General features: G+C 45.2%; 1 protein-coding gene across 3 annotated transcripts; it reads left to right on the top strand.

Annotated features, from left to right (window-relative positions):
* The first annotated feature begins 37,157 nt into the window (after positions 1 to 37,157).
* Positions 37,158 to 64,343, top strand: CSRP2 (cysteine and glycine rich protein 2). Of its 3 annotated transcripts, XM_073651832.1 has the most exons (8): positions 37,158 to 37,322; positions 42,343 to 42,386; positions 45,401 to 45,468; positions 54,793 to 54,911; positions 60,695 to 60,863; positions 61,921 to 62,050; positions 63,027 to 63,120; positions 63,965 to 64,343. In XM_073651832.1, the coding sequence occupies exons 4-8, from the start codon at positions 54,800 to 54,802 to the stop codon at positions 64,039 to 64,041; spliced, it is 582 nt and encodes a 193-aa protein (XP_073507933.1). In that variant the 5' UTR covers positions 37,158 to 37,322; positions 42,343 to 42,386; positions 45,401 to 45,468; positions 54,793 to 54,799; the 3' UTR covers positions 64,042 to 64,343. The 3 variants fall into 3 exon arrangements, with proteins under 3 accessions (XP_073507933.1, XP_073507934.1, XP_073507932.1); XM_073651831.1 differs by lacking the exon at positions 42,343 to 42,386 and having other exon boundaries at positions 37,160 to 37,322; XM_073651833.1 differs by lacking the exons at positions 42,343 to 42,386; positions 45,401 to 45,468.
* The last annotated feature ends 7,511 nt before the right edge of the window (positions 64,344 to 71,854 follow it).

Genomic DNA, 71,854 nt, shown 5'->3' with positions numbered 1-71,854 from the left:
TCATGGAGGCAGCTTTCTCCTATTATCAGGGTGTCATGGAGGCAGCTTTCTCCTATTATCAGGGTGTCATGGAGGGAGTAGTATCCTATTATCAGGGTGTCATGGAGGCAGCTTTCTCCTATTATCAGGGTGTCATGGAGGCCGCTTTCTCCTATTATCAGGGTGTCATGGAGGCAGCAGTATCCTATTATCAGGGTGTCATGGAGGTAGCTTTCTCCCATTATCAGGGTGTCATGGAGGCAGCTTTCTCCTATTATCAGGGTGTCATGGAGGCAGCTTTCTCCTATTATCAGGGTGTCATGGAGGCAGCTTTCTCCTATTAACAGGGTGTCAGGAGGCAGCTTTCTCCTATTATCAGGGTGTCATGGAGGGAGTAGTATCCTATTATCAGGGTGTCATGGAGGCAGCTTTCTCCTATTATCAGGGTGTCAAGAGGCAGCAGTATAATATTATCAGGGTGTCATGGAGGCAGCTTTCTCCTATTATCAGGGTGTCATGGAGGGAGCAGTATCCTATTATCAGGGTGTCATGGAGGCAGCTTTCTCCTATTATCAGGGTGTCATGGAGGCCGCTTTCTCCTATTATCAGGGTGTCATGGAGGCAGCAGTATCCTATTATCAGGGTGTCATGGAGGCAGCTTTCTCCCATTATCAGGGTGTCATGGAGGCAGCTTTCTCCTATTATCAGGGTGTCATGGAGGCAGCTTTCTCCTATTAACAGGGTGTCATGGAGGCAGCTTTCTCCTATTAACAGGGTGTCAGGAGGCAGCTTTCTCCTATTATCAGGGTGTCATGGAGGGAGTAGTATCCTATTATCAGGGTGTCATGGAGGCAGCTTTCTCCTATTATCAGGGTGTCATGGAGGGAGCAGTATCCTATTATCAGGGTGTCATGGAGGCAGCTTTCTCCTATTATCAGGGTGTCATGGAGGGAGCAGTATCCTATTATCAGGGTGTCATGGAGGCAGCTTTCTCCTCTTATCAGGGTGCCATGGAGGCAGCTTTCTCCTATTGTCAGGGTGTCATGGAGGTAGCAGTATCCTATTATCAGGGTGTCATGGAGGCAGCTTTCTCCTATTATCAGGGTGCCATGGAGGCAGCTTTCTCCTATTATCAGGGTGCCATGGAGGCAGCTTTCTCCTATTATCAGGGTGTCATGGAGGCAGCTTTCTCCTATTATCAGGGTGTCAGGAGGCAGCTTTCTCCTCTTATCAGGGTGTCATGGAGGGAGTAAGATCCTATTATCAGGGTGCCATGGAGGCAGCTTTCTCCTGTTATCAGGGTGTCATGGAGGCAGCTTCCATTCTATTATCAGGGTGTCATGGAGGCAGCTTCCATTCTATTATCAGGGTGTCATCGAGGTAGCAGTATGCTATTATCAGGGTGTCAGGAGGCAACTTCCTCCTATTATCAGGGTGTCAGGAGGCTGCTTTCTCCTATTATCAGAGTGTCATGGAGGCAGCTTTCTCCTATTATCAGGGTGTCAGGGAGGCAGCTTTCTCCTATTATCAGGGTGTCAGCTTTCTCCTACTATCAGGGTGCCATGGAGGCAGCTTTCTCCTATTATCAGGGTGTCGTGGAGGGAGTAGTATCCTATTATCAGGGTGTCATGGAGGCAGCTTTCTCCTATTATTAGGGTGTCATGGAGGCAGGTTTGTCCTATTATCAGGGTGTCATGGAGGCAGCAGTATCCTATTATCAGGGTGTCATGGAGGCAGCTTTCTCCCATTATCAGGGTGTCATTGAGGCAGCTTTCTCCCATTATCAGGGTGTCATGGAGGCAGCTTTCTCGTATTATCAGGGTGTCAGGAGGGAGCAGTATCCTATTATCAGGTTGTCAGGAGGCAGCTTTCTCCTATTATCAGGGTGTCAGCTTTCTCCTATTATCAGGGTGTCATGGAGGCAGCTTTCTCCTATTATCAGGGTGTCATGGAGGCAGCTTTCTCCTATTATCAGGGTGTCATGGAGGCAGCTTTCTCCTATTATCAGGGTGTCATGGAGGCAGCTTTCTCCTATTATCAGGGTGTCATGGAGGGAGCAGTATCCTATTATCAGGGTGTCATGGAGGCAGCTTTCTCCTATTATCAGGGTGTCATGGAGGGAGCAGTATCCTATTATCAGGGTGTCATGGAGGCAGCTTTCTCCTAGTATCAGGGTGTCATGGAGGGAGCAGTATCCTATTATCAGGGTGTCGGGAGGCAGCTTTCTCCTATTATCAGGGTGCCATGGAGGCAGCTTTCTCCTATTATCAGGGTGTCATGGAGGCAGCTTTCTCCTATTATCAGGGTGCCATGGAGGCAGCTTTCTCCTATTATCAGGGTGTGAGGGAGGCAGCTTTCTCCTATTATCAGGGTGTGAGGGAGGCAGCTTTCTCCTATTATCAGGGTGTCATGGAGGCAGCTTTCTCCTATTATCAGGGTGTCATGGAGGCAGCTTTCTCCTATTATCAGGGTGTCATGGAGGCAGCTTTCTCCTATTATCACGGTGTCATGGAGGCAGCTTTCTCCTATTATCAGTGTGTCAGGAGGCCGCTTCCTCCTATTATCAGGGTGTCATGGAGGGAGCAGTATCCTATTATCAGGGTGTCAGGAGGCAGCTTTCTCCTATTATCAGGGTGTCAGGAGGCAGCTTTCTCCTATTATCAGGGTGTCAGGGAGGCACCTTTCTCCTATTATCAGGGTGTCAGCTTTCTCCTATTATCAGGGTGTCAGCTTTCTCCTATTATCAGGGTGTCAGCTGTCTCCTATTATCAGGGTGTCATGGAGGCAGCTTTCTCCTATTAACAGGGTGTCATGGAGGGAGCAGTATCCTATTATCAGGTTGTCGGGAGGCAGCTTTCTCCTATTATCAGGGTGCCATGGAGGCAGCTTTCTCCTATTATCAGGGTGTCATAGAGCCAGCTTTCTCCTATTATCAGGGTGCCATGGAGGCAGCTTTCTCCTATTATCAGGGTGTCATGGAGGCAGCTTTCTCCTATTATCAGGGTGTCATGGAGGGAGCAGTATCCTATTATCAGGGTGCCATGGAGGCAGCTTTCTCCTATTATCAGGGTGTCATGGAGGCAGCTTTCTCCTATTATCCGAGTGTCATGAAGGGAGTAGTATCCTATTATCAGGGTGCCATGGAGGCAGCTTTCTCCTATTATCAGGGTGTCATGGAGGCAGCTTTCTCCTATTATCAGGGTGTGAGGGAGGCAGCTTTCTCCTATTATCAGGGTGTCATGGAGGGAGTAGTATCCTATTATCAGGGTGTCATGGAGGCAGCTTTCTCCTATTATCAGGGTGCCATGGAGGCAGCTTTCTCCTATTATCAGGGTGTCATGGAGGCAGCTTTCTCCTATTATCAGGGTGCCATGGAGGCAGCTTTCTCCTATTATCAGGGTGCCATGGAGGCAGCTTTCTCCTATTATCAGGGTGCCATGGAGGCAGCAGTATCCTATTATCAGGGTGTCATGGAGGCCGCTTTCTCCTACCTATTATCAGGGTGTCATGGAGGGAGCTTTCTCCTATTATCAGGGTGTCATGGAGAGAGCAGTATCCTATTATCAGGGTGTCATGGAGGGAGCAGTATCCTTTTATCAGGGTGTCATGGAGGCAGCTTTCTCCTATTATCAGGGTGTCATGGAGGCAGCTTTCTCCTCTTATCAGGGTGTCAGGAGGCAGCTTTCTCCTATTATCAGGGTGTCAGGAGGCAGCAGTATCCTATTATCAGGGTGGCATGGAGGCAGATTTCTCCTCTTATCAGGGTGTCATGGAGGCAGCTTTCTCCTATTATCAGGGTGTCATGGAGGCAGCAGTATCCTATTATCAGGGTGTCATGGAGGCAGCTTTCACCTATTATCAGGGTGCCATGGAGGCAGCTTCCTCCTATTATCAGGGTGTCAGGAGGCAGCTTTCTCCTATTATCAGGGTGTCAGGAGGCAGCTTTCTCCTATTATCAGGGTGTCAGGAGGCAGCTTTCTCCTATTATCAGGGTGTCAGGAAGCAGCTTTCTCCTATTATCAGGGTGTCATGGAGGGAGCAGTATCCTATTATCAGGGTGTCAGGAGGCAGCTTCCTCCTATTATCAGGGTGTCAGGAGGCAGCTTTCTCCTATTATCAGGGTGTCATGGAGGCAGCTTTCCCCTATTATCAGGGTGCCATGGAGGCAGCTTTCTCCTATTATCACGGTGTCATGGAGGCAGCTTTCCCCTATTATCAGGGTGCCATGGAGGCAGCTTTCTCCTATTATCAGGGTGTCATGGAGGCAGCTTTCTCCTATTATCAGGGTGTCATGGAGGCAGCTTCCTCCTATTATCACGGTGTCATGGAGGCAGCTTTCCCCTATTATCAGGGTGCCATGGAGGCAGCTTTCTCCTATTATCAGGGTGTCATGGAGGGAGCAGTATCCTATTATCAGGGTGTCAGGAGGCAGCTTCCTCCTATTATCACGGTGTCATGGAGGCAGCTTTCCCCTATTATCAGGGTGCCATGGAGGCAGCTTTCTCCTATTATCAGGGTGTCATGGAGGCAGCTTCCTCCTATTATCACGGTGTCATGGAGGCAGCTTTCCCCTATTATCAGGGTGCCATGGAGGCAGCTTTCTCCTATTATCAGGGTGTCATGGAGGCAGCTTCCTCCTATTATCAGGGTGTCATGGAGGCAGCTTTACCCTATTATCAGGGTGCCATGGAGGCAGCTTTCCCCTATTAACAGGGTGCCATGGAGGCAGCTTTCTCCTATTATCAGGGTGTCGGGAGGCAGCGTTCTCCTATTATCAGGGTGTCAGGAGGCAGCTTTCTCCTATTATCACGGTGTCATGGAGGCAGCTTTCCCCTATTATCAGGGTGCCATGGAGGCAGCTTTCTCCTATTATCAGGGTGCCATGGAGGCAGCTTCCTCCTATTATCATGGTGTCAGGAGGCAGCTTTCTCCTATTATCAGGGTGTCAGGAGGCAGCTTTCCCCTATTATCAGGGTGTGATGGAGGCAGCTTTCTCCTATTGTCAGGGAGGCAGCTTCCTCCTATTATCACGGTGTCATGGAGGGAGCAGTATCCTATTATCAGGGTGTCAGGAGGCAGCTTCCTCCTATTATCAGGGTGTCAGGAGGCAGCTTTCTCCTATTATCAGGGTGTCAGGAGGCAGCTTTCTCCTATTATCAGGGTGTCAGCTTTCTCCTATTAGGGTGTCATAGAGGCAGCTTTCTCCTATTATCAGGGTGTCGGGAGGCAGCTTTCTCCTATTATCAGGGTGTCGGGAGGCAGCTTTCTCCTATTATCAGGGTGCCTTGGAGGCAGCTTTCTCCTATTATCACGGTGTCATGGAGGCAGCTTTCTCCTATTATCAGGGTGTCATGGAGACAGCTTTCTCCTATTATCAGGGTGTCATCGAGGGAGCAGTATCCTATTATCAGGGTGCCATGGAGGCAGCTTCCTCCTATTATCAGGGTGTGATGGAAGCAGCTTCCTCCTATTATCAGGGTGTGATGGAGGCAGCTTTCTCCTATTATCAGGGTGTCAGGAGGCAGCTTTCTCCTATTATCAGGGTGTCATGGAGGCAGCTTTCTCCTATTATCAGGGTGTCAGGAGGGAGCAGTATCCTATTATCAGGGTGTCAGGAGGCAGCTTTCTCCTGTTATCAGGGTGCCATTGTTATGATCTGCTACAAGCACTAAGGAAAGACAGGAGATCTGTCCCTACAATAGAACTAAACTGGATCCCTACGATGTAACGGGGAACCTGATCCTGCGATCAGACCCGCTAAAGTCCTCGGCTAGCCTGTACGAAGACCTATAGATGCAAGGGAGGGATCCCTACAAGAGCTAGGGACTGGGATAAAGTTGGACACCTCCTAGCAGAAATTGTAGCAGTAAAAGACAAACACACAACATAGAACATAGAGGTCAGAAGACCTAGCAAAACTAACAGAGAAAGGTAACAGAGTACCAAGCTAGCTCAAGAGTAGAAAATACAATGAAGTCCAGCAAGGCCAGGAGGGCGGAACCGGATTAAATAGGCAAAAATGGTCATGTGACCAGCAAACTAGAAAAAACCTAACAGGAGAGTTCTAACAGTACCCCCTCTTCTAAGAGGATCCTCCGGATCCCCTAGGACCGGGCTTATCAGGAAACCTCCTGTGAAACGGTCTGACAAGTCTGGAAGCAGAAACATCATCCGCCCTCACCCATGAGTTATCCTCGGGTCCGAAACCCTTCCAAGCGACGAGATACTGCAAACTCCCTCTATACCGTCTAGAATTTAGGATGCGGGAAATTTCATATTCCCCGTCCTCCACCACCGGAGGAACAGTGGCAGAGGCGTCACCAACCGACACATCAGCTTTTTTCAACAGAGAAACATGAAACACCGGATTAATCTTCCAGGAGGTAGGAACCTCCAACCTAACAGCAGATTGGTTAACTATCTGAAGCACCTTAAAGGGCCCTACAAACTTGGGACCCAATTTTTTCGAAGGAATCCTCAATCGCAGATTCTTAGAGGACAACCAAACCATGTCACCAATAGCAAACGAAACCTCTTGCCGTTTCCTATCAAAGTACCTCTTAGATTTTTTGTTAGCCTCCTGAAGATTATCACGCACATCCGTTCAAACTCTCTCCAAATCACCGGAAAAACTCTCCTCCTCAGGCACAGCCGATACCAATTTGGAGAATGACCCAAAAGACGGATGTCTCCCAGAACAACAAAAAAAGGCGAACACCCAGCAGAAGAGGATGTATGGTTGTTAAGAGCAAATTCAGCAAGTGGCAGAAACTCAGACCACCCCTCTTGATTGTTTGCCACAAAGCAACGCAAGAACTGCTCAACATCCTGGTTCTTTCTTTCTGTCTGGCCATTAGACTCAGGATGATATCCGGATGAAAACGACAAATGAACTCCCAACCTGTCACAAAAGGCATGCCAAAAACGAGCCACGAACTGAGATCCCCTATCAGAAACAATGTCAGTAGGAACGCCATGTAGTCTGACAATTTCCTTGACAAAGGCCTTAGCGAGTGTCTTAGCGCAAGGCAGTTTGATGAAGGGAACCAAGTGACACATCTTGCTAAAACGGTCCACGACCACCCAGATGACCGTGAAACCTTCAGAGGGGGGAAGGTCAGTAATAAAGTCCATAGCCAGATGTGTCCAAGGTGCACTAGGAACCTCCAGAGGGCAATGCAACCCTGCAGCAGGAGCATGCGAAGACTTAGATCTAGCACACACCGTACATTGACGCACCCACGTAATGACTTCCTTCTGCCATCCAGGCCACCAAAAACTGCGACCCACAAGTCTCTTGGTCTCAGAAATTCCTGGATGACCTGCCAACCGAGACTCATGACACTCAACAAACAAATCTCTCCTAAAGGTCCTAGGCACAAACAACCTCCCATGGGGAGTGTTAGATGGGGCATTCTCCTGAACTTTAAGAATCTCATCCTCCAAAACGGAGTCCAAAGCAGCAATCACAACACCTTCTTGTAAAATGCTCTCCTCCTCCTCCTCAGCACTGACCATGGGAGAAAAGCTGCGAGACAAAGCATCCACTTTAACATTCTTGGTACCCGGGATGTAAGTAACGGAAAAATAAAACCGCGAGAAAAAAAGTGCCCACCTAGCCTGATGGGCATTCAAGCGCTTGGCAGCATCAAGATAGATCAGATTTTTATGATCAGTGAAAACCTGAATGGGAAATTCAGCACCTTCCAAGAGATGACGCCAGTGTTCAAATGCGAGTTTAATAGCCAGCAAGTCCCGATTACCAATATCGGAATTAAGTTCAGTCTCAGAAAATTTTTTTGAAAAAAAGGCACAGGGATGTACTCCATCCTTGCTTTCCTGAGACAACACCGCACCAACCCCCACAGAAGAAGCATCAACCTCAACCAAAAACGGCTTAGTCACATCAGGCTGCATAAGGATGGGAGCAGAGGTGAACCTCTCCTTTAGAAACACAAAAGCTTCAATGGCCTCAGAAGTCCACTGAACCGCATTAGCACCTTTCCTAGTGAGATCGGTCAGCGGTTTGACAATAATAGAAAATTTTTTGATGAATTTTCTGTAATAATTGGCGAAACCCAAAAACCTCTGTATCGATTTCAAACCAATAGGCCTAAGCCATTCCTGCACAGCTTGAACTTTAACCGGGTCCCTCTCAAAACCTTCACTGGAGATAATGTAACCCAAAAAACTAATTCTCTGTACAGCGAACTCACATTTCTCTAGCTTAGCAAAAAGCGAATTGTCCATTAATAACTGTAAAACCTCACGTACGCTCCGCCAATAAGACTCCAGATCAGGCGAATAAATCAGAATGTCATCCAAATACACAACCACATATTTGCCGATCAAAGGTCTAAGGATGTCATTAATAAGATTCTGAAAAAATGCTGGAGCATTGGTGAGACCAAAAGGCATAACCAGATTCTCAAAATGACCCACAGGAGTGTTAAAAGCAGTCTTCCATTCATCACCCTCCTTCATGCGCAACAAATTGTATGCCCCCCAGAGATCAATTTTAGAGAACCACTTGGCCCCCACTAACTGGTTAAACAAATCAGGAATCAATGGCAGTGGGTAAGGATTGCGTACAGTAATTTTATTAATCTCACGAAAGTCCAGACAAGGACGTAAACCGCCATCTTTTTTTTTAACAAAAAAAAATCCAACAGCCACAGGAGTCTTGGAAGGCCTAATGTGACCGGCAGCCAAGCTTGTCTGAATGTATTCCTCCAAAGCCTTTCTCTCAGGAATAGTAAGATTAAATAAACGACTTTTAGGAAGAGTCGCTCCAGGGACAAATTCAATGGTACAATCATAGTCTCTATGGGGAGGCAAAATTTGTGACTCCTCCTCAGAAAAAACTCTCCAAAAATCCTGAATAGGTACAGGTAATTCCCCTTTTTCCACCGCAGCAATACGTCCGTTACAACACTTGTCATAACATTTAGGGCTCCAGGACTTAATTTCATTGGTAGACCAATCCAGTACAGGATTATGCAATTTTAACCAGGGCAACCCCAATATTACTGGAGAAGGCAAATTATTCAATACTACCAAATCCAAATTCTCTTGATGAATACCATTAATAGTGAGGGGAAACTCACAGACCTTGTGAGTAACACTCTTCAAGGGAGAGCCATCAACAGAAACCACAGCAATAGGGGATGACAAAGCTTTAGGTTTTAATGTAAGTTTTTCCAAGAATCCCCCATCAATCACATTCAGAGTAGAACCACAATCCACAAATACCCGAAATTCAATTAATTCTTCCTGAGCAGCGGTAGTAGCAGATAGGAATACTCCCTTAGTATTTAAACAGGCTATACGTGCATAACTGACCATTTTTTTTTTCTTTGTTCATACGAAGCACATAGTTCTTAATAAAATTACCAGAATTTCCGCAATAGAAGCACAAACCTTCAGAAAGCCTGCGGTCTTTTTCCTGAGAGCGGGGTGTAATCGCCCCAATCTCCATCGGCTCTCCTTTGTCAGCACAGACCCTATCAAGACTCGGAGCTGACATAGCAGAGGATTTGCTCTCATTAACCCTTGCACGCAGTCTCCTGTCCACCCGTATAGCTAATTGCATAGCCTCCTGCAATTTTCCAGGTGTGGGATAAGCAATCAGCAAATCTTTAACCCTTTCACCTAGCCCCGCAAGAAACAAACTTTTCAAAGCTGAATCGTTCCACTCCACCTGGGCAGACCACCGACGGAAGTGAGAACAATATTTTTACACATTACCTGATCCCTGCCTCGAACGTCTCAATTCAGGATCATCGTACAACAAACCCAAAGCAGAAAAAAAAATATCCACTGATCTAAAGCACGGATCACTAGGTTGGAGAGAAAAAGCCCATCCCTGAGGAGGATCCTTGCGCAAAAGTGACATTATGAACCCTATGCGCTGTGATTCATCACCGGAGGATCCGGGTCTTAAACGAAAATACAATAAACAAGCATTTTTAAAAGAAAAAAAATCTTGTTGTTCACCAAAAAATAGATCAGGCAGACGTACCTTAGGCTCCACAAAATGTGCTCCAGAACAGCTACTCACGTGTTGTTGGAGCTCGGCCACCTCCAGAGAGAGTCCCTGCAAGCGTTGAGCCAAATCTTGAACCGAGACCATGATGGAAACTGGAGGTCTTTCCTTAGAGAATTTTTTTGGGCTGGACTTACGGTTATGATCTGCTACAAGCACTAAGGAAAGACAGGAGTTCTGTCCCTACAATAGAACTAAACTGGATCCCTACGATGTAACGGGGAACCTGATCCTGCGATCAGACCCGCTAAAGTCCTCGGCTAGTCTGTAGGAAGACCTATAGATGCAAGGGAGGGATCTCTACAAGAACTAGGGACTGGGATAAAGTTGGACACCTTCTAGCAGAAATTGTAGCAGTAAAAGACTAACACACAACATTGAACATAGAGGTCAGAAGACCTAGCAAAACTAACAGAGAAAGGTAACAGAGTACCAAGCTAGCTCAAGAGTAGAAAATACAATGAAGTCCAGCAAGGCCAGGAGGGCGGAACCGGATTAAATAGGCAAAAATGGTCATGTGACCAGCAAACTAGAAAAAAACTAACAGGAGAGTTCTAACAGCCATGGAGGCAGCTTCCTCCTATTATCAGGGTGTCAGGAGGCAGCTTTCTCCTATAATCAGGGTGTCAGGAGGCAGCTTTCTCCTATTATCAGGGTGTCAGGAGGCAGCTTTACCCTATTATCAGGGTGTCATGGAGGGAGCAGTATCCTATTATCAGGGTGTCAGGAGGCAGCTTCCTCCTATTATCAGGGTGTCATGGAGGCAGCTTTCCCCTATGGGTGTCATGGAGGCAGCTTTCTCCTATTATCAGGGTGTCATGGAGGCAGCTTCCTCCTATTATCACGGTGTCATGGAGGCAGCTTTCCCCTATTATCAGGGTGCCATGGAGGCAGCTTTCTCCTATTATCAGGGTGTCATGGAGGCCGCTTCCTCCTATTATCAGGGTGTCGGGAGGCAGCTTCCTCCTATTATCAGGGTGTCAGGAGGCAGCTTTCTCCTATTATCACGGTGTCATGGAGGCAGCTTTCTCCTATTATCAAGGTGTCATGGAGGCAGCTTTCCCCTATTATCAGGGTGCCATGGAGGCAGCTTTCTCCTATTATCAGGGTGTCATGGAGGCAGCTTTCTCCTATTATCAGGGTGTTATGGAGGCAGCTTTCTCCTATTATCAGGTTGTCAGGAGGCAGCTTTCTCCTATTATCAGGGTGTCAGGAGGCAGCTTTCTCCTATTATCAGGGTGTCATGGAGGGAGCAGTATCCTATTATCAGGGTGTCAGGAGGCAACTTCCTCCTATTATCAGGGTGTCAGGAGGCGGCTTTCTCCTATTATCAGGGTGTCAGGAGGCAGCTTTCTCCTATTATCAGGGTGTCAGGGAGGCAGCTTTCTCCTATTATCAGGGTGTCAGCTTTCTCCTATTATCAGGGTGTCATGGAGGCAGCTTTCTCCTATTATCAGGGTGTCATGGAGGCAGCTTTCTCCTATTAACAGGGTGTCATGGAGGGAGCAGTATCCTATTATCAGGGTGTCGGGAGGCAGCTTTCTCCTATTATCAGGGTGCCATGGAGGCTGCTTTCTCCTATTATCAGGGTGTCATGGAGGCAGCTTTCTCCTATTATCAGGGTGTGAGGGAGGCAGCTTTCTCCTATTATCAGGGTGTCAGGAGGCAGCTTTCTCCTATTATCAGGGTGCCATGGAGGGAGTAGTATCCTATTATCAGGGTGTCATGGAGGCAGCTTCCTCCTATTATCAGGGTGTCATGGAGGGAGCAGTATCCTATTATCATGGTGTCGGGAGGCAGCTTTCTCCTATTATCAGGGTGCCATGGAAGCAGCTTTCTCCTATTACCAGGGTGTCATAGAGGCAGCTTTCTCCTATTATCCGGGTGTCATGAAGGGAGTAGTATCCTATTATCAGGGTGCCATGGAGGCAGCTTTCTCCTATTATCAGGGTGTCATGGAGGCAGCTTTCTCCTATTATCAGGGTGTGAGGGAGGCAGCTTTCTCCTATTATCAGGGTGTCATGGAGGCAGCAGTATCCTATTATCAGGTTGTCAGGAGGCTGCTTTCTCCTATTATCAGGGTGTCAGCTTTCTCCTATTATCAGGGTGCCATGGAGGCAGCTTTATCCTATTATCAGGGTGTCATGGAGGCAGCTTTCTCCTATTATCAGGGTGTCATGGAGGGAGTAGTATCCTATTATCAGGGTGTCATGGAGGCAGCTTTCTCCTATTATCAGGGTGTCATGGAGGCAGCTTTCTCCTATTATCAGGGTGTCATGGAGGCAGCTTTCTCCTATTATCAGGGTGTCATGGAGGCAGCTTTCTCCCATTATCAGGGTGTCATGGAGGCAGCTTTCTCCTATTATCAGGGTGTCATGGAGGCAGCAGTATCCTATTATCAGGGTGTCATGGAGGCAGCTTTCTCCTATTATCAGGGTGTCATGGAGGCAGCTTTCTCCTATTATCAGGGTGTCAAGAGGCAGCAGTATCCTATTATCAGGGTGTCATGGAGGCAGCTTTCTCCTACCTATTATCAGGGTGTCATGGAGGGAGCTTTCTCCTATTATCAGGGTGTCATGGAGAGAGCAGTATCCTATTATCAGGGTGTCATGCAGGGAGCAGTATCCTATTATCAGGGTGTCATGGAGGCAGCTTTCTCCTATTATCAGGGTGTCATGGAGGCAGCAGTATCCTATTATCAGGGTGTCATGGAGGCAGCTTTCTCCTATTATCAGGGTGTCATGGAGGCAGCTTTCTCCTATTATCAGGGTGCCATGGAGGCAGCTTTCTCCTATTATCAGGGTGTCATGGAGGGAGCTTTCTCCTATTATCAGGGTGTCATGGAGGCAGCTTTCTCCTATTATCAGGGTGTCATGGAGGCAGCTTTCTCCTATTATCAGGGTGTCATGGAGGGAGCTTTCTCCTATTATCAGGGTGTCATGGAGGGAGCAGTATCCTATTATCGGGGTGTCATGGAGGCAGCTTTCTCCTATTATCAGGGTGTCATGGAGGCAGCTTTCTCCTATTATCAGGGTGTCATGGAGGGAGTAGTATCCTATTATCAGGGTGTCATGGAGGCAGCTTTCTCCTATTATCAGGGTGTCATGGAGGCCGCTTTCTCCTATTATCAGGGTGTCATGGAGGCAGCAGTATCCTATTATCAGGGTGTCATGGAGGCAGCTTTCTCCCATTATCAGGGTGTCATGGAGGCAGCTTTCTCCTATTATCAGGGTGTCATGGAGGCAGCTTTCTCCTATTATCAGGGTGTCATGGAGGCAGCTTTCTCCTATTAACAGGGTGTCAGGAGGCAGCTTTCTCCTATTATCAGGGTGTCATGGAGGGAGTAGTATCCTATTATCAGGGTGTCATGGAGGCAGCTTTCTCCTATTATCAGGGTGTCAAGAGGCAGCAGTATAATATTATCAGGGTGTAATGGAGGCAGCTTTCTCCTATTATCAGGGTGTCATGGAGGGAGCAGTATCCTATTATCAGGGTGTCATGGAGGCAGCTTTCTCCTATTATCAGGGTGTCATGGAGGCCGCTTTCTCCTATTATCAGGGTGTCATGGAGGCAGCAGTATCCTATTATCAGGGTGTCATGGAGGCAGCTTTCTCCCATTATCAGGGTGTCATGGAGGCAGCTTTCTCCTATTATCAGGGTGTCATGGAGGCAGCTTTCTCCTATTAACAGGGTGTCATGGAGGCAGCTTTCTCCTATTAACAGGGTGTCAGGAGGCAGCTTTCTCCTATTATCAGGGTGTCATGGAGGGAGTAGTATCCTATTATCAGGGTGTCATGGAGGCAGCTTTCTCCTATTATCAGGGTGTCAAGAGGCAGCAGTATCCTATTATCAGGGTGTCATGGAGGCAGCTTTCTCCTATTATCAGGGTGTCATGGAGGGAGCAGTATCCTATTATCAGGGTGTCATGGAGGCAGCTTTCTCCTCTTATCAGGGTGCCATGGAGGCAGCTTTCTCCTATTGTCAGGCTGTCATGGAGGTAGTAGTATCCTATTATCAGGGTGTCATGGAGGCAGCTTTCTCCTATTATCAGGGTGCCATGGAGGCAGCTTTCTCCTATTATCAGGGTGCCATGGAGGCAGCTTTCTCCTATTATCAGGGTGTCATGGAGGCAGCTTTCTCCTATTATCAGGGTGTCAGGAGGCAGCTTTCTCCTCTTATCAGGGTGTCATGGAGGGAGTAAGATCCTATTATCAGGGTGCCATGGAGGCAGCTTTCTCCTGTTATCAGGGTGTCATGGAGGCAGCTTCCATTCTATTATCAGGGTGTCATGGAGGCAGCTTCCATTCTATTATCAGGGTGTCATCGAGGGAGCAGTATCCTATTATCAGGGTGTCAGGAGGCAACTTCCTCCTATTATCAGGGTGTCAGGAGGCTGCTTTCTCCTATTATCAGAGTGTCATGGAGGCAGCTTTCTCCTATTATCAGGGTGTCAGGGAGGCAGCTTTCTCCTATTATCAGGGTGTCAGCTTTCTCCTACTATCAGGGTGCCATGGAGGCAGCTTTCTCCTATTATCAGGGTGTCATGGAGGGAGTAGTATCCTATTATCAGGGTGTCATGGAGGCAGCTTTCTCCTATTATTAGGGTGTCATGGAGGCAGGTTTCTCCTATTATCAGTGTGTCATGGAGGCAGCAGTATCCTATTATCAGGGTGTCATGGAGGCAGCTTTCTCCCATTATCAGGGTGTCATTGAGGCAGCTTTCTCCCATTATCAGGGTGTCATGGAGGCAGCTTTCTCGTATTATCAGGGTGTCAGGAGGGAGCAGTATCCTATTATCAGGTTGTCAGGAGGCAGCTTTTGTTAGAACCTTGCTCTTAGGTCTTTTTTCCTTTGCTGGTCACATGACCTTGTTGGCCTATTTAATCCTGCTCCGCCCTTCTGGCTTTGCTGGACTTCATTGTATATCTACTTTCTAGCTAGCCTGTGCTCTGTATCTAACTCTGTTAGTTTGCTTGGTCTACGGACCTCTATGTTCTATCTATTTTGTTTGTTCGTCTTTCTGCTACTATTTCTGTTAGGAGGTGTCCCATATTCCTCCCAGTCCTTAGTACTTGTAGGGATTCCCTCCCCACATCTATAGGTCTCCGTACAGACTAGATTAGGACTTTAGCAGGTCTGATCGCAGGATCAGGTTCCCTGTTACATCGTAGGGATTCAGCTGAGTCCTATAGTAGGGACAGATCTCCTCTCTTTCCTTAGCTTTGGTAGCAGAACATAACAGTAAGTCCAGCCAGCAAATTCTCTTAGGAAAGATTTTTCTGTTCCATCATGGTGTCGGTTCAGGATTTGGCTCATCGCCTGCAGGGACTCTCTCTGGAGGTGGCCGAGCTCCGTCAGCACGTGAGTAACTGTCCTGGAGCACATTTCCTGGAGCCTAAGGTATGTTTGCCGGATTTATTTTTTGGTGAACACCGAGAATTTTTTTCATTTAAAAATGCTTGCTTATTGTATTTTCGTTTGAGACCTAAGTCCTCTGGGGATGAATCCCAGCGCGTAGGGTTCATAATGTCACTTTTGCGCAAAGAGCCTCAGGAGTGGGCCTTTTCTTTGCAACCTAGTGATTCATGCTTCAGATCAGTGGATAGTTTTTTTTCTGCTTTGGGACTATTATATGATGATCCTGACCGTGTCGCATCAGCTGAGACTGAGTTGAGACGTTTAAAACAAGGATCAGGTAATGTGGAAAAATATTGTACACATTTTCGTCGTTGGTCCACTCAAACAGGGTGGAACGATTCTGCTCTGAAAAGTCTATTTCTTGCTGGGCTCAGTGAAAGGGTTAAAGACCTGCTAATTGCTTATCCTACACCTGAGGATTTGCAACAGGCTATGCAATTAGCTATACGGGTGGATAGAAGACTGCGTGCTAGGGTTAATGAGAGCAAATCCTCTGCTATGTCAGTTTCTGGTTATGATAATGTGTGTACTAACAGTGGTGAACCGATGGAGATTGGATCGGTGGCACCTCGCTCTCAAGAAAAAGACCGTCGTTTTTCGGAAGGCTTGTGTTTCTATTGCGGAAAATCTGGTCATTTGATTAAAGGCTGTGAGCTTCGTATGAAGAAAGAAAAAAAAATGGTCAGTCACGCCCGTATTGCCTGTTTAAATTCCAAGGGTATATTTTTAGCTGCTTCCACGATTGCTCAGGAAAAATTAATGGAATTTCGGGTGTTTGTTGATTGCGGGTGTACACTGAATGTAATTGATGGGGGATTCGTGGAAAAACTCAATTTAAAACCTGAACCTTTATCATCCCCCATTGCTGTGGTTTCTGTGGATGGTTCCCCTTTGAAGAATATTACTCTCAAGGTCAGTGAATTTCCTCTCACTATTAATGGTGTTCACCATGAGAAATTGGATTTGGTAGTGTTGAATAACTTGCCTTCTCCAGTAATATTGGGTTTGCCCTGGTTAAAATTTCACAATCCTGTACTGGATTGGTCTACCAGTGAAATTAAATCCTGGAGCCATAAATGTTATGACAAGTGTTGTAACGGGCGTATTGCAGCTTTGGATAGGGGAGAATTGCCTGTTCCTATTCAGGATTTTTGGAGAGTTTTTTCTGAGAAAGAATCGCAGGTTTTGCCTCCCCATAGAGACTATGATTGTTTTATTGAATTTGTCCCTGGAGCGACTCTTCCTAAGAGTCGTTTATTTAACCTTACTATTCCTGAGAGGAAGGCTTTGGAGGAATACATACAGACAAGCTTGGCCGCCGGTCACATTAGGCCCTCTAAGTCTCCTGTGGCGGTTGGATTTTTTTTTGTAAAAAAAAAAGGACGGCGGTTTACGTCCTTGTCTGGATTTTCGTGAGATTAACAAAATTACGGTACGCAATCCTTACCCACTGCCATTGATTCCTGATCTGTTTAACCAGTTATTGGGGGCCAAGTGGTTCTCTAAAATTGACCTTAAGGGGGCATACAATCTGTTGCGCATGAAGGAGGGTGATGAATGGAAGACTGCTTTTAACACTCCTGTGGGTCATTTTGAGAATCTGGTTATGCCTTTTGGTCTTACTAATGCTCCTGCATTTTTTCAGAATCTGATTAATGACATCCTTAGACCTTTGATCGGTAAAAATGTGGTTGTGTATTTGGATGACATTTTGATTTTTTCGCCAGATCTGGAGTCTCATTGGCGGAGCGTGCGAGAGGTATTACAGTTATTAATGGACAATTCGCTTTTTGCTAAGCTGGAGAAATGTGAGTTCGCTGTACAGAGAATTAGTTTTTTGGGCTACATTATCTCCAGCAAAGGTTTTGAGATGGATCCGGTTAAGGTTCAGGCTGTGCAGGAATGGCCTAGGCCTATTGGTTTGAAATCGATACAGAGGTTTTTGGGTTTCGCCAATTCCTATAGAAAATTCATAAAAAATTTTTCTAGTATTGTCAAACCTCTGACTGATCTCACCAGGAAAGGTGCTGATGCGGTTCAGTGGTCTTCTGAGGCCATTGAAGCTTTTGTGTATCTCAAAGAGAGGTTCACCTCTGCTCCCATGCTTATGCAGCCTGATGTTACTAGGCCGTTTTTGGTTGAGGTTGATGCTTCCTCTGTGGGGGTTGGCGCAGTATTGTCTCAGGATAACGGGGATGGATTACATCCCTGTGCCTTTTTTTCAAAAAAATTTTCGGAGACTGAATTGAATTACGATATTGGTAATCGGGAATTATTGGCTATTAAACTCGCATTTGAACACTGGCGCCACTTCTTGGAAGGTGCGGAATTTCCCGTTCAGGTTCTTACGGATCATAAAAATCTGATATATCTTGATGCTGCCAAGCGCCTGAATGCCCGTCAGGCTAGGTGGGCACTGTTTTTCTCGCGGTTTAATTTCTCCGTTACTTACATCCCTGGTACTAAGAATGTTAAGGCGGATGCCTTGTCTCGCAGTTTTTCTCCCATAGTCGGTGCTGAGAAAGAGGAAAACATTTTACAAGAAGGTGTTGTGATAGCTGCTTTAGACTCCGTTTTGGAAGATGAGATTCTTAAAGCTCAGGAGAATGCCCCATCTAACACTCCTCATGGGAGGTTGTTTGTGCCTGGGACCTTTAGGAGAGATTTGTTTGTTGAGTGTCACGAATCTCGGTTGGCAGGTCATCCCGGAATCTCTGAGACCAAGAGACTGGTGGGTCGCAGTTTTTGGTGGCCTGGATGGCAGAAGGAAGTCATTAAGTGGGTGCGCCAATGTACTATATGTGCTAGATCTAAGTCCTCACATACTCCTGCTGCGGGGTTGCTTTGTCCTTTGGAGGTCCCCAGTGCTCCTTGGACACATTTGGCTATGGACTTTATAACTGACCTTCCCCCCTCTGAGGGTTTTACTGTCATCTGGGTGGTCGTGGACCGTTTTAGCAAGATGTGTCACTTGGTTCCCTTCGTCAAACTGCCCTGCGCTAAAACTCTCGCTAAGGCCTTTGTCAAGGAAATTGTCAGACTTCATGGCGTTCCTACTGACATTGTTTCTGATAGGGGTCCTCAGTTCGTGGCTCGTTTTTGGCGTGCCTTTTGTGACAGGTTGGGAATTCATTTGTCGTTTTCGTCCGGATATCATCCTGAATCTAATGGCCAGACAGAAAGGAAAAACCAGGATGTTGAGCAGTTCTTGCGTTGTTTTGTGGCAGACAATCAAGAGGGGTGGTCTGAGTTTCTGCCACTTGCCGAATTTGCTCTGAACAATCATACATCTTCTTCTGCTGGTTGTTCGCCTTTTTTTTGTTGTTCTGGGAGACATCCGTCGTTTGGGTCGTTCTCCAAGTTGGGATCTGCCGTGCCTGAGGAGGAGAATTTTTCCGGTGATTTGGAAAGAGTTTGGACAGATGTGCGTGGTAATCTTCAGGAGGCCAACAGAAAATCTAAAGACTACTTTGATAGGAAACGACAGGAGGTTTTGTTCGCTGTTGGTGACATGGTTTGGTTGTCCTCTAGGAATCTGCGGTTGAGGATTCCTTCTAAGAAATTGGGTCCCAAGTTTGTAGGGCCCTTTAAGGTGCTTCAGGTTGTCAACCAATCTGCTGTTAGGTTGGAGGTTCCTACCTCCTGGGGAATTAATCCGGTCTTTCATGTCTCTCTGTTAAAAAAAGCTGTTGTGTCGGATGGTGACGCCTCTGCCTCTGTTCCTCCGGTGGTGGAGGACGGGGAATATGAAATTTCTCGCATCCTTGACTCTAGACGGTATAGAGGTAGTTTGCAGTATCTTGTGGCCTGGAAAGGTTTCGGACCCGAGGATAACTCTTGGGTGAGGTCAGATGATGTTTCCGCGTCCAGACTTATCAGAGCGTTTCACAGGAGATTTCCTGATAAGCCTGGTCCTAGGGGATCCGGAGGATCCTCTTAGAAGGGGGGTACTGTTAGAACCTTGCTCTTAGGTCTTTTTTCCTTTGCTGGTCACATGACCTTGTTGGCCTATTTAATCCTGCTCCGCCCTTCTGGCTTTGCTGGACTTCATTGTATATCTACTTTCTAGCTAGCCTGTGCTCTGTATCTAACTCTGTTAGTTTGCTTGGTCTACGGACCTCTATGTTCTATCTATTTTGTTTGTTCGTCTTTCTGCTACTATTTCTGTTAGGAGGTGTCCCATATTCCTCCCAGTCCTTAGTACTTGTAGGGATTCCCTCCCCACATCTATAGGTCTCCGTACAGACTAGATTAGGACTTTAGCAGGTCTGATCGCAGGATCAGGTTCCCTGTTACATCGTAGGGATTCAGCTGAGTCCTATAGTAGGGACAGATCTCCTCTCTTTCCTTAGCTTTGGTAGCAGAACATAACAGCTTTCTCCTATTATCAGGGTGTCAGCTTTCTCCTATTATCAGGGTGTCATGGAGGCAGCTTTCTCCTATTATCAGGGTGTCATGGAGGGAGTAGTATCCTATTATCAGGGTGTCATGGAGGCAGCTTTCTCCTATTATCAGGGTGTCATGGAGGCAGCTTTCTCCTATTATCAGGGTGTCATGGAGGCAGCTTTCTCCTATTATCAGGGTGTCATGGAGGCAGCTTTCTCCTATTATCAGGGTGTCATGGAGGCAGCTTTCTCCTATTATCAGGGTGTCATGGAGGCAGCTTTCTCCTATTATCAGGGTGTCATGGAGGCAGCTTTCTCCTATTATCAGGGTGTCATGGAGGCAGCAGTATCCTATTATCAGGGTGTCATGGAGGCAGCTTTCTCCCATTATCAGGGTGTCATGGAGGCAGCTTTCTCCTATTATCAGGGTGTCATGGAGGCAGCTTTCTCCTATTATCAGGGTGTCATGGAGGCAGCAGTATCCTATTATCAGGGTGTCATGGAGGCAGCTTTCTCCTATTATCAGGGTGTCAAGAGGCAGCAGTATCCTATTATCAGGGTGTCATGGAGGCAGCTTTCTCCTACCTATTATCAGGGTGTCATGGAGGGAGCTTTCTCCTATTATCAGGGTGTCATGGAGAGAGCAGTATCCTATTATCAGGGTGTCATGGAGGGAGCAGTATCCTATTATAAGGGTGTCATGGAGGCAGCTTTCTCCTCTTATCAGGGTGTCATGGAGGCAGCTTTCTCCTATTATCAGGGTGTCATGGAGGCAGCAGTATCCTATTATCAGGGTGTCATGGAGGCAGCTTTCTCCTATTATCAGGGTGTCATGGAGGCAGCTTTCTCCTCTTATCAGGGTGCCATGGAGGCAGCTTTCTCCTCTTATCAGGGTGTCATGGAGGGAGTAAGATCCTATTATCGGGGTGTCATGGAGGCAGCTTTCTCCTATTATCAGAGTGTCATGGAGGCAGCTTTCTCCTATTATCAGGGTGTCATGGAGGGAGTAGTATCCTATTATCAGGGTGTCATGGAGGCAGCTTTCTCCTATTATCAGGGTGTCATGGAGGCAGCTTTCTCCTATTATCAGGGTGTCATGGAGGCCGCTTTCTCCTATTATCAGGGTGTCATGGAGGCAGCTTTCTCCTATTATCAGGGTGTGAAGAGGCAGCAGTATCCTATTATCAGGGTGTCATGGAGGCAGCTTTCTCCTATTATCAGGGTGTCATGGAGGGAGCTTTCTCCTGTTATCAGGGTGTCATGGAGGCAGCTTTCTCCTATTATCAGGGTGCCATGGAGGCAGCTTTCTCCTATTATCAGGGTGTCATGGAGGCAGCTTTCTCCTATTATCAGGGTGCCATGGAGGCAGCTTTCTCCTATTATCAGGGTGTCAGGAGGCAGCTTTCTCCTATTATCAGGGTGTCAGGAGGCAGCTTTCTCCTATTATCAGGGTGTCATGGAGGGAGTAAGATCCTATTATCAGGGTGCCATGGAGGCAGCTTTCTCCTCTTATCAGGGTGTCATGGAGGCAGCTTCCATTATATTATCAGGGTGTCATCGAGGGAGCAGTATCCTATTATCAGGGTGTCAGGAGGCAGCTTCCTCCTATTATCAGGGTGTTAGGAGGCTGCTTTCTCCTATTATCAGGGTGTCATGGAGGCAGCTTTCTCCTATTATCAGGGTGTCAGGGAGGCAGCTTTCTCCTATTATCAGGGTGTCAGGGAGGCAGCTTTCTCCTTTTATCAGGGTGTCAGCTTTCTCCTATTATCAGGGTGCCATGGAGGCAGCTTTCTCCTATTATCAGGGTGTCATGGAGGGAGTAGTATCCTATTATCAGGGTGTCATGGAGGCAGCTTTCTCCTATTATCAGGGTGTCATGGAGGTAGGTTTCTCCTATTATCAGGGTGTCATGGAGGCAGCAGTATCCTATTATCAGGGTGTCATGGAGGCAGCTTTCTCCCATTATCAGGGTGTCATGGAGGCAGCAGTATCCTATTATCAGGGTGCCATGGAGGCAGCTTTCTCCTATTATCAGGGTGTCATGGAGGGAGTAGTATCCTATTATCAGGGTGTCATGGAGGCAGCTTTCTCCTATTATCAGGGTGTCATGGAGGCAGCTTTCTCCTATTATCAGGGTGTCATGGAGGCAGCTTTCTCCTCTTATCAGGGTGTCATGGAGGGAGTAAGATCCTATTATCGGGATGTCATGGAGGCAGCTTTCTCCTATTATCAGGGTGTCATGGAGGCAGCTTTCTCCTATTATCAGGGTGTCATGGAGGGAGTAGTATCCTATTATCAGGGTGTCATGGAGGCAGCTTTCTCCTATTATCAGGGTGTCATGGAGGCAGCTTTCTCCTATTATCAGGGTGTCATGGAGGCAGCAGTATCCTATTATCAGGGTGTCAGGAGGCAGCTTTCTCCTATTATCAGGGTGTCATGGAGGCAGCAGTATCCTCTTATCAGGGTGTCATGGAGGCAGCAGTATCCTATTATCAGGGTGTCATGGAGGCAGCTTTCTCCTATTATCAGGGTGTCATGGAGGCAGCTTTCTCCTATTATCAGGGTGTGAAGAGGCAGCAGTATCCTATTATCAGGGTGTCATGGAGGCAGCTTTCTCCTATTATCAGGGTGTCATGGAGGGAGCTTTCTCCTGTTATCAGGGTGTCATGGAGGGAGCAGTATCCTATTATCAGGGTGTCATGGAGGCAGTTTTCTCCTCTTATCAGGGTGTCATGGAGGCAGCTTTCTCCTCTTATCAGGGTGTCATGGAGGCAGCTTTCTCCTCTTATCAGGGTGTCATGGAGGCAGCTTTCTCCTCTTATCAGGGTGTCATGGAGGCAGCAGTATCCTATTATCAGGGTGTCATGGAGGCAGCTTTCTCCTATTATCAGGGTGCCATGGAGGCAGCTTTCTCCTATTAACAGGGTGTCATGGAGGCAGCTTTCTCCTATTATCAGGGTGCCATGGAGTCAGCTTTCTCCTATTATCAGGGTGTCAGGAGGCAGCTTTCTCCTATTATCAGGGTGTCATGGAGGGAGTAAGATCCTATTATCAGAGTGCCATGGAGGCAGCTTTCTCCTGTTATCAGGGTGTTATGGAGGCAGCTTTCTCCATTTATCAGGGTGTCATGGAGGCAGCTTCCATTCTATTATCAGGGTGTCATCGAGGGAGCAGTATCCTATTATCAGGGTGTCAGGAGGCAGCTTCCTCCTATTATCAGGGTGTTAGGAGGCTGCTTTCTCCTATTATCAGGGTGTCATGGAGGCAGCTTTCTCCTATTATCAGGGTGTCATGGAGGGAGTAGTATCCTATTATCAGGGTGTCATGGAGGCAGCTTTCTCCTATTATCAGGGTGTCATGGAGGTAGGTTTCTCCTATTATCAGGGTGTCATGGAGGCAGCAGTATCCTATTATCAGGGTGTCATGGAGGCAGCTTTCTCCCATTATCAGGGTGTCATGGAGGCAGCAGTATCCTATTATCAGGGTGCCATGGAGGCAGCTTTCTCCTATTATCAGGGTGTCATGGAGGGAGTAGTATCCTATTATCAGGGTGTCATGGAGGCAGCTTTCTCCTATTATCAGGGTGTCATGGAGGCAGCTTTCTCCTATTATCAGGGTGTCATGGAGGCAGCTTTCTCCTCTTATCAGGGTGTCATGGAGGGAGTAAGATCCTATTATCGGGATGTCATGGAGGCAGCTTTCTCCTATTATCAGGGTGTCATGGAGGCAGCTTTCTCCTATTATCAGGGTGTCATGGAGGGAGTAGTATCCTATTATCAGGGTGTCATGGAGGCAGCTTTCTCCTATTATCAGGGTGTCATGGAGGCAGCTTTCTCCTATTATCAGGGTGTCATGGAGGCAGCAGTATCCTATTATCAGGGTGTCAGGAGGCAGCTTTCTCCTATTATCAGGGTGTCATGGAGGCAGCAGTATCCTATTATCAGGGTGTCATGGAGGCAGCAGTATCCTATTATCAGGGTGTCATGGAGGCAGCTTTCTCCTATTATCAGGGTGTCATGGAGGCAGCTTTCTCCTATTATCAGGGTGTGAAGAGGCAGCAGTATCCTATTATCAGGGTGTCATGGAGGCAGCTTTCTCCTATTATCAGGGTGTCATGGAGGGAGCTTTCTCCTGTTATCAGGGTGTCATGGAGGGAGCAGTATCCTATTATCAGGGTGTCATGGAGGCAGTTTTCTCCTCTTATCAGGGTGTCATGGAGGCAGCTTTCTCCTCTTATCAGGGTGTCATGGAGGCAGCTTTCTCCTCTTATCAGGGTGTCATGGAGGCAGCTTTCTCCTCTTATCAGGGTGTCATGGAGGCAGCAGTATCCTATTATCAGGGTGTCATGGAGGCAGCTTTCTCCTATTATCAGGGTGCCATGGAGGCAGCTTTCTCCTATTATCAGGGTGTCATGGAGGCAGCTTTCTCCTATTATCAGGGTGCCATGGAGGCAGCTTTCTCCTATTATCAGGGTGTCAGGAGGCAGCTTTCTCCTATTATCAGGGTGTCAGGAGGCAGCTTTCTCCTATTATCAGGGTGTCATGGAGGGAGTAAGATCCTATTATCAGGGTGCCATGGAGGCAGCTTTCTCCTGTTATCAGGGTGTCATGGAGGCAGCTTTCTCCTTTTATCAGGGTGTCATGGAGGCAGCTTCCATTCTATTATCAGGGTGTCATCGAGGGAGCAGTATCCTATTATCAGGGTGTCAGGAGGCAGCTTCCTCCTATTATCAGGGTGTTAGGAGGCTGCTTTCTCCTATTATCAGGGTGTCATGGAGGCAGCTTTCTCCTATTATCAGGGTGTCAGGGAGGCAGCTTTCTCCTATTATCAGGGTGTCAGGGAGGCAGCTTTCTCCTTTTATCAGGGTGTCAGCTTTCTCCTATTATCAGGGTGCCATAGAGGCAGCTTTCTCCTATTATCAGGGTGTCATGGAGGGAGTAGTATCCTATTATCAGGGTGTCATGGAGGCAGCTTTCTCCTATTATCAGGGTGTCATGGAGGCAGGTTTCTCCTATTATCAGGGTGTCATGGAGGCAGCAGTATCCTATTATCAGGGTGTCATGGAGGCAGCTTTCTCCCATTATCAGGGTGTCATGGAGGCAGCAGTATCCTATTATCAGGGTGCCATGGAGGCAGCTTTCTCCTATTATCAGGGTGTCATGGAGGGAGTAGTGTAGCGCTGGCGTCCCTGCCCTCTGCTAGGCAGGGACGCTGCTCCCCTCACCGCTCTGCTCCGTGCCCGGCGTCCTCTTCCCGCTCTGCTGTCAGCGCGCGCTCCTTCCCGGCGTCCTCCTCCCGCTCTGCTCTCAGCGCGCGCTCCTTCTCGGCCCCTGTGCTTAGGGCGCGCGCGCGCTCCCCTCCTCTTAAAGGGGCCGCGCGCGCCGTCCTAAGGAGTCCCCGGCCAATGGCCGGAGGACTTCATCATATATAGGGCACCTCCTCCAAAATGGAGGTGCCCGAGCAATGTTGTTTGCACCTGTGTCTCACCTGTGCTTCAGCCCTCAGGTCCCGTTGCCAGTTACCTGCCAGTTTCCTGCCAGTTTCCTGCTAGTTACCTGCCTGATTCCTGCCTGAATACTTGTTACCTGCCTGCCTGCCTGAGGTCCGACGGTCTGCCTTACAACTCCGGTCAGTCTGTCTAAGGACCAACTTGTCCGCTCACCTGGGAGCGCACATCAGCTACCTGCCTGCTTGCCTGAGGTCCGACGGTCTGCCTTACAACTCCGGTCAGTCTGTCTATGGACCAGCTTGCCCGCTCACCTGGGAGCGCTTCTCCGCTACCTGCCTGCTTGCCAGCCCGGAGGCTCCGTTGTCACGTGCTGTGACCACCAGCTATCTCAGAGACTCTTGCCCGCTCACCTGGGAGCGCATCTCCGTTACCTGCCTGCTTGCCAGCCCGGAGGTCCCGTTGTCACGTGCGGTGACCACCAGCTATTCCAGAGACTCTTGCCCGCTCACCTGGGAGCGCTTCTCCGTTACCTACCTGCCTGCCAGCCCGGAGGTTCCGCCGTCACGTGCCGTGACCACCTGCTATTCCAGAGACTCTCGCTTGCTCACCTGGGAGCACACTTCTACCATCTGCCTGCTAGCCTACCCGGAGGCTCTGCCATCACAGGTCGTACCTACCCCTTACCTAGAGACTGCCACCCGCTCCCTTACAAGGGCCGCCCCCTTGTGTAGTAGCTCAGAGGTTCCGCCTCCCGGACCCGTTACAGTTTGCTCGGGCCATGGAACCCGGTGGCACCCAAGCTCCCTCGCTCTCGGACCTCTGTCTTGAACTGTCCCGTCAGAGGTCCCAACAGGAGGCCATCCTGGGTCACCTGCGGAATGTTAATACTCGCCTGAACACTCTGTCTGATCCACCAACAACCTCCGCCAGTGTCATATCTTGCAATCCGGCAGCTCCGCTGCCCACTAATACTATGGTATCCTACCCCGGACCCCGGCTTTCTGCACCTCCTCGCTTCGGAGGCGACCCCGTCCAGGCTCGGGGCTTCATAAATCAGTGCACCCTGCACTTTGAACTTTTGTCCCATCAGTTTAATTCCGACCGGGCCAAAATTGCCTTTATCATGTCCCATCTCACCGGGGAGGCCCTGGCCTGGCTAAATCCTCTATGGGAGAGAGGAGACCCCCTGGTGTCCAACTTGCCTGCTTTTCTCTCGGCTTTCCGGAAAGTCTTCGACGAACCCGGACGGAAGACCTCATCCGCATCCTCTCTGCTACGCCTCCGTCAGGAGGGTCTCACCGTGGGCCAATATGCCATACGGTTCCGCACCCTTGCCTCGGAGCTGGCCTGGGATAACGACGCTCTGGTATCCGTCTTCTGGGAGGGTCTGTCCGGTCGTATTAAAGATGAACTTGCTGGTCGGGACATTCCTACCTCTCTCGATGATCTAATAACCCTTGCCACCCGGATTGACCTACGGTTCCAGGAGCGTGCCAAAGAGGTCACCCGTGAGAGAAGGATTCCACGTTTAGCTCCTACTTTCCAGAAACCCGTCATTCCCTCCATCTCTCCCCAGGTACACTCTCCTGAGCCTATGCAGGTCGACCAGACCAAGATGGTCAAAACCCGTCAGGACTCACGCCGTGCCGAGGGGAGCTGCTTCTACTGTGGCAGTAAGGAGCACCGGATCCGTGCCTGCCCGGAGAGGTCGGGAAACGCCTGTGTCTAGGTTCGCTCAGAGAGGCCTAAACCTGATCACGGTGAAGAATAAGTACCCCCTTCCGCTCATTCCAGAATTATTTGATCGCCTGAGGGGGGCTAGGATCTTCACCAAACTGGACCTTCGTGGGGCGTACAACCTGGTTCGTATTCGTCAGGGGGATGAATGGAAGACGGCATTCAACACCCGGGACGGCCACTATGAATACCTGGTAATGCCCTTTGGTCTCTGTAACGCTCCTGCCGTCTTTCAAGAGTTGGTCAATGACATCTTCCGGGACCTTCTCTACTCCTGCGTAGTGGTGTACCTGGACGACATCTTGGTCTTCTCTCCGGATCTCCAGACTCACCGGAGGGACGTTCGTCAGGTCCTGCTCAGGCTAAGGCAGAACCATCTCTACGCTAAATTTGAGAAGTGCCTCTTTGAGCAGACCTCGCTTCCGTTTCTGGGCTACATTATCTCTCAGACCGGCCTACAAATGGATCCTGAGAAACTGTCTGCCATTGAGAAATGGCCCCGACCGGAGGGGTTGAAGGCCATTCAGCGATTCCTGGGCTTCGCCAACTACTACCGCCTCTTCATACCACACTTCTCTTCCCGGACGGCCCCAATTTCTGCGCTCACCCGTAAAGGTACTAATCCCAAAGAGTGGCCACCCGAAGCAGAGGAGGCCTTTCTTTCCCTTAAACAGGCCTTCTCTTCCGCCCCGGTGCTGCATCGCCCAGATGGCAACAAACAGTTCTTCCTGGAAGTTGACGCCTCCTCCTCTGGAGCCGGAGCGGTACTTACTCAAAAATCTTCTTCCGGGAGGATGGTAACTTGTGGCTTCTTCTCTAAACTCTTCTCCTCCTCTGAGCGCAACTATTCCATAGGAGACCGAGAGTTATTGGCCATCAAACTGGCATTGGAGGAGTGGCGTTACCTGCTCGAGGGGGCTCTTCACCCGGTAATAATTTACACTGACCACAAGAACTTGGCTTACCTCCAGCATGCCCAGAGACTTAACCCGCGCCAAGCCCGGTGGTCCTTGTTTTTTGCTCGTTTTGATTTTGTCCTTCATTTTCGCCCGGCTGACAAAAACGTCAAGGCGGACGCCTTGTCTCGGTCCTTTCTGGTGTCTGATCTCGAGGAGGATCCGAAACATATCATCGATCCCGCCAGAGTAATGCAGGTGGCTCCCGTGAGTCTAAATCGTCTTCCTCCTGGTAAGACGTTCGTACCAGTACCTGATCGGGAGAAGATCCTACACTGGGGTCATTCGTCTAAACTAGCTGGCCACGCCGGTCAGAAAAAGACCCTCCAACTTATTACCCGGCACTACTGGTGGCCTAACCTGCACAAGGATGTAATAGACTTTGTTTCTGCCTGTGTGTCCTGCGCCCGCAACAAAGTTCCGAGACACCTGCCGGCCGGCCGCCTCCTACCTCTGCCAGTACCTGCTGCCCCCTGGCAGCATATAGCGATGGACTTCATTACTGATCTACCCGTCTCTGCCGGTTGTACGGTCATTTGGGTGGTCGCTGACCGCTTCTCCAAGATGGCTCACTTCATTCCACTGCCAGGTCTTCCGTCTGCACCCGAGCTGGCTAAAGACTTTATCCGCCACATCTTCCGTCCTCATGGCCTGCCCCGTCACATCGTGTCGGATCGTGGGGTACAGTTCACTTCCCGTTTCTGGAGAGCCACTTGTAAATTGCTGGACGTCACCCTGGACTTCTCCTCCGCTTACCACCCACAGTCTAATGGTCAAGTGGAGCGGATCAATCAGAACCTGACCAGTTACCTTCGGCACTTCGTTAATGCCCACCATTCTGACTGGGTGGATCTCCTGCCATGGGCCGAATTCTCGTACAACAATCACGAGAGCGAGTCTTCCTCCAAATCCCCGTTTTTTGTAGTCTACGGTCAGCATCCTCGGATCCCGTTTCCCGTCTCCACCTCGGCGGACAATCCGGCTGCGGAATCTCTTGTTAACAAATTTTCCTCCATATGGGAGAGTACCCGGTCCGCACTCCTTCTGTCATCCGAGCGTATGAAAAGACACGCTGACAAAAAACGTCTGGACCCTCCTCAATTCCGCCCTGGGGATAAAGTCTGGCTCTCGTCCAAATATGTCCGGCTCAAGATCCCTTCCTATAAGTTAGGGCCTCGGTTCATCGGCCCACTGGAGGTCATCAGTCAGATCAACCCGGTGGCCTATAAATTGAAACTCCCGGCCAACTTACGGATCCCTAACTCCTTCCATGTGTCTCTCCTCAAACCTGTGGTGCTTAACTCTTTTTCCAAGTCTACAGGTACGCCTCCTGCTCCGGTTTCTGCTGAGGACGAGTTTGAGGTAGAGAACATTCTTGCCACCAAAAGGGTAAGAGGAAAGACCTTTTTTCTGGTAGATTGGAAGGGGTTTGGTCCTGAGGAGAGAACATGGGAGCCCCGGGAGAACATCCATGCCCCTCTCATCCTAGCTAAATTTCTGTCTGGCCTAAAAAAGGGGGGGCCTAAAGGGGGGGGTACTGTAGCGCTGGCGTCCCTGCCCTCTGCTAGGCAGGGACGCTGCTCCCCTCACCGCTCTGCTCCGTGCCCGGCGTCCTCTTCCCGCTCTGCTGTCAGCGCGCGCTCCTTCCCGGCGTCCTCCTCCCGCTCTGCTCTCAGCGCGCGCTCCTTCCCGGCCCCTGTGCTTAGGGCGCGCGCGCGCGCGCTCCCCTCCTCTTAAAGGGGCCGCGCGCGCCGTCCTAAGGAGTCCCCGGCCAATGGCCGGAGGACTTCATCATATATAGGGCACCTCCTCCAAAATGGAGGTGCCCGAGCAATGTTGTTTGCACCTGTGTCTCACCTGTGCTTCAGCCCTCAGGTCCCGTTGCCAGCTACCTGCCAGTTTCCTGCCAGTTTCCTGCTAGTTACCTGCCTGATTCCTGCCTGAATACTTGTTACCTGCCTGCCTGCCTGAGGTCCGACGGTCTGCCTTACAACTCCGGTCAGTCTGTCTAAGGACCAACTTGTCCGCTCACCTGGGAGCGCACATCAGCTACCTGCCTGCTTGCCTGAGGTCCGACGGTCTGCCTTACAACTCCGGTCAGTCTGTCTATGGACCAGCTTGCCCGCTCACCTGGGAGCGCTTCTCCGCTACCTGCCTGCTTGCCAGCCCGGAGGCTCCGTTGTCACGTGCTGTGACCACCAGCTATCTCAGAGACTCTTGCCCGCTCACCTGGGAGCGCATCTCCGTTACCTGCCTGCTTGCCAGCCCGGAGGTCCCGTTGTCACGTGCGGTGACCACCAGCTATTCCAGAGACTCTTGCCCGCTCACCTGGGAGCGCTTCTCCGTTACCTACCTGCCTGCCAGCCCGGAGGTTCCGCCGTCACGTGCCGTGACCACCTGCTATTCCAGAGACTCTCGCTTGCTCACCTGGGAGCACACTTCTACCATCTGCCTGCTAGCCTACCCGGAGGCTCTGCCATCACAGGTCGTACCTACCCCTTACCTAGAGACTGCCACCCGCTCCCTTACAAGGGCCGCCCCCTTGTGTAGTAGCTCAGAGGTTCCGCCTCCCGGACCCGTTACAAGTAGTATCCTATTATCAGGGTGTCATGGAGGCAGCTTTCTCCTATTATCAGGGTGTCATGGAGGCAGCTTTCTCCTATTATCAGGGTGTCATGGAGGCAGCTTTCTCCTATTATCAGGGTGTCAGGAGGCAGCAGTATCCTATTATCAGGGTGTCATGGAGGCAGCTTTCTCCCATTATCAGGGTATCATGGAGGCAGCTTTCTCCTATTAACAGGGTGTCATGGAGGCAGCTTTCTCCTATTATCAGGGTGTCAGGAGGGAGCAGTATCCTATTATCAGGTTGTCAGGAGGCAGCTTTCTCCTATTATCAGGGTGTCAGCTTTCTCCTATTATCAGGGTGCCATGGAGGCAGCTTTCTCCTATTATCAGGGTGTCATGGAAGCAGCTTTCTCCTATTATCAGGGTGTCATGGAGGCAGCAGTATCCTATTATCAGGGTGTCATGGAGGCAGCTTTCTCCCATTATCACGGTGTCATGGAGGCAGCTTTCTCCTATTATCAGGGTGTCATGGAGGCAGCTTTCTCCTATTATCAGGGTGTCATGAAGGCAGCTTTCTCCTATTATCAGGGTGTCATGGAGGCAGCAGTATCCCATTATCAGGGTGTCATGGAGGCAGCTTTCTCCCATTATCAGGGTGTCATGGAGGCAGCTTTCTCCTATTATCAGGGTGTCATGGAGGCAGCTTTCTCCTATTATCAGGGTGTCATGGAGGCAGCTTTCTCCTCTTATCAGGGTGCCATGGAGGCAGCTTTCTCCTCTTATCAGGGTGTCATGGAGGGAGTAAGATCCTATTATCGGGGTGTCATGGAGGCAGCTTTCTCCTATTATCAGGGTGTCATGGAGGCAGCTTTCTCCTATTATCAGGGTGTCATGGAGGGAGTTGTATCCTATTATCAGGGTGTCATGGAGGCAGCTTTCTCCTATTATCAGGGTGTCATGGAGGCAGCTTTCTCCTATTATCAGGGTGTCATGGAGGCAGCTTTCTCCTATTATCAGGGTGTCATGGAGGCAGCTTTCTCCCATTATCAGGGTGTCATGGAGGCAGCTTTCTCCCATTATCAGGGTGTCATGGAGGCAGCTTTCTCCTATTATCAGGGTGTCATGGAGGCAGCTTTCTCCTATTATCAGGGTGTCAGGAGGCAGCTTTCTCCTATTATCAGGGTGTCATGGAGGCAGCAGTATCCTATTATCAGGGTGTCATGGAGGCAGCTTTCTTCTATTATCAGGGTGTCAAGAGGCAGCAGTATCCTATTATCAGGGTGTCATGGAGGCAGCTTTCTCCTATTATCAGGGTGTCATGGAGGGAGCTTTCTCCTATTATCAGGGTGTCATGGAGGGAGCAGTATCCTATTATCAGGGTGTCATGGAGGCAGCTTTCTCCTCTTATCAGGGTGTCATGGAGGCAGCTTTCTCCTATTATCAGGGTGCCATGGAGGCAGCTTTCTCCTATTATCAGGGTGTCATGGAGGCAGCAGTATCCTATTATCAGGGTGTCATGGAGGCAGCAGTATCCTATTATCAGGGTGTCATGGAGGCAGCTTTCTCTTATTATCAGGGTGTCATGGAGGGAGTAGTATCTTATTATCAGGGTGTCATGGAGGGAGCTTTCTCCTATTATCAGGGTGTCATGGAGGGAGCAGTATCCTATTATCAGGGTGTCATGGAGGCAGCTTTCTCCTCTTATCAGGGTGTCATGGAGGCAGCTTTCTCCTATTATCAGGGTGCCATGGAGGCAGCTTTCTCCTATTATCAGGGTGTCATGGAGGCAGCTTTCTCCTATTATCAGGGTGTCATGGAGGCAGCTTTCTCCTATTATCAGGGTGTCATGGAGGCAGCAGTATCCTATTATCAGGGTGTCATGGAGGCAGCTTCCTCCTATTATCAGGGTGTCATGGAGGCAGCTTTCTCCTATTATCAGGGTGTCATGGAGGCAGCTTTCTCCTATTATCAGGGTGTCATGGAGGCAGCAGTATCCTATTATCAGGGTGTCATGGAGGCAGCTTTCTCCTATTATCAGGGTGTCATGGAGGCAGCTTTCTCCTGTTATCAGGGTGTCATGGAGGCAGCTTTCTCCTATTATCAGGGTGTCATGGAGGGAGTAGTATCCTATTATCAGGGTGTCATGGAGGGAGCTTTCTCCTATTATCAGGGTGTCAGGGAGGCAGCTTTCTCCTTTTATCAGGGTGTCAGCTTTCTCCTATTATCAGGGTGCCATGGAGGCAGCTTTCTCCTATTATCAGGGTGTCATGGAGGGAGTAGTATCCTATTATCAGGGTGTCATGGAGGCAGCTTTCTCCTATTATCAGGGTGTCATGGAGGTAGGTTTCTCCTATTATCAGGGTGTCATGGAGGCAGCTTTCTCCTATTATCAGGGTGTCATGGAGGCAGCAGTATCCTATTATCAGGGTGTCATGGAGGCAGCTTTCTCCTATTATCAGGGTGTCATGGAGGCAGCTTTCTCCTCTTATCAGGGTGCCATGGAGGCAGCTTTCTCCTCTTATCAGGGTGTCATGGAGGCAGCTTTCTCCTTTTATCAGGGTGTCATGGAGGCAGCTTCCATTCTATTATCAGGGTGTCATCGAGGGAGCAATATCCTATTATCAGGGTGTCAGGAGGCAGCTTCCTTCTATTATCAGGGTGTTAGGAGGCTGCTTTCTCCTATTATCAGGGTGTCATGGAGGCAGCTTTCTCCTATTATCAGGGTGTCAGGGAGGCAGCTTTCTCCTATTATCAGGGTGTCAGGGAGGCAGCTTTCTCCTTTTATCAGGGTGTCAGCTTTCTCCTATTATCAGGGTGCCATGGAGGTAGCTTTCTCCTATTATCAGGGTGTCATGGAGGGAGTAGTATCCTATTATCAGGGTGTCATGGAGGCAGCTTTCTCCTATTATCAGGGTGTCATGGAGGCAGGTTTCTCCTATTATCAGGGTGTCATGGAGGCAGCAGTATCCTATTATCAGGGTGTCATGGAGGCAGCTTTCTCCCATTATCAGGGTGTCATGGAGGCAGCAGTATCCTATTATCAGGGTGCCATGGAGGCAGCTTTCTCCTATTATCAGGGTGTCATGGAGGGAGTAGTATCCTATTATCAGGGTGTCATGGAGGCAGCTTTCTCCTATTATCAGGGTGTCATGGAGGCAGCTTTCTCCTATTATCAGGGTGTCATGGAGGCAGCTTTCTCCTATTATCAGGGTGTCAGGAGGCAGCAGTATCCTATTATCAGGGTGTCATGGAGGCAGCTTTCTCCCATTATCAGGGTGTCATGGAGGCAGCTTTCTCCTATTATCATGGTGTCATGGAGGCAGCTTTCTCCTATTATCAGGGTGTCAGGAGGGAGCAGTATCCTATTATCAGGTTGTCAGGAGGCAGCTTTCTCCTATTATCAGGGTGTCAGCTTTCTCCTATTATCAGGGTGCCATGGAGGCAGCTTTCTCCTATTATCAGGGTGTCATGGAAGCAGCTTTCTCCTATTATCAGGGTGTCATGGAGGCAGCAGTATCCTATTATCAGGGTGTCATGGAGGCAGCTTTCTCCCATTATCACGGTGTCATGGAGGCAGCTTTCTCCTATTATCAGGGTGTCATGGAGGCAGCTTTCTCCTATTATCAGGGTGTCATGAAGGCAGCTTTCTCCTATTATCAGGGTGTCATGGAGGCAGCAGTATCCCATTATCAGGGTGTCATGGAGGCAGCTTTCTCCCATTATCAGGGTGTCATGGAGGCAGCTTTCTCCTATTATCAGGGTGTCATGGAGGCAGCTTTCTCCTATTATCAGGGTGTCATGGAGGCAGCTTTCTCCTATTATGAGGGTGTCATGGAGGCAGCTTTCTCCTCTTATCAGGGTGCCATGGAGGCAGCTTTCTCCTCTTATCAGGGTGTCATGGAGGGAGTAAGATCCTATTATCGGGGTGTCATGGAGGCAGCTTTCTCCTATTATCAGGGTGTCATGGAGGGAGTAGTATCCTATTATCAGGGTGTCATGGAGGGAGCTTTCTCCTATTATCAGGGTGTCAGGGAGGCAGCTTTCTCCTTTTATCAGGGTGTCAGCTTTCTCCTATTATCAGGGTGCCATGGAGGCAGCTTTCTCCTATTATCAGGGTGTCATGGAGGGAGTAGTATCCTATTATCAGGGTGTCATGGAGGCAGCTTTCTCCTATTATCAGGGTGTCATGGAGGTAGGTTTCTCCTATTATCAGGGTGTCATGGAGGCAGCTTTCTCCTATTATCAGGGTGTCATGGAGGCAGCAGTATCCTATTATCAGGGTGTCATGGAGGCAGCTTTCTCCTATTATCAGGGTGTCATGGAGGCAGCTTTCTCCTCTTATCAGGGTGCCATGGAGGCAGCTTTCTCCTCTTATCAGGGTGTCATGGAGGCAGCTTTCTCCTTTTATCAGGGTGTCATGGAGGCAGCTTCCATTCTATTATCAGGGTGTCATCGAGGGAGCAATATCCTATTATCAGGGTGTCAGGAGGCAGCTTCCTCCTATTATCAGGGTGTTAGGAGGCTGCTTTCTCCTATTATCAGGGTGTCATGGAGGCAGCTTTCTCCTATTATCAGGGTGTCAGGGAGGCAGCTTTCTCCTATTATCAGGGTGTCAGGGAGGCAGCTTTCTCCTTTTATCAGGGTGTCAGCTTTCTCCTATTATCAGGGTGCCATGGAGGTAGCTTTCTCCTATTATCAGGGTGTCATGGAGGGAGTAGTATCCTATTATCAGGGTGTCATGGAGGCAGCTTTCTCCTATTATCAGGGTGTCATGGAGGCAGGTTTCTCCTATTATCAGGGTGTCATGGAGGCAGCAGTATCCTATTATCAGGGTGTCATGGAGGCAGCTTTCTCCCATTATCAGGGTGTCATGGAGGCAGCAGTATCCTATTATCAGGGTGCCATGGAGGCAGCTTTCTCCTATTATCAGGGTGTCATGGAGGGAGTAGTATCCTATTATCAGGGTGTCATGGAGGCAGCTTTCTCCTATTATCAGGGTGTCATGGAGGCAGCTTTCTCCTATTATCAGGGTGTCATGGAGGCAGCTTTCTCCTATTATCAGGGTGTCAGGAGGGAGCAGTATCCTATTATCAGGTTGTCAGGAGGCAGCTTTCTCCTATTATCAGGGTGCCATGGAGGCAGCTTTCTCCTATTATCAGGGTGTCATGGAAGCAGCTTTCTCCTATTATCAGGGTGTCATGGAGGCAGCAGTATCCTATTATCAGGGTGTCATGGAGGCAGCTTTCTCCCATTATCACGGTGTCATGGAGGCAGCTTTCTCCTATTATCAGGGTGTCATGGAGGCAGCTTTCTCCTATTATCAGGGTGTCATGAAGGCAGCTTTCTCCTATTATCAGGGTGTCATGGAGGCAGCAGTATCCCATTATCAGGGTGTCATGGAGGCAGCTTTCTCCCATTATCAGGGTGTCATGGAGGCAGCTTTCTCCTATTATCAGGGTGTCATGGAGGCAGCTTTCTCCTATTATGAGGGTGTCATGGAGGCAGCTTTCTCCTCTTATCAGGGTGCCATGGAGGCAGCTTTCTCCTCTTATCAGGGTGTCATGGAGGGAGTAAGATCCTATTATCGGGGTGTCATGGAGGCAGCTTTCTCCTATTATCAGGGTGTCATGGAGGCAGCTTTCTCCTATTATCAGGGTGTCATGGAGGGAGTTGTATCCTATTATCAGGGTGTCATGGAGGCAGCTTTCTCCTATTATCAGGGTGTCATGGAGGCAGCTTTCTCCTATTATCAGGGTGTCATGGAGGCAGCTTTCTCCTATTATCAGGGTGTCATGGAGGCAGCTTTCTCCTATTATCAGGGTGTCATGGAGGCAGCAGTATCCTATTATCAGGGTGTCATGGAGGCAGCTTCCTCCTATTATCAGGGTGTCATGGAGGCAGCTTTCTCCTATTATCAGGGTGTCATGGAGGCAGCTTTCTCCTATTATCAGGGTGTCATGGAGGCAGCAGTATCCTATTATCTGGGTGTCATGGAGGCAGCTTTCTCCTATTATCAGGGTGTCATGGAGGCAGCTTTCTCCTGTTATCAGGGTGTCATGGAGGCAGCTTTCTCCTATTATCAGGGTGTCATGGAGGGAGTAGTATCCTATTATCAGGGTGTCATGGAGGGAGCTTTCTCCTATTATCAGGGTGTCATGGAGGCAGCTTTCTCCTATTATCAGGGTGTCAAGAGGCAGCAGCATCCTATTATCAGGGTGTCATGGAGGCAGCTTTCTCCTATTATCAGAGTGTCATGGAGGCAGCTTTCTCCTGTTATCAGGGTGTCATGGAGGCAGCAGTATCCTATTATCAGGGTGTCATGGAGGCAGCAGTATCCTGTTATCAGGGTGTCATGGAGGCAGCTTTCTCCTATTATCAGGGTGTCATGGAGGCAGCAGTATCCTATTATCAGGGTGTCATGGAGGCAGCTTTCACCTATTATCAGGGTGTCATGGAGGCAGCACCTCCTGCGCCCTTCTCTCCGGTGACTACCTTCCGGACCTGCTCTATCCCTCATACAAGTACGTCATAACTAACACTAAGCTGTGAGGAGCGTCGGGAGAGAATCGGGGCTCGCGCCATGTGGGAGGACGCGGTGACGTCATGAGACGCTGAGCACTGAGAGTATGTGGCACAGCCTGAGCGATCACTTCTCACCCCACGTCCTATACTTCACATAGTTCTCCTGGCCCCGCCCACCTTCCGCACGGCAGTAACAGCCCTGCACGGACAGCCAGCACCTCAGTGTACAGCGGTGCTCGGAGGAGGCGTCCGGTGAGCGCAGACTGGTGAGTGCTGTAGCCAGTTATAGCTAGGTATAGGCGTCTAGTACTGGTCAGCGCCCCAGCTATGTTACGGACCGTTCTTTCTACCTTGCGTTTACCTCATATCGCCATTGTTCTGGTGGGTGTCAGTTCCTGGACCGGGCTCCATAACGGCTGACATATGTCAGAGACTAGCGAGTAGTTAAACGAGGAGTGTTGCTGTACAGAGTGCTGTGTGTGGCCTGGGAGACCTGCAACCTGCACAGACACCTCTGCTCTGGGGAATTGTCAGAGCTCCTTTACCAGTGGCTGCCCAGCAGGAGAGCATTGCTTGTGAGAAGCTGGGACCAGATCTTATTAATGGAGATATGTGGGCACCCGTTGCTTTATATATGGGGTGATGCTTGCCCTAAAGGTTGTTCACAATAGTTATCCTGGTGATCAGCAAATCTGGTGTGAATGGGCGTCTGTAATGGAAAGCTATATGAAAGGGGAGAGCAAGCGATTGTGTTCACGAAGAAATCCCATTGTAACATGGAAATGAGCTCCAATTTGCGGGTGACGTCATTGATCAGCGCCCATGCTGCGGGCGACGTCATTGATCAGCGCCCATGCTGCGGGCGACGTTAATTTATCATCACGTGTAAAATAACCTTTACATTGTGCCACATTCGAAGGGTGTAAGATATCCAGACATAAACCTGAGAAAAAAAAAAAAATATATAATTTCGATAGTATAGGTCTATATAAAATAATGGTGGTTTGGTGTTGTGTAATTTTATTATTATTTTTTTTTTTTTAAACGGGGTTATTCACTTTTTGGCAAAATTTGCTCAGTAAGTCTCTCTCATTGTTCATTGTATGCTGAGACGTAGGAGAACGTCTTGTGCCATTAAACTTGGGCGGTTCCTTGGAGGAATCCCATATGTATTGTCTTCACTAATAATACAGCGGCTTGTGTAACCTTTCTCTAGAAATACAATCACTTTATTCTTTTTCTGAGCTTGTGATCTTGCTTTCTACTAGTAAATGGCAATGTGGGTGCGACGCTGGTGTCATTGACCCTAAAATGCCACTGTGACTGTATTGTGTCTCTAATAATATCCTGGGTGTTCCTGATCCTCTACTTTATGTAGGACCCAGTTATTATCTGAGACACTTTTTTTTTTTTTTTTTTTTTTTTTTTTTTTTTATTTACTCATATTTTTTGTCTTCTGCCAATATGTTCTAATCTATTATGCGGCATATTTAACTATTTCTAACATACAAGTCAGTATGTAAAATGCAGTAAACATGACTTATTGCATTTTCAGAACTTAAAGAAATGTATGAAAAGTACACACACGTGAAAAAGTTTGTCCCCCTCCCTGATTTGTCACACTTAAATGTTTCAGATCACTAAACAAATTTAAATATTATACAGATAACACAAGATGCAGTTTTTAAATTAAGGTCTTTATTGTGGGAAAAAGAAAACCAAACTACCGATCCCTGGGTAAAAAAGTGATTGCCTCCTACCTCCTTTTAAAGCATAAGTTAACTGTGGTTTATCACATCTTTGGGAAGCTGTGTTCAATTTCCCTAGCAACACACAGGCCTGACTACTGCCACACCTGTTCTCAATCAATAAACCACTTAAATAGGACTTGCCTGGCAAAGTGAAGTAGACCAAAAGATCCTCAAAATCTAGACATCATGCTGCGATCCAAAGAAATTCAGGAACAAATGAGAAACAAAGTAATTGAGATCTATCATTCTGGAAAAGGTCATAAAGCCATTTCTAAAGCTTTGGGACACCAGCGAACCACAGTTTGAGCCATTATCCACAAATGGCGAAAACACGGAACAGTGGTAAACCTTCCCCGGAGTGGTCAGCCGGCCAACCAAAATTACCTCGAGCACAGCGACCACTCATCCAAGAGGTCACAAAACACCCCACAACATCCAAAGAACTGCAGGCCTCACTTCAGTTAAGGTCAGTGTTCATTACTCTATCATAAGAAAGAGACTGGGCAAAAATGGCATGCATGGCAGAGTTCCAAGACAAAAACCACTGCTGAGCAAAACGAACTTAAAAGCTCATCTCAGTTTTGCCAAAAAATTCTTGATTGCCAAGACTTTTGGAAGAATGCTCTGTGGAGTGAGGAGACAAAAGTTGAACTTTTTGGAAGGTTTATATCTCATTACATCTGGCGTAGAAGTAACATAGTGTGAAGACACTGGGTCTTCTGTGGTGTAACATTACTCAGACAACACAGTGTGAGGGTAAAACAGCATGGCCAAAGTTTATTGAACCATAAAGCGGACAGTAAACACACAGAACAGTCCCATGAAATACCCAAGATTGTACACAGTCTCACCCTTCTGCTCCGCCTGCCTGGGATAGAACAGCAGGGTACCCCTGACGAAGCTGCGTCTGAGCAGCGTAACGCGTAGGGTCTCTGGTGCCAGCAGGTAATTATTCTTCCATATATTTTTTATTTACTTATTTTCTTGACTTGACCTCTCAGGAATGCCTGGCTTGTTATTTATATGTGGATCAACTGTGCCACGTCATATATGACTTTGGTGACACAATCTGGCCAATACCTCTAAAATATGGGCCCCCATTGCCAATAGACCATCTCTCCTACTCATTCCTTGATTCACTTATATTATTTAGGGGGGTTTGCTTTGTCATAAACACATATTTTGACTGGTTGTGCTGTGCTATTTATAGCCAGGGTTGCTTAGTTGGTCTACATTAATCGAATGTTATATAAGTGATGTAAAATATACCTGTGGCACATAACATAGTGGGGTTTATTGCTATTTTTATGCATATTATCATGAATTCCCCCATATGAAGATTGCACATGGTTTTTGTCTGTTTTAAATGCTTTTAAAAAATTTTTCTTTTGTTGTCTAAATGTAATCATGTAATAAAGATTTTTTTCACTTTTCCAACATTGGGTGTGCATGGTTATATATCCTGAGTCTTTTTCTTCCGAATAATTTTTAGTAAAAGCCTTCCTTCTAAGCTGATGGTGTGACAGAGTCTGAGTGTCCTCTTCTCCTTGATTCTCTGTCCCAAGTCTGACTGCTACAGAAGCACATGTCCCTTTAAAATGGTTACGGTTGTCCATCAAGTACACATTCACAGGTAAGGGGTTAGGGAGGACAGCCTCATGTCTCATTGTTTGAGCATTTAATGAATTTGCTTAGTTTGTCCTCCTGTCTTGTGAGTTAATAAGCCACAAGGTCCACAAATGTTAATAAACATAATTAGCAAACGTTCATTGTTCTAGAATCAGAGAGGAGACAATCAGGGTTATACAAATACTGTTCTGTTCTTATTGACCAGGTACACAAACATTCACAAGTCAACAAACACAATAGTGTATTTCTCTTGGATTAACAAATCTAAATGTCTGGCTTATTAAGATGCTAGGCTGTATCTTCACACATAGCATTTCAGAAAAGGAACATCATACTAACAGTCAAATATGGTGGTGGTAGTGTGATGGTCTGGGGCTGTTTTGCTGCTTCACGACCTGGAAGACTTGCTATGGTAAATGGAACCATGAATTCTACTTTCTACCAAAAAAATATGAAGAATGTCCTGCTATCTGTTCGTGACCTCAAGCTGAAGTGCACTCTGGTTATGCAGCAGGAAAATGATCCAAAACACATCAGCAAGTCAACCTCTTGCTTAATTTTGCTTTTCTTAAGACTTTGGTGTGGCCTAGTCATACTCCTGACCTTAATCCGATTGAGATGCTGTGGTAAGACCATTTTAAAAAGGTGGTTCATGCTCAAAAACCCTCCAATGTGACTGAATTACAACAATTTTGCAAAGATAAGTGGGCCATAATTCTTCCAGAGCGTTGTAAAAGACTCATGGCCAGTTATCGCAAATGCTTAATTGCAGCTGTTGCTGCCAAGGGCAGCTCAACCAGTTATTAGGTTTATGGGGCTATCACTTTTTCACATGGCCCAGTAGGTTCGGATTTCTTTTTCTCTTACTAATAAATGCCTTCATTTAAAAAGTGTGTTTTGTGTTTACTTGTGTTATCTTTAATATTTAAATTATTTTTTTTTGTGATCTGAAACCTTTAAACACCACATCAAACATCTGAAGGCCAACCTGGAACAGTCTGGGGTAATGATTTCAACAAGTACCATAAGCTGCACACTAAACCAAGCAGAGCTTTATGGGCAAAGGCCGAGGAAGAAACCATTGCTGAAGAAAAGACATGCAAAGGAACAACTGATCTTTGCACAAGACTACCTTGACAAACAACAATCCTTCTGGGAAAATGGTCTGTGGACAGATGAAACAAAAATAGAGCTTTTTGGCAATGCAAAGGAACAGTTTGTTTACAGATGGCGCAATGAAGCTTATAAGGAAAAGAACACATTTACCAACAGTTAAGCATGGTGGAGGATCCATAATGCTGGGGGGTTGCTTTGCCACGTCTGGTACTGTAGTCCTTGACCTTATCACAGGATTCATGATATCAGAGAATTATCACAAGATTTTAGAGCGAAATGATCTACCCAGTGTAAGAACTTGGTTTGAGTCGAAGATCATGGGTCCTCCAGCAAGACAATGACCCAAAGCACGCATCCAAAAGTACACAGGAATAGTTAAAAATAAAAAATTCTGTTTTAAAATGGCCAGCAATGAGTCCTGACCTCAATCCCATTGAGAATCTTTGGGGTGAGCTGAAATCTGCTATTGGGAAAAAGAACCCTTCAAACATTCAAGAGATTGAACAAACTACAAAGTAAGAATGGGAGACAATTCCAGCTGAGAAGTGCAAGAAGCTTATAGATGGCTACAAGAAACATTTGGAGGTTGTCAGCAAAGCCAAAGTGTTTGCAACCAAGTATTAATTAGGGGTGCCTTTATTGCTGCACATGCTGTTTATTCTGTTTTTTTCTTTGTTTTTCAACCTCCATGTTGCAATTGCAGTGTTTTATTGTTGTATTACTTTGGACCACTAATTAAAAAATCCTGAGGATATAACTTTGGTACTTTTTTTCATTTTTTTTTCTGAAGATATTATACAGTCTATGGAAAAAACTGAAGGAGTGCCAATACTGGTGAGCAGCACTGTATGTATGAATGTATATGTATGACCCTGGGGTAGAGTGCAATAAAAATATGACAGATGTATCAAATGTGATGCATAAAAATAACTTTGAAGCGCTTTGTTCTGCACGATCTCTTTATGAGGAGGACACTGATAGGTATCCAATAGAGTTGGTTTGGTTTCATTTAACCCCCTCCCTTAAGATGCTTTAGTCAGTTGCAACCATTTCACCTATTTGTATATTCAAACAAATATATAGAGGCCATATGTTAAATCTGCTATTTCCTGCCTGGTCTTGGATCAAGAGAACAGAGATAACAGCCTCCTATATACGGTACATATGATGCTTTTAGTTCAAGTCAGGAGACCCAAGGTCAGCCCAGGAATTGTTGCCGCTAAACGGACCATAAATTAGAACCTCGTGAATTCTCCTAAAGTCTAGGGCTGATCAGGGGAAACCCTTCCGTGTGTTAATTTTAAAATTTCACGACACAATTGGGAGGCACCAATGCCTTAACAACCAGGAACATAATGGGCCCCATATACTATATATAGCGGTCATTGTTTGACTGACAGCCCTTTTTCTCCCGGCTCAGCTATTCACAGGAGCACTTGTGCTGCAGAGAGCTCCTGTGTTTTCTATGAGAGAGCCACTGCCGGACTCCCCTGGTAACGGCTTGCCTTGTTGAGAATAAATTGATCGTCAGTCTGAGCTCAGATAAGGATAGGGAAATGCTAGAAGGTCCCCATACACACTAGACTGTCTGCCAAGCCTGCCGTTATTGGTGTGTTTAGCTGATGTTGGCCTAAAAGGTATGGGGTTTGGGGGTTAAAAAACAAAACCATATTGGGCCAATACATGCAATAATGCTTTTGAAATCCAACCCAAAGCATTATTGAGGTGAATAAAAGGGGTTGTCTGCTATCAAGGAAAAAAGGGCTAATGGATAAGAATGCCATTAAATATTAGCTGCATTACTTGTTCAATCTACATAGTTTCCTGCCATTTTTACTTTGACTTCTTTGGTGCAGTAAGCAATCGCTGGCCTCAGTTGTCACATCACTTCACAGCAGGGAGAATAAAATAATGGCAAAAGGTGGATTATAATTATTCTTTCAAACATTAACGACCCCCAAGAAAAGAGTTTCACCACTAGGCCACTTCACACGTTGATTATGTGGTCAGTATTTTATCAGTATTTGTAAGCCAAAACTAGGAGTGGAACAATCAAAGTAAAAGTCTAATAGAAATACATTACCACGTCTGTGTTTTTCACCCGTGCCTGGTTTTCGCTTACAAATACTGCAAAATATTTAATGTAAAATGGTATCAGGAGAACTTGTTCCACAAAAGTTCAAGCCTCTACATGAGAGCTATATTGCTGGAAAATAAATTCATGGCTCCTGAAATGCTGCTACGCAAACCATTACTTTTAGTTTTTTTTTTTTTTTTTTTTTATAAAACAAAATTGCCCAAAAGTACAAAATGGAAAAGCTGTATTTGTTTGGTATCACTGTATTCATGCCAACCCATAGAATAAATTCAGCAAGCAAAGAGAGTTTTTGTATTTTTTTTGACACAATAACACTTGGTGAACCTGGAGTATTGGAGTCTTCCAAGACCTATGAAAAAAATGTCTGTAGTTCACAAGACCCTTTCTTTTTTTAATCTTATTTATGTAATAGAACAAAATTGGCACCGGTTCTTGCTGTAGCGCATATATATATATATATATATATATATATACATACATACATACATACATACATACATACATACATACATACATACATACATACATACATACATACATACATACATATGTACACCTTCTCATTTAAAGATTTTTCTGTATTTTCGTGACTATGAAATTTGTACATTCACACTGAAGGCATCAAAACTATGAATTAACACATGTGGAATTATATACTTAACAAAAAAGTGTGAAACAACTGAAAATATGTCTTATATTCTAGGTTCTTCAAAGTAGCCACCTTTTGCTTTGATGACTGCTTTGCACACTCTTGGCATTCTCTTGATGAGCTTCAAGAGGTAGTCACTGGAAATGGTTTTCACTTCACAGGTGTGCCCCATTTTTTAAGTATATAATTCCACATGTGTTAATTCATAGTTTTGATGCCTTCAGTGTTAATGTACAATTTTCATAGTCATGAAAATACGGAAAAATCTTTAAATGAGATGGTGTGTCCAAACTTTTGGTGTGTACTGTATGTATCTTTTGGTCCCAGCCTAATGAGTAAGTTGCTTTAAAGGTAATCTGTCACCAGGTTTTTGCATCTGAGAGCAGCCTGATGTGGGCAAAGAGACCCTGATTCCAACGATATATCACTGAGTTCTTAGTTTTAGCAATGCAGCAGAGCTGAGAATGCTAACTCCACCCACACCAGGCTTTGTATGTATATAGTTTATAGACAGTGAGCTGCTTATCACAGGAGGGGGAGGAGTCAAACTAGCATGACACTTTCCGCTGTAGTCCAGGCAATGATAATCACCTGACAATTAAAACCTTCAGTATAAGTAAACAGCACACAGCCTGACGTGACACACTTTGAAATCTGTGTTTTAACCCCCTACCTCATGCTCAGGGCTGTGGAGTCGGTAAGCCAAACCTCCGACTCCACTATACATGGCTCATGTTTAAGTGATAAATTTACTGTACCACAGATTAATCTCAGCTAAAAGTCTAGACCCTTAGATCAGGAATAGGACAGACATTTATAGGACATTTCATAACTTTCCCAAATTCTTATGAAAAAATATTCCCCACAAACTGCATTGAACTACTGCACCCAATTTATTATATATTTTAGGAGTTGGAGTCAGTCCATTTTATACCGACTCCGATTCTGACTCAGACTTCACCAAAATGGATACCGACTCCACAGCCCTTCTCATGCTGTCCTCAGATTACATAGCACACATTTGCTGACATATTCCCTTTTTAACCATATTATTATTTTTTTCTTTTTTTTTTTTTTTTTTTTTTCTTTTGGGATTATTAGTGTCCTCTGAGGTTCCAGCCCAACACCAAGCAGCTCTGCTTCCAGTAGTAACCAGCAGTTACGAGAAGGTACGTGTTTGGGTATATGTGTGAATGTTCCTCCTAGAACTAAGCACTAAAGAAAGGCATTATGTTCAACATAGAAATAATACTAGAGGAATAAAGTAGACAGTGGCCTCTGGAAAACTGTAATATGAAAAGGTCATTGAACAGAGTAGATCTTTGTGCCCTAATTCTATCTGGCAGTTTGTGTTGTGTTTTATGGCATTTTTCGTGTCTCGTATGATTAATTTGCACATATCATTGTTCAGTTTTTCCTTGGCAGTGGTCAGATTTGTGGCGTACATCTAATTACTACATTGATGGTGGGTCAAGAAAACTTTCTCCCTTTTCATCAGCTTTATAATGTGCATACCTTGGGCCAAGAATTTTTGAGCCTACACTGACACTGGCTGTAGTATGTAGAAATTCAACAATACCCTTCTACTATGGGATATGTCCCAATTAGGTAATGCGAGGATGACTCTTTATTTAAATTTACATTTCCTGGGTCTCCTATTGTGCTCGTATAACAAGCTATCAGCATTTCATGGCCATTTATAATTTGCTAGTACTTTACAATCTGCCTCAGTCCTCGACAGAGAATGGGGCTCAGCAAGCATGCACTACTGCAGCATCATTCATACTGGGGACACAGGACCCCTGTTCTTGTGATCAGCTGGTAGGGCCCACAGCGATCAAGCGCTTATCACCTATCCTGTGGGCATGAAAAGACCTCATGGGCATCCACGCGTTCCCCAAGAGGTCTTCATGCTAATGCTGATCTAATATGAGCTTACTCATGCTCACAAACCAACCTTGTATAACCTGGACTACTATTCTTTTGAATGGCCGTCTTGTATGACTACATTTTCTGTGTAGTGGCCACTGCAGGAGAAATGTTTTTGGCTTGTTGGGGCTCCCGTTTTTGCTGAGAACATGACTCGCAACAAATGGCTGATCCTTGCAGTGGCTTATTCCCTGATATGGGTCGTCTTAAGACTTGTGCATGTTTGCACACCGTGGCCTGATCACCACCTTAACATCACAGTTGCTGCTCTTTAAAAATCTGGCTACTGGGGCTTGCGATCTACAGGGAACCTCATCAATTGGTGGCATGACAGTGATTACAACAATTTCCACTTTGGTTGCTCGTGACTGTTTATTTTTTTTCTTCTTTGCCTATTGGGTAAAATTTAATATTGTATGAACATTTTACAACTGCTTACATACCGTATCAATGACATTTATAATTAGTTTTACTGTAGATTATTTGATAAAGACATTGCTACATAATACGAATAAAAAACAATATTGTGCTACCTGTAAACCATATGGCAAGGTCTGCCACCTGCGGCACTCCAGCTGTTGTAGAGCTGTTTGCACCTGGCATGCTCGGGAGCATCACAGCTGGAGTGACGCAGGTTGCTGACCCTTGCCCTAAGGTTTCAGAGGACAGAACTGAAGAATGTAAAAAATGAGAACAAAAACATCCATTTGTTTCTTGCTGTGACCAGCAACATGATCTGGAAACTGCTGGCTGTAAAATACGTAGGTCTTCAGGATTAGCTTTGTTTGAAGCAATGACAAGAGTCTGTATATGCTAATATATTATGTGGGTTTGTTTTTTTTATTTTGCAATTTGTAATAACAGCATCATTTTAATAGCAAGAAATACTAAAGGGGAAAAAAAAACCACTGATACAACTTTATCACTTTATAACTAAAATAAATATATATTCGCCAAATTTAGCAGATGATGCTGCTGCAAATCCACCAAGATTCTGCAGAAAAATCTGCATGTTTCTTCCACAGGGTTGTGAAGTCTGAATCAGAGATGGAATATAAATAAAAATATATATTATTAGTTAATGTATTAACTTTCATAGGAATTTGGACAAGCTGGTAGAACTTTAACATTTCTAAATCTAAGGCCCCCTTCTTTGCTTTGCAAAAAAAAATAATTGTAATTATACTACAGTAAATTTGTTACTAATTAACCATTCATGAGTGTGTGGGGCTAAAGTAGTAAATCTCCACAGCCCTGGTTAGCTATAGATAGACCTGTTGCAGGTTACGTGCTATCTACTTTAGATTTTTTTTTTCTGTAGGGCTGTGTCAGGAATGTGTTGGGTGCGGCTGTGACACATGTATCAATATCACAATGGTCCTAAACTGTGACCCATAGAATATTATATCTGCTGCAGATATGGCTTACAATAATTTCTATATTCGCACAGCTCCACAACTTGTTCCTGAACAGCAGCCCTGGTAAAAAAAAAAAAAAAAAAAAAAAAAGTTCTCTGCTGTTTGGAGCTTTACATAACAAAGTGAACAGTTTAGTATGCATGACACGGCGTCCTTACTGCAAAATGACATAGTAAGGCACCGTAGACGGCCTCTACACAGCAGCAATTCAGTGTACAATGTGGATCAGGATTTTAAAATGAAGTGACACTTTGTAGAATAGTTAAATGTAAGCAGGAAAATGTAATGTACACATTATATAGAGCAGTCATACGCTATGTATACAATATACTGAGGTTACTGTGACTGTTCTGTATGGTTTTTCCCAGTGTCCAGCCAATACAACATCTGTATACCACTGAAGGTTGCTGAATGGATCTGTCATCATAGTTTCACGTGGATCTTAAAGGGGTTGTCCGGGTCTTTTATTTTTGCTAAGAACTGACAAGCAGGTAGTTAACTATTTGCCTGGCGCTGATCTCTGCCGGCTGAGAACGGTCACAGACCACTCCTGCCGGTGATTGTGCATCTTGCATTGACGAAAAGCCAAACCGTTTGAGCCAGAGCACATGTTGGTATAAGTGCAATGCCTAGCTGTGCATTCACACTGTGGCCATTTAATAAGCAGAACCACTTGTAAAATGTCATGTCGACAGAGCAGCGTCTTTTTCACTCTGTTGATGTCAGGCTACTTGCTAACCACAGGTAGCCAGCTGTCAATCGCATGACATTTGCAGTGACACCTTGTCGACAGAGCAGCCAGAAAGAAGGTGTTGCTCTGTTGACGAGGTGAAATGAAGCAGAGGAATTGCCGGCTCAGATTCAAAGATTGGCACCGGACAGAACAGTCAAGTGATTAGTAGTGTTGAGCGAGTATGTTCTATTAACTCTTTCGCCGAGTATGCTCGGGCCGAGCTCCGAGTAGTTACAGCTGCTCGGTGATAAATTATGCACACGGGAGCGATTCAACCTCATCACCGAGTAGCTGTAAATACTCGAAGCTCGGCCCGAGCATACTCGGACAGAACATACTCGCTCAACCCTAGTGATTAGCAACTACCTGCTAGTTCATTCTTAGCCCCATACACAAAAATAATAAGTCCTGGATAACGCCTTGTAAAGACTTTCTTTGTCTGACTACAAACTTGTGACCTTTTTGCTATGTGTTTTGTATACTTTATGGGCCTTGTCCGACAAGGGGGTGTGGCTCTCCCAATTTTTAAGTGTTGTAAATTTTCACTAGACACTTTAAAAACACACCAAGTTCATCAAACAGTATGAACTAATGTGATAAATCTGGAGTATTATATGATGGTTTAGTCTGCGTGGCGTACGAATTAGACAATAGTGATTATATATAATCAATGGGCTGTCTACTAGTGATTTTAGCTTCATTCTGGTGCCCTTTTGTTAGCGGCCAGAGTTAGATATATGTAACCAATATCCCATTGAATGATTTTGTTGTTCAGTTTAACTGTTAGTTTGCGGCAATACTTGCATAATTTTGCAGCGGTCTTGTAGAAATCCTACATATAATAAAGGCAATCCAGCTGAAGCCTCTCCTCACTTAGCCATGTGGCGGGGCATAGTGATCTCTTATCCTGCTGCACACAGGACACAAAAGAGAGACTTCTGCTGCTGCCAGTTGACTTACAGCCATACACAGAACAGTGAGAAAGGGGACATGGCTAAGCTTGTGAGACGCAACATTTTTTTTTTTTTGTTTTTCAGTTTTAACAGAGACAAAATGAAACTGAAAAAAATATGATTATTAGAGCTTTTACTGGGATATTTATTTTGTGAATGTTATTTGGTCCATGTTCCTTTTTAAATATTTTTGTGGATTCCATATTTAGTCAGATATGCAGATTGTTGTGGTGCTTGTATAGAATACTGTTTATAGCTGTAATGTTTACTATACATTATCCTTGCGGATGTTACTGACTAGTACATGGTGGTTCTACTTGATTTAGAGTTGGAGCTGGTCATATTTAAAACAAATCAATTTTCCCTTATCTCCGTCAGCTGCTGTTTAGTAAATCGGCCAAATGCTTATATAAAAGAAAAGGAATGTTAATCTGGGAAAAAAAAATGCATGCCTGCCAGAAATTATACATGAACTATGGATTGAGTTTCCAACAATTTGCGTTTTAAGATCCTCCAAGGTTTGTGTATGTGATGCACTTACACATTGCGCTAATGCGAAATATACGCCTGCCTCACAGGTTGGCACCAGGTCTCTGACTATAAAGCTCTTCGTGCCTACTATAAGGAGATCAGTACTAGGACTGGTTTATCACTTTTCATTGGGATAGCTCATAGACCCCCATTCACCAGACAGAGGACAGTTGTAAAAACACCCTTATTAGATGGCTGATGCCTCCTTGGATTTATGAAGAATGTCACTTATGTTGCTTAGTTACATTTACATGTTCCTAGTAAACAAATGAGGTAACCTAACATTAGTGCTTCCAGTGTTGCAACAGTGAAACTAATAAATGACCTAATTGTGGCCTGAGGTTTTTTTGGTCTTCCTGCTTCCATCCTCTGGAATCTTTTTCCCATACTGGGTGTGTTTAAAAAAAATAAATAAATAAATTAAAGTCTGCGGCTGAAGAAAGATGCACTGAATGTTGCCTGTAGGTTTAGTGCCCCTTTTAAAAGCCCTACTGGCAACATCCACTTCTCAGCTTTCTGCATATAGAGGCTTCCATTGGTGCCGTGGTGGTCTTCATGACAGTATTTTTCTATTGAACAATCTAACCAGAACTCTTTTTAAATCCATATCTTGTACATTGACAAGTTCAAACCCCTTGAACATTACAAAACCATACATATTTGGTGACCGTAATGCGGAAACTGCAGTGTTATCTGTAGTACCAGACACCTATAAACCCAGACAAATTCACCTTTACGTTTTATAGGTTTTGTTCCACTTTCCAAAATTTACTAGTATTTGGACTTTAAAGAAATTGTATACGTGAATGATATTCCAATGGGAATAGCCTATTGTGCCGGACTATACAGAGATTGTCATCATGCACATTGTGTGTGAATCAATCTAGGTGCTACCATTAATCTGAAATTAATACGGCATGCTTTTGGAGGAAACCTGGAAGACATGAAGGAAACCCAACATAAAGAGAGCCTACAAACTCTATGCCGATGCCCTAAGGCAAGGCTGCAAGGCAACCTTCCTAACCATTGAATTAGTGTGAGTATTCTGTACCAGAAAGCCAAGGCTTTTTTCCACAGTTAGTTTGTACCAAGAATGGATCTCATCCCCTGCTGCTGGCAGTCTGACCAATGCAGAGCTCCACTTCAATAGAGTGCAGGTCGAGCGTGCACACACTCACTCGAGTGCTGCTAACAAAGTGCTGTACTCTGGGGTTGGACTCCAATCAATCAGGGAGAAACTCCTACTGCAGGGCTGGTTCACAGTGTTTTAGCCATGGGAGAAACAGTGTTTTACAGCACCAAAATTGTGACTGAGATTTCTGAAATACCATGTAAATGCTGCTTACTTTTTCCTTGCAGTTCTGAAGCATCAAATCGCTTTGTTTTTGTTTTTTAAATCTGGAGAATGTCAGTTTTCTCAGCGTTTTTTAAACGATGCAAATGAATGAGTAAAAAATGTGCATGTTTTTGCTGCAAATACTTAGCGTATGCACATACTTGTATTCTCTTTTCTTATGAAACTGCTACAAACGTTGAGGCTACATGTCACTGGAGGGTTCTGCACTTCTCTCCTACCCATAGTCAGAATAGAGCCCAATTGTTTTTGTAGTAAAAGCAGTATTCCCCCCCCCCCCCTCCCACACCCCTTACGCTCCTTTTTCTTTTTTGTTAGCAGTAGGGTTTTTCATACTTTCACCAGTAGTCACTGCAAGGTTTCACACCTAACTCTTTGGAAGTGCTCTCTGCTGGCAAAGAAACGTGCAGCAAGTTATTGTAGCTTCCACCACTGGTCGCTAACTTGGAAGCACCATTCAGTCAGAATATAGTAGATGTACTGTTGTCTTTAGCTATCCTGCAGGAGAAATGACTGCCTCTTTAGTAGCAATGGTCCTTGGTGCCATTGGTGTACTGTTCAAAGAGCTTGTATTTGGTGGAAGAAGGTCTCTTGTGTCCAGACCTGGTAGTGTTACATTAATCTACATCTAGCCTGAGCTTCTATTCAATCCAGTCTAAGCTCTTACTCAATTACATTATTATTATTATGGGACTAGGCTAATGTGTTATTAATAAAATACAGTAATGACAAATGGTGATCTGTGCTACTGAGGAAAACCGCTTTCAGTGGCATGCAGGCTCACTTAAAGAATTTCCAAGCTAACAATCCAAAGAAAGTAATGAAGTGCTATGAGTAAGTGTTGTAAAGATCTTAACCTGTTACCACATGCCAGGGTAAAGCCAGAATCGTTGCATCGTTGGAAAGTTTGGACAAGAAATCTTAATTCCTGTAAATGTTTGGTAGAGGAGTATTTTTCAAAAAAACCAACTTGTCCAGGAGTGGGGAAAAAAGGCTGCCGAGTAAGACTGTTTTAACAAATAGAAGTCTTAACTTTTATCAATTAACAAAATGAAAAGTGAATGAACAAAAAACCCTGACATTTTAAACAGTCTATATTTATTGTGACCACTTTTTGCCTTCAAAACAGCATCAATTCTTCTACGATCGATTTTATAGGATTATAGTCTGGTGTATGAGTAACCAATTACGTAACATGATGATTTTCCTATCTATGTTGAAATGGTTATTAAATTTAATTGAAAGATCTATGTAGGAGTCTTAAAACTGGGTGAAGAACAGCCAAACTGTTACAAAAGGTAAAGTTGTAGAAGACTGTCTAATGTCACGTCAAACACTATGGCAAGACTAAAAGCAGCAAGAAGACACAAGATGGTTATACTATATCAGGAAGATCTCTCCCAGGCAAAGATTTCAAATGACACTGGGGTTTTAAGATGTTCTGTTTAAGCTCTTTTGAAAAGGCACCAAGAAATAGGCAATAGTGTAGTGGAGCAGATAAGAAGACTCATTTAGGCTATGTGCACACGATGCAGAAATGAAGCAGAAAATTTCTGCATCATTTCTGCATCTCCCTGGCAGAAAAAACGCATGCAGATTGTGCATGCGTTTTTCCTGCAGAATACATGCGGATCCACATGCAGATTCACATGCGTTTCCGCATGCAGATTGACAAGCGCTTTCCAGGCGATTTTAGCATCACCTGGAAAGTGCTTGACAACTAGGTCACACTATATAAATCCATGCAAACAGCATGGATTTATATAGTGTGACCCGAGAGAGTGTATATACTTACCTCCGATGGCCCGTGCTGTCCTGCTCACTCCGTTCTCCCGGCTGCCGGCAACTTTGAATTGAAAGACCTGCCGACGTCAGCGTCACGTGACCCGTCACATGACTCTGACGTCACCGCAGGTCCTACAACTCACTGCAAGTGCCGGGAAGCAAGCAGGAGCGCTGCGCGGGCCGACAGATGGTAAGTATATATATATATATTTTATTTTATTCTTGTTTTTACAGCTTTTTTAATGGTACCTGGGTGTGGATGAGACTCTCCTCTCCTCCACACCCGGGTACCATCCGCACATTAGAACGCACCAATTACGCAAGTACAGATGCAGTCTTGTGGAATTGGCGCGTTCTAATGCAAGTCAATGGCGGCGAAAACGCCGCGTTTCCGCAAAATTAAATGACATGCTGCGGATTTTTGAGCGCAGCGTTTACGCTGCGGAAAAATTCGCATCATGGGCACAGCACATGCGGATTTCAATTGGGGAACATTGCTTCCCTTCTACCATGCGTTTTTCATGCGTTTCCGCAACTGCAAAAACGCCGCGGAAACGCATGAAATACGCATCGTGTGAACTCAGCCTTATGCTTCCAACACTTCAAAATCAAATGTTCAGCAGTGCCTTCAGCTCAGGACTGGCAGCAACCAGTGGGTCTCAGCTACACCCATCTACTATTCAAAGAAATTTGGCAAGAGATGGTCTTGCAGCCAAAAGTCATACCTTCGAAATGGAAACAAGGCCAAGTGAATTTGAAATATTCAGCTGTAACAAAAGCAGTTTTTGTTGAAGAGCTGTATAGGGGTGCAGTAATGAGCGCATGCAGGTAAGTGAAACATGGTGGAGATTGCTTCCACGTTTGTGGCTGCATTTCAGCAAATGGAGTTGGGGATTTGGTTAGATTTAATGGTGCACTGAATGCTTAGAAAAATGGGCAGATATGATACTTATCCATCATCCAATACCATCAGGGAGGCATCTGGCTCCAAATTTATTCTGCAGCAGGACAATGACCCCAAACATACAGCAAATGTTATGTCTTCTTTTATGTTAAAAATAGTTATCCTAGAAGTGGTGATATGGCTCCCACAAAGCCCTGATCTCAACATTATCAAATCTTTCTGGGATTTCATAAAGAGACAAGGATTTGCACAAACCTAAATCCACAGAAATTCAGTTTGGAACAACCTCCCTGCCGAGTTCCTTCAAAACTTTTGCAAGTGTACCTAGAAGAATTGATTCTGTTTGGAAGGCAAAGGGTGGTAATACCAAATATTGATTTTTGATTTAAATTTCTCTGCTGCTCAGTCACTTTGCATTTTATTAATTGATAAACTATAAAAGGGGTTTTCCACTACTCGGTCATCCCATTCTCAATCCCTTTTTCCCTCAGTATAATAGCGCCTTATGCTCTCCCGGGGCTTTCATGACATTGGTCGTAGGAAACGTGACAATCAGCGCTGCCTTCACTCTTCCCAGAATCCGACATCGGGAGGTAGTGAGAGCAGCTGCAGCTTACTTCCTCCGGATGTCTGATTTGAAGTGAAGCCAGCACTGGTTGGCAGCAGGGATACTGTGACAGCCAGTGGTGACAGAAGTGAGCATAAGGTGTTATTTTCTTGGGTGGAATCTTGGAAATTGACAAGAGGTTGTCTGAGTAATGGACGATCCCTTTAACACTTCTAACTTTGCAGCATTTTTTCAATATATGCCTAAAACTTTTGAACATTACTGTGTATGTAATGTACTTGATTGCTTGGTTTTTTACATACATTTGTCTTTTTACAGTTAAAAGATGCCCAATTGGGGAGGCGGAAACAAATGTGGGGCCTGTGGCTCAACTGTGTACCATGCTGAAGAGGTGCAGTGTGATGGCAAGAGCTATCATAAGTGCTGCTTCCTTTGCAGTAAGTATTTTTATCATCGGCTTTGTGTGTATCTATATGCTATCATTTTATGGGATTTGTTGCTATAGTTACTGACCATTCTACACACGAGCAAAAGGACAAAGTTCTACAATGATGTCTCAAAAAATAATCAGTTTTTTTTTCACGATGCAAGAAGTTTTCAAAATTCTCTTCCCTCTGTAAATTGTAATGTGTTCTGTGGGCTGGTAACACAAATCAGCCTGTGGGGATTAGGGCTGCTTAAGGGGTGGAATGTGAGAACAGTGAGGGGTCATGGCATTTACTTGGCACTCGTAGCACAATTATATTTTGTTTAATGACTCCAAACTTGTAATTTTCCCACTGAAAAAATGTTGCTGGAAGCAGAACGTTCAGTCCTCTCTGACTGCTTGCAAACTGCACACATTTTCCACTTGTTGAATGCCACCATTATACTGGTCTGAGCCCACAACCATAATTGTTGGTTGCTTTTTTCCACTGTCATAAAAATGTAGTTTAATCTATGAAATGCTCCTAACCAGCATGACAGAACTTGCTCAAGTAATGCTGGTGTGCACAATAAGCTTAACTATGAGCCAAACTTCTAGGTCCGTCTGCATAGAAGAAAAATTTTTCTTGAATGTATAATATGGGAATTTCTGGGGTGCGAATATTTCATTTTCCGTATAAAATAACATGGGTGGTTTATGTAACACTGAAACATAGTATAATGAGCAGGTATTCACTGTTCTAATTTTATTATGGCCCAGCTTCTCTGTATTGAAAATCTCTTTGCTCTCAATGAATAAAAACATTTCCATTAAAATCCTGAGGCAGGAAGTCTGTCCTAGGCTTATTCTGCCCGCAAAGCAGTGTGTATGATTGCAGCAATATTATTCTCTGAAATTCTCATGGTGTTTCAAAGTATACTTTAAAGATCCGGCCAACCCAAGGCCTTTTACAGCCTTTGTAATAGAAAGTGGAATTACTGGCACCTCTATAGTCCTACGAATGCATAAATCTCATGAGGTGTTTATTTATTTTTTTATATATCCTACAATCATCCTCTCACCCAAACCCACACCATCAGTAACTCTTGCTTTACTAACATTCCTGATTTTAATCCATCCTATTTGTAATGGTTTTAGTGTACATATTTATGCCACGGACTAAAACCTTTAACCTAATTTGTAGCCTGTGAAAAGTTACGAGACTTTATTTTATGAGACAGTAGCGATTTCCTTGAGCACCACGACAATTTGTTCTGTTGAGTTCCGTATTAATAGTGAACGCCTGTGATGTTGTTGGTTTTCATTGGAGGACATTCCTTAACTCCTTAGTGACCACTAGACGTCTTTTTACTGACCTGCGATATAAGACTAGCGTTCCCTGACAGGTGACAATCCTACAGCTGTCACCTGCACAATATAGCTGACAACTTGCTGCTTCAGCCATGATCAATGTTCGCACCGACCATGAACGTTTAACCCCTTAGATCCTGCTGTCCATAGTGACTACGGAATCTAAATGGTTAACGTGTGTGGGGGCTCCCTCTTTAACCTCATTGGCACCCTGAGATCTTGATTGTGTGGTCCTGATGTTTGCCTTGGCAGTTCATGGCCAAATAACGGCCTTACTGTCTGCCGGCTATAGCGGCCTGTACAGTAGTTATCAAAATTTAGGTGGTAAAAATAAACTTTTTCATTCTTGTTATGCCACTTTCCATTACTTCCTGAAAAGAACAAGAAGGGTTAATGAACTACCTGAAAGCAATTTTAAATATGTTGAGGGTTGCAGTTTTTAACCCCTTTTAAAGCCCAAGACGTATTAATACGTGTCTGCGCCCTGGGCTTTAAGAGCCTGACGCATATTAATACGTCTTTGCGATCGCCGCCGGCCATCAGCTGATAGCACCGGGTGTCAGCTGTGACAATGTGCAGGGAGCGGTCCCGCACTTCTCCTGGCACATTAACCCCCGCAATGCTGCGATCGAAGTCGAGATACTCTCCTCTCCTGCCGGCCTCCAGCGCCGTCTGCCGCGGCTTCCCGGATGTTGCCATGATGACCCAATGTCGTCATGACAACATCTGGGTCACCAGACAGCAGGAAGATATTTTGGTCATGCGCAGTGCATGACCAAAATATCTTCTGCATCTGCAGAACTGACAGCCTGTATAGCACAGGGATGGTGCATTCCTGTGCTATACAGACGATCAGAATAAAAAAAGTGAAAGTCCCATAGTGGGACAAAAGAATGAAAATAAAATAAGTGTCAGAGTGAAAAAAAAAAAAAAAAATAATTGTACAAATATTAAAAAAAATAATCCACCAAAAATAAAAATATAATGTACCCATCAATAAATATTCTGAAAAAAAAACAAAACAATAAAAGTACACATTTGGTATTGCCGCGTCCGGAACGACCTGACCTATAAAACTCTCCCACTAGTTAACCCCTTTAGAGAACACGGTAAAAAAATAAAAAACGAAGCAAAAAATAATGCTTTATCATACCGCCAAACAAATAATGGAATAACACGCAATCAAAAAGACTAATATAAATAAAAATGGTACCGCTGAAAACGTAATTTTGTCCCGCAAAAAACAAGCCGCGATACAGCTCCATCAGCCGAAAATGAAAAGTTATAGCTCTCAGAATAAAGCGATGCAAAAAAATAATTTTTTTCTATAAAATAGCTTTTATTGTGTAAAAGCGCCAAAACATAGAAAAATGATATAAATGTGGTACCGCTGTAAACATACTGACCCAAAGAATAAAGCTGCCTTATAAATTTTACCACACTCGGAACAGCATAAAAAAAGTAAAAAATAAATTCCTGAATTGTTGGTTTGTTTATTCTGCCTCCCAAAAATCGGAATAGAAAATGATATAAAAATGTCACGTGCCTGAAAATGGCACCAATAAAAAAACGTCAACTCATCCCGCAAAAGACAAGCAGTCACATGACTGTCGGCCAAAATATGGAAAAATTATAGCTCTCAAAATATGGCGATGCAAAAACTAGATTTTACAAAAAATGCGTCTTTTAGTGTGTGACAGCTGTCAATCATAAAAACCCGATATGATTCTGGTATCGCTGTAATCGCACCGACCCGAAGAATAAAGTCGTCTAATCACTTATACCGCACGAGGAACGTCGTCAAAAATAAACTCTCGGGTTGGGGTTGGGGTTAGGGTTGGGATTTTTTTCAAAAGTAAAAAAAAAAAATGACGATATGGCGACTAGTGTTGAGTGCAAGTGCTCGCTACTTGAGTTTGCATCGGGTGCTCGAGTGACATGCTTGAGTCTCCGCCCCATATGCGGCCAAAAAACCTCAGAGATTGCCTGCCATGCACAAGCGATCCCCCACATGTTTTTTTGGGGGGTGTCTGATAACTGTGAAACATGCGGGCGGGGACTTGAGCATGTCACTCGAGCACCTGCGATATATGGTGCATACCTGAGTACCTGATGCAAACTCAAGTAGCGAGCACTTGTGCTCAAGACTAATGACAACTTATTCAATATGATGACCTAATGTTATCAAATTCTGTGTCATACCTCTGGGTTCAAAATGTTCCCTTGATAAAATCCTTGAGGGGTGTAGTTTCCAAAATGGGTTCACTTGTGGGGGGTTTCCACTGTTTAGGCACATCAGGGGCTCTCCAAACGCGACATGACGCCCGCTCTCGATTCCAGCCAATTTTGCGTTCAAAAAGTCACAGTGCTCCTTCCCTCCTGAACTCTGCTGTGAGCCCAAACACCATATTTTCTCCACATATGGGGTATTGGCGTACTCGGAAGAAATTGCACAAAAGTTTTTGGGGTCCATTTTCTCCTCTTACCCTTGTGAAAATAAAAAATTGGGACTAAAACATATATTTTTTTTTTATTTCACAGCTCCATGTTATAAACTTCTGTAAAGCACTTGGGGTTTCAGGGTGCTCACCACACATCTAGATAAGTTCCCTGAGGGGTCTAGTTTTCAAAATAGTGTCACTTGTGCGGTGTTTCCACTGTTTAGGCACATCAGGGGCTTTCCAAACGCAAGATGGTGTCTGCTTATTATTCAAGCAAATTTTACAATCAAAAAGTCAAATGGCGCTCCTTCCCTTCCGAACCCTGCCGTGCGCCCAAACAGAGTTTTTTCCCCACAGAGTATCTGTGTGCTCAGGGGAAATTGCACAACAAATTTTGGGGTCCTTTTTTTCCTTTTACCCCTGCGAAAATAAAAAAAAAATTGGGTCTAAAGTAACATTTTTGTGAAAAAAGTTAAATGTTTATTTTTTTCTTCCACATTCCAAAAATTCATGTGAAGCACCTGAAGGGTTAATAAAGTTCTTGAATGTGGTTTTGAGCACCTTGAGGGGTGCAGTTTTTAGAATGGTGTCACTTTTGGGTATTTTCTGTCATAAAGACCCCTCAAAGTGACTGACTTCAAATGTGATGTGGTCCCTAAAAAAAAAAAAAAAAAAAAAAAAAGTTTTTTTGTAAATTTTGTTGGAAAAATGAGAAATCGCTGGTCAACTTTCAACCCTTATAGCTCCCTAATAATAAAAAAAACAAAACAAAGTTTTGGTTCCAAAATTGTGCTGATGTAAAGTACATATGTGGGAGAAATGTTGTTTATTAACTATTTTGTGTGACATATCTCTCTGATTTAAGGGCATAAAAATTAAAATTTTGAAAATTGCAAAATTTTTAAAAATTTTCACTAAATTTTCATTTTTTTCACAAACGCAAGTGATATCGAGTAAATTTTACCCCAATCATGAAGTACAATATGTCACGAAAAATCAATCTCAGACTCGGGGGAATCCGTTGAAGCGTTCCAGAGTAATTACCACATAAAGTGACAGTGGTCAGATTTGTAAAAATTGGCCTGGTCATTAACGTGCAAACTACCTTGGGTTGTAAAGGGGTTAAAATGGTATCACTTTTGGGTGGTTTCCAACATATAGGCCCCCCAAAGTCACTTCAAAACTGAACATGTCCCCTATAAAAAATATTTTTTGTAAATTTCCATGAAAAATTACTGCGACATTTTTAAACCTTCTAAAATGCTAACAAAATAAAACACTTCACAAATGGTGGTGATGTAGAACAGACATGAGGGAAATGTTATTTGTATGGTATGAGTAGCTATCGGCATTAAAGGGATAGTAATTCAAAGTTTGAAAATTGCAATTTTTAAAACCTTTTTGTGAAATTTCTGATATTTTTTATAAATAAACGCAAAACATATCAACCTAAATTTACCATTATTATAAAGTCTAGTGTCACAAAAAGACAATCTCAAAATCAATGGGATATGTTGAAGTATTCCAGAGTTATTACCACATAAAGTGACACTGGTCAGATTTCAAGAAATTGGTCCGGTCATTAAGGGGTCAAGGTAATGTGGACAACCCTGGTTCAAATTAAGTAGTCCCCTTTTGTAAAATAAAAACGCCATATACTCGCCTCCTTCACTGGGGCTGCTCCAGCAATGTCAGCTTCGCGTCTTTTGGGGCTAGCGTGACATGTTATGCCACGTGAGCCCTACAGCCGGTTAGCATTTAATATTTCCATTTGTCCGAGGTTCACACCTTCAAACTTCAGACAATTGAAAGTAGAAGATGCACAACAGCATTGATTAGCTCAACAAAGGCAGTTCAGGATGTGAGTGTGTTGTAAAATAAGCACAATAACTGCTTCATTTAAAAAGGGGTTGTCCAGGTAGTGGACAACACTTTTACATTTCCCATTTCTAATAATCCAGAATGTTTAGTTATTTAAACAAAGTGTTTTTTTTCGTTTCAGTGGTTTGCAGAAAAAATCTTGATAGCACAACAGTGGCTATTCATGAGAATGAGATTTACTGCCGTTCCTGTTATGGGAAAAAATATGGGCCCAAAGGTTATGGCTACGGGCAAGGTGCTGGCACACTGAATATGGACAGAGGTGAACGACTGGGCATTAGACCTGAAGAGTAAGTCAATATTTCATTACTGCACAGCTAGCTATATGCATTAAATTGTGTACTACTAAGTATCTTGGAATCTTTTTCTAATACTTGTAAAAAGATAAGTAAACAACCTTACATGATCATTGTAAAATGCATAGAAGTTAGAACGAATTAAACTTGTAAATCAAGGTACTCTGTGTGAACAATTCTGTCTGTGATCGAACTCTTAACCCAATTTGCTCTTATATCAAATTATATTTCCCCATTGAAATAGTATTAATCTGTTTCAGACTCACAAAAACACACCATTTTTTTTTTAGGTGTTTTTACATAAGAAACGTTAACTTTATTAACAAATACAGTAATGTACAGTATGAAACTTAAACATGTAAAAACTATTGTACTGTGTTTGTATTTTTGTCTTCACTTTAATCCTCTTCACATATTAAATATACCAAATATTGAACCCTAAAGCCACCACTCCAAAAAGTCAGAGTGCACATAATAGTGCAGTATACTGTACTTTGCTGCACATGTGAAATAACATACTGCCACAGAAAAAAATAGCAGAAGCATAAAGTAAAAATAACAATTATCCTATGTACAGCCCCATGTCAAATAAATGCAGTGCTAAAAATAGTCCATCCCAGGAAAATGTTTCACAATAAACAGCAATGACAGAGATACTTGCACGGCAGGATAACCACATGGTGAGTGACCTGTTCGCTCGCTGGAAACTCGGATCTCTTCTCGCATCATAAAATAACCAAGTGACTGCTCTTATCTTGTAAAATTCACAAGTAGATGATCGTGCAGTACATCCAAAATTTTGCTAGGGGTCTGTGCTAAATCACTATGTAATAGAGGTGAAGGGGAGGGTTGCATTGTGACCCTGATGGTACCGCGACAAGCAAGTTGCACGAAGGCCAACTGCGTCTTAAAAATACGTTGGTTGAAGCTAATATTCTGTCTGGTCCACAATATAAATAACTATCGTGTGTGTATACGTGTTACACTACTCCTTTAACCCTTAGAAAACTTATAGTCTAGTAAAATAAAAATACCTTTTGGACTGTTGCAGATCACAACAATCGCGTTCCAGTGCCTCTGCTAATCCTTCAAAGTTTGCCCAGAAGTTTGGAGGATCTGATAAGTGTCCCAGATGTGGTGAATCCGTATATGCCGCAGAGAAAGTAATGGGAGCTGGGAAGGTAGGAGACTAAACCAGTGTGTGGTTCTAAGTTTTCACACGTTCTGAATGAATTCTACAAGTTTGAGTCCAAAGCATTTGGTATGTAAGGGTAACGAGTTGTCCAGTTGAAGGAAAAAAAAATGTTTAGGGAGGTATTTATTTTTCTTGGTCACATCTAATGTCCCTGTACTGTAAAAAGGTGCCTTGATCATCACATACCTGCAGTTGTCTTAGGTACTAGTAGCTCTACTTCAGTTTGTCATGTGAGCGGTGTGTGCGTGAGCGTGGCGGGGTGGTGGTTGATTTCAGTTGCTAAACCAGCACTGACTGTCAGTGTATTGGCATAACATAAGGGGGCTGGCTTGTTTTTCAACCCTGATTATATGCTGATACTAAACAGTCTGTTGTATCAAGGATAAGCTGGACGTAGAGCTGATACCCCAACATGATATGACCAAAAATATCAGCTCCCCAAACCCTCAGAGGTCTCAGAAAATGGCAACACACACTTTTTTTTTCTATATTATATTTTTTTTTTTTTTTTTTTTTTTTTTTTTTTTTTTTTTTTTTATCACCATAATCATACTGACCGGAAGAGCCATGTTGCCAGTTCAGTTAAACCATACAGTGAAAGCTGTTAATGCCTAAATAAGCAACAACAAAAAAATGGAATTGCAGGTTTTATTTGCCATATCACTGCTCTTAGAATTTTTTTTATCCAGATGATGACAGAAAATTATTTACTCTTGGGGGCAAAAAAGGAGTAAAAAGAAAATAAATGTTAAAGCCAAAATAGTCTGTGGCAGGAAAGTATTAAAGGGGTAATCCGGCTCTGCTCACTTCCGCATTGGGAGGGGTGTGGGTCTGGTGATGGTCTATAGCTATCTGGCGTTTTGCATCTGAGCAGCTGGTATCTCACTTGTCCTATTCATATATCGTGTTTTTGTGTATAATTCTGTATCAGTTTATACATTAACCAACCTCTCTCTCTCTAGCCATGGCATAAGAATTGTTTCAGATGTGCAAAATGTGGTAAGAGTCTAGAATCTACAACTTTGACTGAAAAGGATGGGGAAATCTATTGCAAAGGTGAGATGACTTGAATGCCAGCATTTGATATTTTGCATGCCATTACCATTGTATGAATTGACCGTACAAGGAAACTAGAACTTAAAGGGAACCTGTCACCAGTCTTGTCACACAGCAGCTAAAAATATCCCCTTATTCAGGGTCTGTGCTGCATTCCCTAAATCCTTATATGACCCCCCCCTGTATAACCCCGAAAAACTTTAATTGCACCAGTGCTGTATGATGATCGAGTCCAATGAGCATGGCTTCGGGCCTCTCTACAACACCTCCCCGGCTGCTGCTCGTTGTCGCGTCTCACGCCTGTGTAGTACGCTTCGCCCAACTGCGGGCAAAGCTGAAAAACTGAAGTGCGCATGCACTGGCACACGTCTTTCCATCTCTCATACCGGCAGTATTTTGTGGCCAATGCTGTGCGCATGCGCACTTCTGTTTTTCGGCTTTGCCTGCAGTTGGGCAAAAACATACTGTGCAGGCGTGAGATTTCTCACGGTGATGAGGATAACGCAGGATGCAGTTGATGTTTGACATGAACCTGTTGCTTGCTCGACTAAGGGCTGGTGTTTTGACACTTTAAATATGACAATGGATGACTGCTTTAAGTAACCTGCAAGAATGCTGTGACCTCCTATTGTGTTGTCAGGCTATAAAGAAGACGCAGGATGTTAATGGCTTATAAAGGAAGCTATACATGGGATACACCTTTTAATTTGTGTATGCATGCTCATTCATTGGTTTCATGCTGTACTGGTGACATTTTTAAGTATCACATATATAATTACGACACAATCTATGACTTAAGTTGCTCTTAGAGCAAACTTAATGCCTTCATCCTTCTTTCTTTTAGCTTGCTATGCAAAAAATTTTGGACCAAAAGGTTTTGGATACGGACAAGGAGCTGGAGCGCTTGTCCATGCACAGTGAAGACCAGCTAAAAGGATCAGATTACAGAATATTTACTGACCACCTCATAGAGTTTTATTACTAAGCAAATCTGTCATTCCAAAATTTTACTAATCACTGTGAAGTTGTGCCTAATTTTTTTTTGTACTAGACAAATATTTGCATTTGTCCATTGTTAAATTAAACCTCTGTAGATTTTTTTTTTTTTTTTTTCCAACAAGAATATTTCCTGTTGTAACATGAGAATAATATGTTTTTACATGTTTTTTCTATTCTTTCTTTTTACCTTTAATATCAAAATAAACTTCAGTGTGTTGACTACAGTTTGTTCACATCTTGTTGCTTCACCTATTGGTATTAAACGTATTGTAATTTCAGAAACAAATTATGGGATAGTTTAAGCACCAAACCAGGAGGCCATGAAAACCTGAAGGAACACATCTATCACCCTGTTAACATCACGTTAAAGCCTTCCATCAGACACAAATGTCCAGAGTATTTCCTGATATGTACCTACAACATATACAACTGTGTACATTAGTATGTCATCTATAGACCAACCTCCTTCCTTAAAAGCGCAGAAACGCATAATAGACTATACTTTTCATTACAGTAAAAGTAAATGGTATACCAGCCCACTGAAGGCCAAAAGAATGCTAGTTTTTGTCTCCACCTGAGTTATATGGTTGGAGCTTCTCCTGATGTGTATACCCTACTGTATTTGCCCCTGTTCACAATGTTATGCGGTGTACTCCTTCCCACCTCCATCATCAGATCAGATCTTTCTCTAGAGTACAGTAATAGATGATCTTGGTACTACAGTACATTACTAATTATTTGGGTTCTTTTTACCATTTTAATGCTGGACAGTGTTACCAGTCCATTGGCTGCGACTGTGTAAAATTCTGTTTTACTATGTACAAACATTGGTCAGTAATTGGAGTTTGTTAGTTGTGCTTACTACTGCAATTGTTCAGGTAATATAACTGATCAGATAACAATACAATAGTGTTTATTGAATGTTCTATAGCAGAATGATATAAGCCAAGTCTTCGTTGTAGCTGCTTGTCTTCAGTTAATGTGGTAACCTATAGAGCCTGGGTGTTACCTGGGTTTGAAGTGGGGAGAGTTTTCCTCCAGATTTGGTTGTAGCTGCGGTCACTGAGGGTAGAGAGCAGTTGCTCGATATACTGTTTGCTGAAATGGAGGAAGCCGGGTAATCTATCCAGTGAGAATGGCTTGCTGGGTGAGGTCACAGGATGTGATGTCGAGGGGGTGGGGGGGGATCACAAAGTCCAGAAGAGCATCACCGCATGCTGCACGTCAGGCAGTAAACTGAAAAGGCGATGCTGGTGGTTGCCTTTGCAGATCGCCCATGCCTCTGCTAATGGAGAGGAGGTGGGCAGATAAACAACAATCAACCCAGTCATCACTAAGGATATAAAGAAGTTGTCCAAGATTTTGCAGTCTTCCAGGACTGAAAGAATGGAGGAGAGTATCAGTGAAGCTAATCGGGATCCCTCAGCCCCTTTTGTCTGACTAATTGTGTGGGTGAGTGGCTTGGGCAGAGAGAGTCTTGTCGTGTTTGTTTTTTTTCCTTTTGGGATCCTAGACACCTTGTCTGTTCTGACATTGCAGGATAGACCAAAAATAATGTGCTCTTTGTAAAGCCCCCGTCTCACATAGTGAGATCGCTGCTGTGTCACGGTTTTGGTGACGCAACAGCGACCTCACCAGCGTTGCCGCTATGTGTGACACTTTGCAACGATCAGGCCCCTGCTGTAAGGTCGCTGATCGCTGCAAAGTGTCCTGGACCATTTTTTGGTCGTTGCTCTCCCGCTGGTCAGCACACATCGCTGTGTGTGACCAGCGGGAGCAGCGATCAGGCTGGTAACCATGATAAACATCGGGTTACTAGGGGCACACGCGCACCTAGTAACCCGTTGTTTATCATGGTTACGAGCCTGCTAAAGTGAGCGGTAATCTCCCGCTCACTGTAGCAGAGTGGTAACCATGATAAACAACGGGTTACTAGGTGTGCCCCTAGTAACCCGATGTTTACCATAGTTACCAGCCTGCTCCTGCTTCAGCAGGCTGTAACCAGGAGCAGGACATCGTGGAAAGATTCTTTCCACAATGTCGCTGCTCCCCTGATTGTTGGTGAGCCTGCCTGTTTGACAGCTCACCAGCGACCACATAGCGACGCAGCAACGATCCCTGACAGGTCGTATCGTTGTCGGGATCGTTGCAGCGTCGCTAAGTGTGACGGGGCCTTAAGACTAAACTATCCTCTTCCTATTCTACAGGGTGGGCCATTTATATGGATATACCTAAATTAAATGGGAATGGTTGGTGATCTCAACTTCCTGTTTGTGGCACATTAGTATATGGGAGGGGAAAAACTTTTCCAGATGGGTGGTGACCATGGCGGCTATTTTGAAGTCGGCCATTTTGGATCCAGCTTTATTTTTTTTCAATGGGAAGAGGGTCATTGAGAATTTCATAAGAATTTCATGGTGTGGTATATTCTCAAAAAGTTTGTGTCACATGACCCTCTTTCCATTGAAAAAAAATAAAGTTGGATCCAAAATGGCTGCCATGGTCACCACCCATCTGGAAAAGTTTTCCCCCTCCCATATACTATTGCGCCACAAACAGGAAGTTGATATCACCAACCATTCCCATTTAATTTAGGTGTATCCACATAAATGGCCCACCCTGTAGATTTGCTGCTGAATCTTTCAGTGTTTAAAGGGAATTTGTCACCCCCTGGGGGATATCAGACCTCTACTATGGGCATATAACTTATTGAAAAGTAAATCTGTACATACCTGTATGGCCCATAGTAGAGGTCTGATTGCAGAGAAAAGTGTTTATAAACCGTTTTCCACAGGCTTGGCGTCCAGGGATCTGTTTATTATTCCTTTAAATCACCGCCTATGTGATTTATTATTATTAATTACCATATTCCCCCTCTCCCCTGCACGTCACAGGCCCCTGTGACGTGCACTGTGTTCTCTTGACTTCCAGGGCATGCGCAAAGAGCGCTCTATCTCGGCCCCGTCTGCCTGTGCACTGCGCTTCAGGTTTCTATTGCGCAGGCGCCAGGAAGTGACAGTGACTCGCCTGCGCAATAGAAACCTGTGGTGCAGTGTACGGGGAGACGGGGCCAGGATGAAGCAAAGCGCACTCTGTCAGTGGTGCTTTGCGCATGCCTGGGAAGTCAGGGAGCACAGTGCACATCACAGGGCCCTGTGATGTGCAGGGGAAGGGGGGAATATTGTAATTAATCTCACAGGCGGGAATTTAGGGGAATAATAAACAGATGGGCGGGGGATTCTTGGCGTACCCCGGACGCCAAGCCTGTGGAAAATAGTTTATAAACACTTTTCTCTGCAATCAGACCTCTACTATGGGCCATACAGGTATGTATAGATTTAGTTTTCTATAACCTGTATGCCCATAGTAGAGGTCTGATATTGCCCAGGGGGTGACAGATTCTTTTTAAATATTTCAAGCAGATAATAGTGAAGTCGGCTGCGTGTTAAAGAAAAAAATCTTCCCTAGCTCAGAAGATGAGGTACATTTGGTTGAAAGTGGTGAAGTGGACTCATGATTCTTCTGCATCTTCGAATGAGGGGAAGGGTGGAAAACCCTTTTTGCTCTAATCCCCTCTATGTCAATGACTGCACCACAGGAGGTTGCCTCCCCATCCTAATTAGGGTCAGAAAACAACAGCAGTTGAAATAGCTCTGCCCCTCCCTACAGCCTCACTGTTTTTCCTGTCCCTAGAGATGAATATGTATTCCTGGAGTGCTGTTGCCAGCGAGCAGTCACTCTTCTCTTACCATAAGCTGGGCAGCATGGGATCGATCATCCTGCACCTTCTTTCCCTGCACTGCCCCCGCTCCAGAGAGCGGGACCGCACAATCATCCTGCGCCCTGGGCCATGCTGGATAGTGAAGGGCTGGGGGCCTCCCATAGCTCCCCAGCCAGGTTTGTCATGGTCTCCGCTGCACTGCAAGTTGCCACCTCTCTCCCTGAGCGTCTCTGACGTGTATAGGAATTGACGTGCACCGCCGAGTCAGAGGGGCGCGACGTCACTTCCGGGTTGCATTCCACGGTGAAATGCACCGCCATTATTTTGGGAAATATGAATTTGAAGTGCGAAAAGGTGCCCAAATGCACAGAACGTTGGAAGAGGGAAGATCTCTTGGGAAGAGATCAAGAAGGAAGATTGTGTTCCCCATCCATGACAATGTTCAGAATTTAATTCTGGATGAATGGGAGTTCCTGGAAAGACGACTGAACATCCCAGGAGATCTGAAAGACCGCTTCGCTCTGGCTGAGGACATATCCAAGTGCTGGACGGAAAGTCCTAAAGTGGATATCCAGGTGGCCAGGGTAGCCAAGAAGACTACCTTACCATTTGAAGATTCCTCCCAATAGTCTGAGGAAGTCTTGGGAGACCTCTCCGGCCACTTTGAGAACAAGCGTTGCGTCCACCTGCATCGCGAGAGGCATGTTCCGTTGGTTACAACATATGGAGGATCTTGTCAAGGAAGGCACCCCTCTTACAGAAAGCAATATGATTGCTAGCGGACGTCTCTCCAGAGTCCGTCCGGATAACAGCAAAAACTTTGGTTCTCTCAAATACATTCTACCCAAATCAAAATTATGCTCTATACCTTTCATCGTAAAAAATCCAAACTGTGCCTACCGAGTCATTATCAACCTGAAACGACTGGATCAGTACAAAAAGTTCAAAATGGAGTCTGTAAAATCCATAGTCTCATTAATCGTCAAGGACTTCATCATGGTTACCATAGATCTTCGAGATGCATACTACCATGTACCCATTCATCCAGATTATCAGAGATATCTGAGATTTGCGATCACACTAAATCAAACCATATGCCATTTTCAGTTCAGGGTCCTTCCCTTCGGGATTCCCTCATCTCCCCGAACCTTCACAAAAATCATAGCAGAGGTGGTAGCGTTGGTCAGGAAGTAAAATATTCGCATCGTCCCTTACCTAGACTATTTCCTCATCATGACTCCCTCGGTTCCCTGTCTCAAAAACCAACTCAAGTCAGTTCTACATCATTTAACATCCTTAGGTTGGATTATAAATCAGGAGAAATCGTAACTGACCCCTTTTGACCAAGAAGGTCTTCTTGGAGATTCTCAGGACCAGATATCCTCACTTCCAGTGCCCAAGCAGATAAATGTAAAAGCCAAGATTCGTATCATAAGGAACCAAAAGAGGGTGTTCATAAGATTCGGTCGGTCCTGGGCATGATGACAGCATGCATTCAGTTTCCTGGGCCCAGGCTCGTACAAGAGATCTCCTGAATTTCATCCTTTTTGCTGGGACAAAACTCCAGATGCACTCAGCATGACAATCTCCATTCTTCACTATGTAAAAATATCTCTCAACTGGTGGCTCAACCAAGAAAATCTGGCAAAGGTAATACCTTGGATTCATCACTCTCTCTATTTGGTAAAAACAGATGCCAGCGAAAGAGGTTGGAGAGTGGTTACATCTCAGGCTGTCTTCCAGGAAGTCTGGCCAAAAAGGATGAACAACCAGTCCTCAAACTTCAGGAAATTAAGAGCCACAGAGGAAGCCCTTAGAGCAGCAAGATCTGTACTTCAGGGAACTCATGTAAGAATTTATTCAGACGATATGACCACAGTGGCCCACCTACGTCATCAGGATAGCACGAAGTAATAGAACCTGCGAGAAGTCTCGGAAAGATTTTTCTGTTGGGCAGAAGGTCATCTCCTGTCTTTGTCAGCCCTTCAGCTAAAGGGATCTGACAATATCCAACCAGACTTCCGGAGCAGAACGAATATAAATCATGGGGAATGGAGCCTCAATACAAGTGTTCCAATTAATAACCGAAAAATAGGGCCATCCAGATATAGACCTATTTGCGAGTCGACAGAACACAAAAGTGGATCTTTACTTCTCCATAGATCCAAACGAGACTCAATCAAAGGTAGCTGCATTTTCTCACACGTGGAACTTCAGGTTGGCCTATGCATTCCCTCCAATTCCCTTACTACCAAGGACATTGCAAAAGATCAGAACGGAGGGAGTGATCGCTCCTCTATGGCCAAAGAGGAGCTGGTTTGGGGCTTTGAACTTTCTGAACTCAAAGGAGCCTCTTATCCTTCCTCCAGACCACGACCAGCTACATCAAGGTCCAATTTTTTCATCTGGCTCCCCACAGCTTATGCTTTGGAGCCTGGCTTCTGAAGCCTCAATTCTGAGAGCTAGAGTTCTCTCAGATGATATCATAAATACCCTACAAAAAAGCAGGAATCGGGTCACTAATGCCATCTACAATAAGATATTGAAGATCTTCTCTGTGTGGTATGGATCTATCCCCATTGATCCGTTTCATCCTGATATTGCCAGGATATAGGACTTCTTACAGGACAGCCTATCAAAAGTGTTAACATCTAGTACCCTGAAGGTCCAGGTGTCACACCTGAGTTCCTTCTTTGGCCAGAATTTGGCAAACCATCAATGGATAAAGAGGTTTATGACAGCAGCTTCTAGAATACATCCAAGGAGGTCCAATGTAATTCTATCCTGGATCTGAATATAGTACTGAAGGGTCTGACTATCCTACCCCTTGAACCTGTGCCCCAAATTCAAATAGACAAATTATCCTGGAAGGCGGCTCTATTTCTAGCCGTTACTGCTGCAAGGAGAGTAGGCAAGATCCAGGTCCTATCCATTAGGGAATCTAATCTCAAAATATTGGATGAAAGACTAATTCTTCGCCTAGACCGTTCTTTCTTGCTGAAAGTAACATCAGATTTCCATATGTCCCAAGAAATAATCCTTCCTTTTGTCAGTACCCAACAGAGAAACAGAGTTCCATTCTTTAGATGTTCGAAGAACCATCCTCTACTACGTATAACAGACTGAACCTTTGGAGGAAAGAGCAAAACCTTTTTGTCCAAAACTGCGGACCAAATAAAGGGAAGAAAGCTTCCAAAAGCTCACTGGCAAACTGGCACAAGAGAGCAAACAGATCCTGATTTTTATATGATTATATCGCCTCCTGAGTAACTAAAAGCCTATTCCACTAGAGCCATGTATGTGTCCTTGGCCAAAAGGGCCAGTGCATCCATTGAGCAGATTTGTAGAACTGCTACCTGGTCCTCCTCGGTCCATACCTTCACTAAACACTATAGATTAGATCTAATGTCTATAAAAGATTTAAGCCCCCGTCTCACATAACGAGATCGCTGCTGTGTCACGGTTTTGGTGACGCAACAGCGACCTCACCAGCGATGTCGCTATGTGTGACACTTTGCAGAGATCAGGCCCCTGTTGTGAGGTCGCTGATCGCTGCAGAGTGTCCTGGACCATTTTTTGGTCGTTGCCCTCCCGCTGGTCAGCACACATCGCTGTGTGTGACCAGCGGGAGCAGCGATCAGGCTGGTAACCATGGTAAACCGGGTTACTAGGGGCACACGCGCACCTAGTAACCCGTTGTTTATCATGGTTACGAGCCTGCTAAAGTGAGCAGTAACCTCCCGCTCACTGTAGCAGAGTGGTAACCATGGTAAAGATCTGGTTACTAGGTGCGCTTGTGCCCCTAGTAACCCGATGTTTACCATGGTTACCAGCCTGCTCCTGCTTCACCAGCAGGCTGGTAACCAGGAGCAGGACATCGTGGAAAGATTCTTTCCACGATGTCGCTGCTCCCCTGATCGTTGGTGAGCCTGCCTGTTTGACAGCTCACCAGCGACCACATAGCGACGATCCCTGACAGGTCATATCGTTGTCGGGATCGTTGCAGCGTCGCTA

The sequence above is a fragment of the Phyllobates terribilis genome, unplaced genomic scaffold, assembly GCF_046119375.1.
Source record: "Phyllobates terribilis strain yellow unplaced genomic scaffold, ASM4611937v1 Scaffold_11__3_contigs__length_659146591, whole genome shotgun sequence".
In the NCBI taxonomy this organism is placed as follows: Eukaryota; Metazoa; Chordata; class Amphibia; order Anura; family Dendrobatidae; genus Phyllobates; species Phyllobates terribilis.
The sequence above is the reverse complement of the archived record's forward strand: the minus strand, read 5'-3'. Positions and strand labels throughout refer to the sequence as shown.

Coding starts and splice junctions, on each gene's coding strand:
- CSRP2 (XM_073651833.1), top strand. CDS start 54,800: ATGCCCAATTGGGGAGGCGGAAACAAATGTGGGGCCTGTGGCTCAACT. Junction 60,864..61,920: donor CTGGGCATTAGACCTGAAGA/GTAAGTCAATAT, acceptor GGACTGTTGCAG/ATCACAACAATCGCGTTCCA. Junction 62,051..63,026: donor AAGTAATGGGAGCTGGGAAG/GTAGGAGACTAA, acceptor CTCTCTCTCTAG/CCATGGCATAAGAATTGTTT.